Consider the following 72,089-nt stretch of genomic DNA (forward strand, 5'->3'; position numbering starts at 1 on the left):
CAAGCAATACTATCAGATTTGACTAAAGGAGCATTTGTGTGTATGTAGCAGCAGCAGCGCGGGGAGTGCAGCATTTACCTCAAATACTTCTGAATGAATGGAAATTTAGTAGAATTCACTTCTTCAAACTTCTTTGCGTTTTCAGTCAAACTTCAGCCTGTTTCCTCGCACAATGTTGGTGTTGCCTCAAACTATAAAACACAATTTCCTGTAGCATGGGAATGTCACTGGACGAAAACAAGGGCTAGTCACCACTACATTGACAAACACAACGTGTGGCGCTGAAAGGTTTAATTGGCATTATTATTATTATTATAGTACATTCTATTTGTACGGGCCTTTCTAACACTCCCTTTACACATTTAATGAGAAGATAAATCAAATACACAAAGTAAAGATAAAATAGAAACGACAAATGTTAAAGGTAAAAAGTTAAGATGAAATAAAACGGACAATATCGACACAGTAGATGGAGGTTCAAAATGAATACAAGAGTTTAAAATAGGGAACGCTGAACAAGATGGCTGAGGCGATAGTGGGGGGAAGGTCACATTTAACAATGGTTTGAATGTAGCAAATGTTTGCTTGTATTTTAAAGCTGCCATATGTAAGAATGTGGACAAAAATGGTTACTGCGTTCAAATTCAAAATACCGAGGTCTTTTAGGTTTTGTTTTCTGACGTAACTGGCAACCCGTGGTTGAGACTCTATTGACTGCAATGATTGGTAGACGGCGGTAGGTGGCGCCACATGCCAAAACATGATTTCAAAACGTAAACATGATTTGCAGTCTGCAAAAAAAAATTTTTAATGCAAATATTTTGGCTGCACTGTTGTTGTTGGTGAGTTCAGTTTGTTATATGAACATCATTCCTGAGTCTCTGTGACATATTAGGAGGATCTTATGGCCAGTTGCATTAGATTTATTACATAATGCACCTTTAATGTTACACAATTCCGTTTTAAGCTTAAAACTAAAATAAACGCTATCTTTGCTCCATCTTTCATCCATCATCATTGTGTTTCAGCATTCACACTTTTCTATCACCATGACAAATCTGCTCTTGGACTCTTATCAGATTTCACAGGATTATGACAAAAGAAGAAGACCAACTGGAAGGATTGGAGAGGATTGGCCAGCATGAGTTTTAAATCTGCACTTGCCTGGTACTGTGGCTGTGGCTGTGCGGAAAGGTAGAGACAATTTATATGAGTGTTAAGTCCAGTGTGCAACAATAACCTAGGCGTGGGTGAAACTCTGTATGGGGAATCAGCGAGAGTCAGTTGTTCCACTCCACCATACAAAGGCTAAATGGAGTCATGTCTCAACAAGAGCAACTGGAAAGGGAAATGATCCTCACAACATCAACACACAGAGAAGACGCCTCGATCACTGCATCCCATATGTCATGTTTCGCATTTTTATCTGTAAATATTTGAGTCAAAAACAAGGATGAAACAGGAAATGGTTGGTTATATATAATATATATAGACTATTCTTTTATTTTATTATAATTAACATGCTTATTCAACATTCATGTTAAAGTGACAAATCCCTGCTGTTGCTATTTATGGTACACACTGGAATTTTAAATGGTGAAGTTGAGGTTGGTTTAATTATCCTCCAAACGACCCCTCTCTTCCCTCCCTCCCTTGTTCTGCTGTTGACTGACTGCGCCGGTTACGTAACTCATGTCTTGTGTTGATGCCTTTTTGCGCACGTGGCCTCGATGGCACAGTATTTAGACGGATCCAACGTTACCAACGAGCCAGTGATCACAACCTTGCTGAACACGCAACGCACGTTTCGTCTCTATACGCACAATGAAAAACAAGGTCGCACGGAAACCTTTCCACCAGAATGGCGGGTTGTGCACATAGACGCATATTTCTGAGCAGAAAACTGATCCACAGTGACAGCAGGAAACTGTACAGTGAGTGTGTTTGCTCTCACACAATCACTGTTGTGCAACTGATTTTTTTTTTTTTTTAAAACTGCATAAGCCTCAATGCAGACAACCTTACATTTGAGCAATATGAATTTATTTAAATCATATTATTTTAGGAGGATATTATGTCAACAATGTGCTTACACTACAATATGAAAAAACAACAACATTAGCAGTACTAATAATATGTCTCCCACACACACACACACACAATAGACATGATATTAATAGCACATGCTAAATAACACCCACAATATTCAAGCATTACACAAAGCATGCTGGGAAATGTGCCCATAAACCACCAAACGTGCTACAATCAATGAGGATGGCTCACATTTTATTGTTTAATACTTATATCACAACCTTTTCAATACTAATATCAGTCATTTAAAAAAAAAAAACCAAAAGAAATAAATACAAATAAATATTCTGCATCCAGGAAGACAAAAAAAAAAAGAAAAAAACAACCCTAATGTTTACAGTATGTTACGTAATGTTCCCAGTTAAGCATGTATGTGAAATATACGGTTTTTTTTAACGGTTTGTTTTTCTTTTCCTTTATCTGATCCAGTGATTTTGGCCAGTATCAGATCAGATAAAAAAAAAATAATAATAAAAAAATAACATAAATCATACTAATAATAAATCTATGCAAGAACACAATGTACCTACATATTCCTGTTCATGTACAGTTCCCTCGGGACATATTAATCGTATGTTGTCACTCACAGGTTTTGACCAGCATACACACACGCGCGCGCACACACACACGCGCACTCTCCCCCCCTCCCCTCCCCTCCCTCCCCTCCTCATCTCAAAGCTGTCACAGAGAACATTAGCGTTGGTGGAGACGGCGGCTTCACTCTCCAAACGCCCGGATGAGAGCAGCAGGCGTCATTCAGCGCAACATGGTCGCATGAGGGACTTGTCGAGCCGACGGCGACGTATTTCCGCGGGGACGAGCGCAGACACAGACCCAGACACTGCTGGAATCTGTGTGACATTCTCGACGCAACCCACGGAGTGCGGTTTCTGGGAAAATACCCAGGCAGTGATACAGGCGTGGAGACGAGGAGGAACGGCGCATTTTCTCCCCCTCGTGGTGTCTAATTTCGTTGGTAAGTACATTTTGTCTGGCACAGTGTGGTGAGAAAAAAAAAAGCTACCCCCTGTCTTCAGTCTTTACGCGTGCACGCTTCCTAAATCTTGTTCGGCCACTTTGGTTGCGCATTTCTTTGTGGCGAGCGTCGTTTGCGGACTGTGTTTACAGAGGCACAGGCCTGGTAAGTGCGAACACGCAGTGTCAAGTCGAAATGCCTCCGTGTGTTAAGGGGTTAGCCCGTTTGCTGTGTGTTTTTTCCGACGGGAGTCACGGTAGTTGCTGCGTTTTCAGACACATTTTCTTTCCAGCGCGCTCACGTTGCTGTTGCCACTGCTCTCTCGCGACGAAACGAGTGAATGGAGCGGCTACACGTGTATGTGTGTGTGTGTGTGTGTGTGTGTGTGGGTCGGGGGGGATTCCACGTTCGATTCAGACCCAGGTTCATGTGGTGTCCAGTCGAACGCTGTGAACAGGAATGATTAAGGTCAAGGAGAACATGTAGTGCTGCTGCTTTCTGCCACTGACTCGGTTAAAAGACGGTTAATCACGTTCGTGCTGCTGAGGTTTCCGTGCGCAGAGCAGACACTACTGTTTGGCGACGAGGCGGCTGTGTGCGCATGCGCGGTGTGCTCCACTACCGCCCTGCAACAAGAAGTTAGGGCCAGCCCCTCCTAAACTTGTCAAGAGCCACCACATCAAATCCTGGTCCCAACACCAGCTTCTTATCTCATTTACCTGCCAGTGGTTGTAATAGTTTGTGTGGCATTAATAATAAAATCTGACCTCTACAGATACATGTGCAATAATGGAAAGCGTGGCAATTGTGTGTAAAGGCCACATTATACTTCTCCGACTGCGTGATGCGGTACCCCTCGAGCCTTCGTACTTCTCCGTCGTGGTGACGGATACGCACTGTAATTTCCCCACCCGATCAGTAGGGGTCGCTACGCAAGGTTGTTGTGCTTTTGGCTACAGTGAGCAATGGCGTCCGTGAGAGAGAAAGACTGTTGTTGTTGTTGCAGCGGGAATAACATAGAAACATTGTCCCTTTCTCACTTTTCTGTGTCACGGAACGCAGTTTTAAGATAATTTGAGGTGAGAAATTAGCCATTTAGAGTCTAAGGGCCAAGTCCAATTCCTATCTTAACCCTCAAGCTCAACCCTTAATCTTAACTGGCCCTCAAAACCAAGTGTTGAGGGTTATTTTGTCACTTAGAAATGGGACACCCCTTAAATGCAGATACGTCTTCAGACTGCGGGGGGCAGAATAACGCAAAAGCTGCGTCCAGTCTGTCAACTCCAAAAAAGAAGAAGAAGAACACATTTACGTCACGATTATTTATTACGATCCGTTTGTCAGTCAAGTTATTAGGTTGTCAGTTAGTTATAAGATGATACTCATACAAATACCACAACCACGGACATATTTAGCTGACAGTTACCACACACCACGGCTTATTGAAAAGTAAACGATAGAAAACGATCTATTGACAAAAGATCGTAAAATGTTACGCAACAATGACGTCAGTAATCCATAATATGGGCCTAAACTAAGATAACACAATGGTTTTTAATAATTTTTATATCTCTATTAACAAAGAAAATATTTAATTTGTAGCGTAATCGTTCCGCTGCTTTCGGCGCCATATTTGTTTTGTCAAAACACACAATGCATTCTGGGTAGCTCCCAAGGGTGGTCTGGGAAAATCTCAATATTGAGGGCAATACAGCCCTTAAACTTGCCCCTCAACTATATTTTTCTGAGAAACGGGACAGCACTTGCACTAGCGGGAGCGCATTTTTGAGATTGAGGGTTAAGCAAGGAATTGGAATTCACCATAAACATGTGCTGTGTATTAAGATATGACATATTATAGTTTGGCAGCGACATTGTCGGCGGTGATCAACTCCGCCTTTGTGGACGCTCGGTGCGCACTGTGGCCGGCACAGAGCAGCGTTAGCTCGGTCTGTCCTGAGGACCAATCGCAGCACTTGTGGTCTCCATTGTCCCTTGACGGAGTGACGGACACTTAAAAAATATTTTGTGCAGTCAGAGACGACGCAGAGGCTCTCCGACAGGCTCTCCGTCGACGCAGAGGGCTCTGTCTAACCTACGTAGAGCACTTTACGCAGGAGTATAAATTGAACTTAACAGTGGCGACCCTGTGGGCCCCTGGGCACAGGTGGGACTTCATCCTGATAGTTCAACGGGGCCCTGAAGCCAAATGACACTGTCATATATCTGATTAGTTGCCTTCAGTCATATATAGATTGGTCAACAGAGGGCGCTAGTTAAAAAAACTCTTGACAGGCAGACGCTGCAGTTCACTCACGATTAGTTCAATGCGAGATGGAGCGGCGGGTATGTGAAAGAGAAAGTGAAATTGAGAGAAGGTGATATTTATGCTCTTGGCTCAAACTTTGCATACTGCTGCTTATTTGTGTGTCCACTGTGGTCCTATTTATTTAGGGTGAACCTTTTCCTTTGTCACCAGATAAGTTTTTTTTTATCAGCTATAAAGAAAATCAAAAACAGGAACACGGTGAAAACAGCAACACCTTCCAAAATAACTCAACTCAATAACGCATTCGTGCAAGTTGAGGTTTTAAGACGTCAAATACAGCAGTAGGAAATGCCATGTTACACATCACTGTCCTGAAATGGGAATGTAACTCATGCCAAAGTAATGATGAGTGCGTGCACAATTAACAAAACTATCTGGAGGACACAAATCTGTCATAACTGAACTGCTTTATGTGTTGCCTTGTTGCTATGAGCAAGTGTTTTTTATTGAAAGGATAGATGGAGTGTGTTAAGAGAAGAAAGATACGTAGAAGCACAGCAGTAGGGGCTACAAGACTGAATTAAAGCTGCGTCACTGCAGCAGGGGCAGCCTCGGGGTGCTGATAGCTCATCATGTAGGACCGGAGTCTCTGAGGCTTCCCTTTCCGCAGCAGAAGAAGTGTTTACTATCCAACAATTAACTTGCAACTGTTTGCTGTAAAGGTCTGCGGATGTTAAAAGGGATTTTTATTTTCCGTGAAAATGTGTTGGAGTGGGAATATGAAGCCACCTTTAAAATGGAAATCATCATGTAAAGTAGCTCGGACTTCTACCGCACCCCTGACGAAAAGCTGAGGCAGTATGCAGGTTTTCCAAAATGAAGCCAATAATGAATAACCAGTGGGGGCGGAAACCCAGATTTTTTTGTAATAGGGATAGACCGATAATCTACCGGGCCATTTATCGGCGCTGATATTCAGCATTTTGACACAAATCGGCATCTGCTTTTTTTTTTTTTCAACGGCCGATAAGAGATTCATTTATTTATTAAACATTTTAGTTAAGTTTAGTACAGGAAGCCTTGAAGCTTCCTATACTTTACTATTTTTTTATTGTCTCAGCCACAAAAAACCCTTTAACATTAGGGCTGTAACTATACACAAACTCACGATTTGATTTGTATCACGATTTTTGACCCACGATTCGATACATTCCACAATTTTTTTTAGATTTAAAAAACATTTTATTTAAACAACATTTACTTGTCTAACAACTTAATGTAACATTTAATAAGAATATTTTTGAACACTGTGAACAGATTTGAACATAAATAAATAAATAACCAAAGATTTCTCTCTTTTCTGTAACAAAATAATACTGTTAAAAAATACAAAGTAAATGATCAATCAGACTGGGATTTGTCCCCAAAGCATGCTGGGAAGTGTAGTTCTTCATTAGAAGCAGTTTTGTTCCGGTGGAAATAACTTGTTTTGATAAACAGCAAATGTAAGACAACATTTCTGCTTGTATTGCTTGAAATTCAGTTGTTGTTTTGCTCTTATTTTGGAGCCAGATCCGTGAATCTTGTTCGTAGAGTGATAAAAATGGTACCGATAGAATCTGTGAATTCTCCACTGTTTACATAATCACGCTGACGCTCCGGTGCCGGTTTTCAATGTGTGCGCTGGAATGGGTTTTTTCCGCTCCTGCGGGTTTGATCCATCTGTGGTTTAGCTGTGTTTGGTGAACATAAGAATGGTTTATATGACCTTTTAGCTGAGTTTCTGACCTTTCTGTGGGTATGCAGCTTGTCTGTGTTTGTTAAAGTTAGACATGTTTTTATGACGCTTTTGTCGCTGCGTCTGACTCTGCCCCCGGCAGCGGGGACATCAGTAAAGAAGAGATTAACGAGATTAAAAAACACAACGCGTTAATGATGACTGTGATTAATTAATCACAATTAATGCGATGATTTGACACCCCTAATAAAAATAAGTGTGGTAGCACTAACAGCTCCTATCATGTGACTGACTAATAACTGGGAGTTAGAAAGGGCCTTTCGCGATTCTGTTTTCTCACGCCACATGATCGTATCGCGATATGATTTCGATACGCATATCGTTACAGCCCTATTTAACTTTTTGCAAATCTGAAAAGCTGTTTAATAAACATATGCTCAGAGGCTTTCAAAGAATATATTCACATACTGCAATTAATATTGGCTCCAAATATTGGGTATCAGCCTCTTTGACTACTTATAATTGGTATCGGCCCTGAAAAAACTAATCGGTCTATCTCTAGTTTGTAAGTCTGAGAGTATGGTTCTATGTTTTACTTGATTCTACATTTATTTTAGTCCCATTTGTTAGTCCCGTTTGCTGGCCATACTGCAAATCCCGAGGCTTTAAGTGGCAGTTCACAAACCATTTTGTTTTTTTGTGGATTAACACTACAAGTACCAAAGTAAATGTCTTGGTGACATTTCATTACCATAATTCAGTCTAGAGCTGCTTCCTATGTATAGTCATGTCTTCATTATTTATTTTTATATCGTCTTATTTTTCCACAACATGTCAATTTAGATTATATCACACCTGCCACACAATAAAGATATCTCAGTCTACTGCCTACAGAAGCAGTTAAAATGCACATCGTTCACGTATCTAACATGGAGGGGCTGTGTGAGTTAATGATTGATCTCCACATTGTGATAAGAGAGCGAGACCGAAGAAGAATGTCAGGGTTTGTCACTGTCTCATATTTCATTTTCTATCACAAAGGCCTTGTTTACAAAATGTGCTTTTACACAGCAGGGACTCACAAAGTGGTGCAGCCGAATGCTCTGATTGCCGTGTGTGGCCATAAATGCTATATGACTGATATGGGACCATATTGTGATAAGATAGGTAGATTAATGACTTCCCTCTTTTAACACACCTCCATGCACGAGTGGCACGCACACTGTCTCCATTCACCCCTCATTCCTTTTTTTTTGTACCTATTGTTAGACTTAATTTGTGACTACGTTTAGATGTAATAATTCTTGAAAAGTAGCCTCTGAGCGTACCTAACTTGTTTCATAAGAATTTACGAGGAAACCTAAAATAAATAAAGTTCTTGCATCCACATAGTTGAAGTATGACTTATATTTTGACTGTTTCAACCTGCTCTTTCCACTAATCCTTTGAGGAACAAAAGCAAACAAGCAAGGCAGAGTGATTCACAGTACGTCCCCAGTTCTGCGGCGACAGGGATTCAGCCGCCGTACAGACCGCACTGTTCATAGAGCCTCTCTTCACGCTAACCCTAATCCAAACACCTTACAACGCACTCATAGTGGTGCACGTTTAAACGGCAGTCACACCAGACGGCTTAAGATTGTGTTTAGGAAGAGCTGGCCGTCAGCGGAGGAGGGCAGATGATGATATCTTTGTATAGATGGAGGAAACACGTGCGCGTTGTGCAATGTTGTGATGTTAAACACGGTGCTGACGAAGCTGCGTCAGACCAGTTTTCAGAGGTGTGTGTGTGTGTGTGTGCTTCTCTGCTCCTCGCATTCCGGCAGTTTGTGGTTTCCAAGAAGTTCATGCTCTGACTCCACCTTTAGTTCCAGGTCGCTGTTGAATTCATGTGAGGCCTCAACAGCTATGTATACATGGACGCAGTTAATAGGAATACAAGCTTGATGGGAATAAAAATGTCACGTAAACACGCCAGTTCAATAACTGATCCGATACAGCCCATTCGGAAAGACGTTACATTCCGAACAAGAGGGCTGGTATATGTCGATCGTCATTCGTAAAAAGTCGATCTGGTTATGTGTCTGATCTATTTCGTTACTGCTGTATTTTCATTTGGTAAAATTAGACGGTTAACAGACGGTGAGGAGAGACCCGCACATCGCTTGTTTACTCCGACGCTTGATGCATGTGTGCACAGGCCACGATCGGATCATTTAATTTAGTGTCCATGTAAATGATGGAATCATAGATTCCGGTCAGATTGAAGACCTAGAAATGATGTCGATGATACCATATATCTCCACTATGTGATTTCATTGCAGGTTTTAGCTCCCATTTCCATTGATTTAAGCATTGTTTTTACTTGGGCAGAGCTGGTTTTGTTTGTAGAGATACTTCAACAAACATCTGTTTGTGCCGTTGGTTCAAAAGTAGAAAGTTGTTGCTGGGAAGGTGCTGGGTGTGAAAAGTAAGTTAGTGTTTTGTTGTTGCTGTTCATAAATGGTCACAAAACCAGTTATTACATGTGAATTCAGTGTTTCTCTGTGTCATAGTGTTACATCAAGATGGTTGGACACATAGCAACTTATAATATATGTTAAAATATGGACCGTTGGATGAGTTTGAGGAGCTGCACTGTACTTTTAATAGGGCTGAATGATTTCTGGGGAAATATGTAATTGCAGTTTTTCTGACAGATAATATGATTGCGATTTGATATTTAAAGAAAAACAAAATAAAAACTTAGGTCAACATGATGAATCATTCTATATTCTAACGCAAGGTGATGAATTAATGATATGAATTGTTTGACATGGTACTTTAAACCAGTGTTTTTCAACCTTTTTTGAGCTAAGGTACATTTTTTTTCACTGAAAAAATCACGAGGCACACCACCAAACTATTTTTTTTTTTGATGTAGCTCTGTAGCCTATATTAACAATTTAGTCATTCTTATCAAAGTGTCTTGAATATTTATATCCATATTATTTGCAGATAATTAATTATTTGTTTTCAAAAAATGTTTTTAGACCAATTAGGTGAAATTGGATAATTTCCAACGGCACACCTGACGATCTCTCACGGCACACAAGTGTGCCACGGCACACTGGTTGAAAAACACTGCTTTAAACAATAAATAATAGAATACATTAATCACAGCCTTTGCGGCTTGCTAATTGCATTGTTTCAAATTGGAATTTGAATGAGAAAATGAGTAATTGTTTGGCGCTAGCTTTAAGTACATTACAGATCATTTAAAAAAATGAAGTAATTTGAAGTCAGTCTCCTGTACTGCCATGAGAAAAAAGCAAGAAAATGCAATGTATGGACAAAAGCTGCTTGAGTCTGCTCTGGTTTCCGTGGTGGTAGGGCCCCCGTGCAGAGGCCCTTCTGCCAGTGGGTGCGTCCGTATCTCTGTGGGAGGAAAGGACTGTTGGCACCAGGGCTTGCAGTGTCACAGTCAGAGAACAGTCTGTCTCTCTCTGATCGGCCCACAATCGCAGAGCACAATCTCACTGTTATGTCTGAGCCCTCTGCCATGGCAACATCACATGATGACACTCGGAGAGGCCGTCTTCATGCTGCACGTGTTGTGTGTCTCCTTGTAACGTCGCGGCTTAATCCATCTTTTTTGCTGAAAAGCAAAAAATCTTTAAATTAACTAAGTCAAGGGTCAGAGTGCTGCACACACTTGGCACGCCACCTGTTGTCAAGAAGCTGAAAACAAATTGCGGAAGCTTCAGAATAGTCATGCGTTGATTTAAAAGTTGTGGCACCGTTATAGATCGGAGAGAACAATCCAAACAATTTTAGCTCCTAATTGGTCTACTTAACAACCACCGGTTCAGTTCGGTCCCAGCATTTAACCAGATCTAAATTGACTGGGGCACAAAACACCCAAGGCAGCATTTATGCACTTAAATATGTGGTTTGCACACATGTATATGTAAGCCGCTGGTTTCAAAGAATCCAGTCTGGTGGCAAGCTTCTTGCCCCCATAATGTCTGTCTTTTACCAATGTCACGTAAGCTTACATTCTTCTCGGACCAAAATACCTTGGTAGCTTGGATTGCTTGGATTTTATACAGACATGTTTTTGCAGAACAGTTGTGGTGTTTTTCTTGGCTTTTTGCATGACAGTTATCAGCATATACAGTGAGCACTTACTCAGTTATTCAATCACGCCGACAGCCTCTCACTGGATGTCCCCGCCTTTTATTGTTTTGAAGCCAGAGACCCTCGATTTATTTTCCCTCAACCTTCCATTCTTTTAATGGCACCATCCTTTTTTTTTTTTTTTTTGAAAAGGAAACCCCTACCTCCTTACACGTAAAGAATTAGTAATTCATTACCCTATTTAGGGTGTGACTGTGTGTGCTTGTCTCGCTGACCTGCTGTGTGATTTCGGCCTTGTTTGTGCTCTCCACTCGGCCCACGAGAGCTGCTGTGTGGAGTCTCTGGAGGCCTTCTGTGAGCCACAGGGTTCGTATCAAAGCGCTGTCACACAAAAAGTCCCTTGTTTGGGTGCTGGCTTGGTGTTAACTATGCTAATGACGGGCTTAGCAGTGAACTGTGAGGCATTGTGGTTTTATTTATGCAAGATAGAATGGACATTATTTTCCTCGTCCTCCACATTTATGTATATTTGTCCAGGAGCACACACGGCTTAAGTTTAATGAGTCATATTTTTTGCCACTAAGGCCAGCGCTCCGTTTGAGGTTTTGGAAAATGCTTAGTGGTTAATGTATGACAGGAAATGCTGAAAGAATCATGGGGAAAGGTTATTCTTGGCATTTTGGGGATAATGTCATGTCAATGACACAGTTTGTCTTCTTCTGACAAGTGGGAAAAAAATGTGTGTCCTGTGACTACACACATTATTCTGTGATTACTGCAGTATGGATTGCTCTTTATTAAGTAGTAGCAGAATGTTAAAGGTCCCATATTATGCAAAATCAACTTTTTAATCATTTAAATCCTTATGTTTGGGACTCTGAGGGCTCTACCAATCGCCAAAGTGTGAAAAAAGATGACTCACTTTCCTTAAGTACAGGAATGCGATGTTGACTTCTGCACTCCTAGGGACGACACAAGGTGCTAATCACCTTTGTCCGTAAAACACGTGAGAGTGCTGGCGAGGGCAACAACTTCCCAAAACCAGAAGTCTGTTAAAAGTTCTTTTCTTGGCTCCACAGTGCAGCACAGAGTTCTACACAAACTTCCAGCCTCAGAGGATTTATCTGTCCAGTGGATACATGTTATATATGATGGCAATGTGCCTGCTAGAGCCTGCAAATGATCACTTTTCCAAATGCTAACTGCTGTTAGCTCCCAGTAGCCTCTGTGGCTGATGTCATTGATGTCACTTGGCAGGGTGATTGAACTACTGTGGTGCTTCAACCTTATGGTATTTTGACCAAAGCATGTCACAGACATGTTCATTAGGACACCAGGGAACTAGTTTAACTTGTAGAAATAGCGTATAATATGTCCCCTTTAAGACTTGTAGACATTTATGTGAAGCCAGAGGCCATGTCCTGCTGGAATAATGCACACTTTCATGGAGAGTGATCTGCACAATTTTGTGATTTCAGTGTGAACATAAACTTTTTATGTGTATATGTTGTGCTTGGTTAATTGTGCAAGCAAACTTGTGAACAAAGCACACGTTTTTCATTTTCTGTCATGGGGAAATCCAGTGTCTTTCTTACACGTGGGAGTTCAGAGTTTGTCGAAAAGCCTGATGTTTGAACAGGTGTGAGCTCACGTCTGCGCTCTTCGTGTGCCAATAGTTGAACACTAGAGTGGAGTGAAGGGCGTGATCAGGCCTCAGATATAAATGATAGGCCTGTCCTCACTGGTCCATAGTGTTATGTTGATAACATAACCGCCTATTTGCATTTGATTGTACAAACGGGGCAGGGCTCCATGTAAGGATGAGCAGCTGGCTGACCAGTCACTGCACACACTCATGTGACACGGCTATTTCTAGCCAAATCATTCTGCCTTTCCTACTGCCTTTAGTAACAGGAGCGAGTGGTGGATATGTGACACCTCAGAAAAGCTGTGTTCCTGGAGGGTGGGGGCAGTTTTTCAGATGAAGTGTGGTGGTGTCTATTTAGAGGCCACCTTTTTGCAGGGTGGGGATAAACTTGGTAGAACAATGACATTTTGTGCAATTGAATTTGAACGACTCAGTTCAAGATGCGGGTGAAATGAAGGTATGTGCTTCTAATGATGTGTCTTTTTAGCTTGTCTTTTACAAATCTGTCACTTATTAGACCTGCTGATGAAGTGGCTGCATGCATAATTATCCCTTCAGAGGAAACACATCAGTTGTGTAGTGGTACAAATCCTCCCCGGGTCAGCAGTGGGGGCAAACAGATCTGTGTGTAAATGTGCTCATTATCCAGTGTTTAGAAATCTGTGCACACTGGTGCAGGGACAGATGTATGTCTGCAGTCAGATTTCAGTCCCATGCATTCAAATGACTTGGTTTGCGGGTGGAAAGCATAGGAAATGTCCCTGCTCTAAAATGACTGCATGGCTTTGTTGCAAATTTTCTTACCTGAAATGGACTTTTAAAGGTTTAATACAAACACTGACAACACTGATATTGTGGCCTTCTGAGGGAGAGGGGGCAACAGTTACCCGGACAGTGTTGTTGAGTTGTGATCCGTCATGGGACACAGAAGTTGTTGCTCAGTCAGCCAATCGCACCCTCGGCTCATCTATATGTCCACACTGTAAGTGGAGATCCTTGCTGACATGCGTGTAGTTTTTACCCCTGTTATTGATAACCCAGGGTGTGTTTTTTTTACATTGGTGGAGGTAACTTGGTCACTCATTCTCACCCTGTCATGAGGCAGGATTTTCTGGAATGGTCGGTCATCACTGTGTCCAAAATGTTTCAGTAATTAGAAAGAAAGAGCACATGACATGAGCTGTGAATAGTAAAGGTGCAAGATTTCCTTCATTTTAGTGTTGAATGGTGCTGCAGCAAGTAATATATTACTATTTATTGACAAGTAAATTAATTGTTAACTATTGTGAAGACCGATTTATGAGTTTTACCAGGATATGTCTGTTAAAGTTAATCCCTCCGTTTCTTAAATGTGTCCATTTTCTACTTTATTTGCTAATCTATGGCAGTAAACTGTCAAACTTTGGTTTGTGGACAAAGCATAGACCAGGGTTTTATACCATTTTCTGACATTTAATTAACTGAACAACCATTAAAATAATCATTAGTCACAACCCTAGTGTTAATGAAGGGTTGGGTGATATGTCAAAAGCTTTACTTTGAGTTTAGAAATTGCTTGGCAGACAATTTATTATGACAACTATTATTAATGTCATAAATAAAACACAATTTGCTCAAAAAACTATCTACAGATAGAGAAAGACACACAATCTGAGGTAAAATCTGTCTCGGCACTTTAAGGGCTTTGCATAACCAGAATTTATCCAACCTTTGTTTAGATAATATTGCAATGATTATTGGTATTTAATTTATTTTGCAGCCCCGGTGTTAGAAAATACTATTGTACTTCAGTGTGATGAATCATGAGTTCAGCTCCAACAAGCTGAGACGGCTCTAAAGGGAGGATTATCTTTCCTTCTTTCTCGCTTTCTTCTATAGATTTAATCAGGGTTTTCACTGTGAGTGGAGGATAATTTAATTGGAAAATGGTATAATTGGTCCTCTTTAGATCTGAGATTGTCCAAACATGAACATGAAACATGGAAAAAAAGCACCGTCACCGAACGATACTCCCACACGACAAAGTAACCCCGGAGGAAACGTGGAAAGTTGAGTGTGCAGAGTAAACTGTTGGTCCTCATGAACAAAGATGCCTTTCTGCGATAATGTCAGGCCAGTTAACTTTCAGAGATGTGGATTAAATGTCATTGAAAATCTCCAGGGTTCCCTGCACTGAACAGGTGATGACATCTTCATAGCGTCTCAAACATTCTGGCTTTGTTGTGGCTTGACGGTAAGTGACCCCGACCACCCAGTAATACTGAGAAGGCTTACACGGCTTCAGTCAGCATGCACGCCCATAAACACTTGCATAAATAGACATTACTTGGTACTTTACTGTTGAACATTTCAAAGCAAAAATAATTTTTTTTCAAATCATAGGCTATGGTTTTAATTGTAGTATATCGTCACTGAAGGCGTCTGAATAAGCTGGGCCCATATTTTGCTTTTCAGTTTTTTTTTTCTCCCCATCCTTTCATATTTTACAGAGGTTTGTTGTTATAAACGACAAAGAGTCAACCTATCCCACAGAGAGAAAAAAACACTGCTCCGAGGAAACCGAAATGCGTTGTTTGCATTCACGGCTTATTTTCCATTAAGCGTCTCTGTCACGAGTAACACGTGATGGCAGAACCGGCGCTGTTGTTTGTCGTAATGCAGTTTCGGCTCACGTCTCATTATGCTCTCGTGTGTGGCAGTGAAGCGGAAAATTGTAATAAAGGAGATGCATCTAGGTCGAGACCATAACATTTAATTCTGCTATGATAGCGTTATGTTTTATGCTGTGGCAACAACTGGGTTATTATGAAGTGATTTCATGGAGGAAATAAAATCTACAACTACATGTATAAGTGGCAGTTCATGGAGGACATGGTTTGTTAAAGGGGACATATTATGCAAAATCACATTTTTAATCATTTAAATCCCTACATTTGGGACTCTGGAGGCCCTACCAGTCGCCAAAGTGTGGAAAAAGATGACTCGCTTGTGTTTTTGTGGTCCTCCTCAGTTTAAGTACAGGAGATAAAACGTGATGTTGACTTCCGCACTCATTGGGACATCACAATGAGCTAAATTCCTGGAATTGTCTTGCGGAGCTCCGCTTTGTCCGTAAAACACACGAGAGTGCTGGCGAGGGCAACGGTATCGGAAAACCGGAAGTCCACGAAGTCTGCAAAAAGTTCTATTCTTGGCTCCACAGTGCAGCACAGAGTCCTACACAAATTTCCAGCCTCAGAGGATTTATCTGTCCGGTGGATACATGTTATTTATGACGGCAATGTGCCTGCTAGAGCCTCCAAATGATCACTTTTACAAACGTTAACTGCTGTTAGCTCCCAGTAGCTTCTGTGGCTGATGTCATTTCCCGTCCCTTAAGTTTCATTTTACTTTTTCTTAAGGTGAACCTGAAGAGATACTACTAAACTGTGCTTTCTGAACAGGGCTGTTTTGGCAGGGTGATTGAACTGCTGTGGTTCTTCATCCTTATGGTGTTTTGACCAAAGCATGTCACAGACATGTTCATTAGGACACCAGGGAACTAGGTTAACTTGAAGAAAGAGGGTATAATATCGGACCTTTAAGATTTACATTTTTAAGAATGGAAATGATGTACCTTGTTTCAAATTCTGTTATTATTATTATGTGGAACAGCAGAGTGGTTGAGCTTGTTTTTGCCTCTTCCTTGTGGTTTGAGGTGATCTGTGGAAAAAAAAAATAAAAGTCTGTAGGAAATTTATTTGTGAGGTGACCCGGGCAAACTAGCCACTCCTCCCCATCAGGACCTCATCACAAGAATACCAGCAGACCTCTTGTCACCTCATATTCGAACGTGCTGTGACGGCGCACTGATAATGTAGCACATGTCACACATGGCCTGCAACAATTCTCTCCCCATAGATATCTTTCTTGGGCCAGCATGGCAGCTGCGTCAAAATTGTCAAATAGAATCCGACATGGTGGTTCTGCAGGCAAGTAGGGCAAAATCTGAATAGTAAGAGATTTTGCCTATAAGGAGACTATTCCTGATTTTCTCTGCAGTACTGAATTTGTTGAGCATAGAAGGCGGAAAACAGGTGCAGCAGGTTGTATCATTAGATGTGTTCGGGCATTAACTCCCCCACAATTTTTCAAAGATCGGCACCATTACTGGAAGTTGTTGATTAGTGCAGACTGCCCTGAAAACATGAGACGGATGCAACGGTGTTATTTTTAATATAAAATCATTCAGGCTTCAGTCGGTGTAGTAAGAATTGTAACAGCACAGATAACAACTTGTGACTCCTTAAAAAGCTTTTGCTCAGTCCAGTATTCCAGATTGTGTTTTTTGGTATTGCAAACACAATAGTTTATCAGTAGTTGTTGTTATCGTCAGGTGGAGAACGTCTGCTTAGTGTTGAATGCCTGGACCGGGGGGCAGGTCATACTTTGTGGATGCGCATGTCTGCAGTGTTCTGATGTTTAGTGGATCGTACGCACCGACCGCACGTGCTCCCTGTAGCGCGACACGTTCGCCTTCAGTTGGTGGCACACTCTTGATTTTCCTCTGGCAAATTACTTTAATTGTCCATGGAGAACTTCAACCTGGAAGATTGTCACTGACTTTAGACTCTTGTCACTTGATCCTACTTGAGGATTCATTGTTGACGAGCTGTCCTTTGTGTGTGTGAATATATTAAGGAAACTAAATTAATAATCGGAGCATGATTCAAATTAATTGGTTAATTAAGTGTAATATTAATGAACTGAGAGTGAGACCGTTTAAATAAACTGAAGAATAACCTTTTTCCCCCCCATGAGACCTTGATGCGATTATGGCCTACTGCTGAAGTTGTCATGTGAAATTCCTCCTGGCATTCTTGTCACTCGCTCCACGACTAAAGCCTGCGGCACGTTTTCGAACATGACTTGAGGTTTCTACCTAGAATCACAGTGTGGGAGTAATCCGCTGACTCACTGACTCCCAGCCCTAATCCAGCCAGCCCTCGTGCCTTTTCTTCCGCTGCAGTTAGGCTATATGCGCAGAGGTTAAATGCTGGCTAATACTGTGTGTTTATGTGTGTATGTGCGTGTATATATGTGTCTGTTCACAGGCTCGGCATTCCTGCACAGGCTCCCCGTGTCTCCCCCCCACTGCCACAACGTTAAACACTGCATGCGCACAGCAGCAGGTCTAATCAAAGCACTTTATAATACTGTTAGCTGGGTCATGTGCTGGAAGCCAGGATTAAGAGCATAAGGGCATAGGCCACTAGATCCAGATTAGCAGGGAGATCTCGCTCTCCTTCCCTTTCTGTCTTTTTCTCCTTCTCCGTCTACACTTCTCTCTCTCTTCCCCCCCCTCGCTCTCCCTGTGCTCTCCTTTTAACCGTATATGTGAGGACACAACTATCCAAGGTCACAGATGTTCATTAGACTCCAGTGACACGTCGTCGTGGTCATTTACTATAAACAGCTCGATCAGTAAATTAACAAGAAACGCGTCGTGTCGTGACATCCGTCGTTATCTTGATAAGAAAATGTCAGGATTAATGAGCCCGTCTCCATGTCAGTGCGGATACTTTTAACTCTGTTTTGGTTTCTAATTGTGTCCTTAACCACATGCTGTTTCAAAGGCAGGAACATTGTCACTATGTAGAACTTAGTGGACGCGTTCAAACAGACCTGTCGTCGCAATGAAGTAACTCCAGAGCAACCTTTTCTTTTTGTATTTTATCGTTTGGTTGGGTTTTTGTTCTATTTTAACATCAGAGATTCTTTGTTTGTTAATGATCTAATACCTTTTAAAACTGAAGTCTCTCCAACAGTAGGTAGGTTTTTCAAGTGGCATTTAGATGCGAATGACAACAAAGTTTACTGTTAAGACAATGGATGAATTAACGAAGAATATGTATATGCTTTAGCTTGTTTCCAATAAAAGTGACTTGTAGTTTTTATTTGGGGCCCAAATTTTTAAAGATGACAAACCATAGTGACCATATTCACTATGAATTTATGTAAATTTGCTCAGAAGATTCCATTTTTGTGTTTAGTTGCCTCATAAATCTTAAGATAAGATAGTCCTTTATTCGTCCCGCAGTGGGGAAATTTAAAGGGACACTGTGTAGTATTTATGGGTTTATATGATCCAAAATCCACTTTTTTATACATATTATGTGCTCCTGCATTGTCTAGTCGCTGTATTATAGTTTTTGTTCAAAAAGGCATGTAAAATAACATGGTCGCGGGCCGCTGTTGCATTGCCACGACGCCATGTTTCTACCGGAGCCTGTAAGGACAAACGCGAGAGAACAAATCAAGCGTCGATTTACTTGTAGCGGAAGTCCCACCTCCACTCTCTCCGCTTCGTCTGCTACGGCCGCGGTAGCTCGCCCTCTCCCTCGCCTCACGAACCTCATCTGCTGACACGAAGAAAGACGACGAGGACGACATTTGACCGGCTGAGGACACCATAGCGCTCGGGGAAGAGAGGGGGTGAGCAGAGGAGCAGTTCGTTGTTGTAAATTTCAGCCTCTCCTCTAGATGTCACTATAAACTACTTACTTCACCTTTAAGTTAGAGGCTGGAAACTAGGGCTGGGCGATATGGCCTAAAAATAAAATCCGTAATTTATTTATAATTTTTTTTTACGATTTAAAACGTTTAAAATGTTTTTTTTTTTAACTAACAAAGACAAAATAATTATTCATATGATGCACTTTGTGTATGTGTGTGTATAACGTCATGCATTTACACAGTGTTTCAGTGTCAGGTAATTAAAATATTTTAAATACGTCCTCCATGACCGTAGCACAGACAGCATGATGCCAGTCTCGGACCAGACTGCTGTGTTAAATATTGAGATTTTAGACATCTCCCTGGTAATTGTCGGAGATTAACCCACATTTTTGGGACTGTTAAATATTGTTAAACGATCTACAGTTCGACACTGTTCGGCTTGATCCTCGTGTCGGAGGTCTCCGGAGCAAAGACTCAGTCTGAAATACAGTCGCATACAGCGGTAGCTCAGCAGTGCTGTCCCTACTTGTGCTACTGCCTTTTGTTGAAATGGGCTTTAAACAAACTTTGCACCGTGCAGTCACTTGTTCCACGTCTGTCGCCGCAAACCCAAACCACTTCCAAATCACTGAAGATACTAGTCCTTTCTTGGGAACACAATTCGCAATCGCACGCATTTGCAATAGCCATGTTGTCGCTGTGTGTGCATCCGTGCGTGTTCGGAGGGGAACCAAGTAGGTGGGGGGGTTCCACTCGGAAGCTCCCGAGGGGAAAAGGTACGCCGTAGTAAGAGGAGAAAATAATCAATGTTATTTTTTAAATCGTCTGGAACAAAAAACTTGGAATTAATCGATAAAATCGATATATCGCCCAGGCCTAGTGGAAACCCATAATAACTGCTAACAATATGTCCGCATTTGAGAGCAGAATTTTAAGAGTACATTAGGATTTCAGAGATTAATCTGCAGTTAAGTTTAACAAAGAGAATATCCCCATTGTACTTTACCTACAGTGTGCTGCTCAGTTTTTGTGCTGCTTTTTCAGCACTCACTAATCCTGACATCCACTTTGCCCCAGTAACACAATTGAATACCTCGAAGCATGCCAGTGGTAGATTACCAGACTCGGAGAAAAAGGTTGGTAAGTTTGCAGGTACTAGCAGTTGCAATGAGAGAAAGATAGTTTTGAAGGGGTTAGCCTGGGCAGCAAAGCAGAGGAAGGACAGGGGTGAAAGGGACTTGTTTAGGTCCCCACACTTATTTGTGGAAGAGAACTGGAACTGTCTGGCTGAAGCAGGGTGTGTGGGCGGGGGTGTGAGCGAGCGAGAGGAGAACAGAGAAGAGGGTCAAGGGTAAGATGACTCTCAGGAACATGGTCACACAGATGGCCCAAAGTAGAAGAAAGCAGGGCCGCAACCTTAAAAAGCCCTTCGAATTCTTGTGAGGGATCAAGCCTTATTGTGTCAGCAGCAGTCATATGATGTGAAGCTCAGCCAACAACACAACAACCCCCCCCCCCACTACCCCCACCACCTCCACCTCCAATCCACAGTTGGCTTTATATCCATCTTTGAGGCACAATTTGATTGGTCAATTAGGATCCTGCTGTGATCATGGTTTATTCTCAGTGGTGAGTAATAGTTTGTGACCTTCTAAAAGCAGTGTTTTCAGCACCGTATCCTTTGTGTTGCTGCTATTTTGGCCTTGTCGGCATTGTTTGCACTCAAATACATTAGCTTTCAAGGTATTAATCAAGAATAATCGATGATTGATGCGGGTGCTTGTTTTTTTTTTCTATCTATCTCATTGTATTATTGTCTTTTTTTGGAGCCATGAGAAGTCCACAGTGTGGGACCGTCTCATTTACTTAAAAACAGTTGCACACAAACACACACACACACACACACACACTGGGGTTGGGAGGGGTTGCTTCAGTCACTTTGCCAATTCAGGGTGAGAGAGTCAAACCCTTGCACAGTCTCCTCTGAAACCAGAGAGATCTGACCTTAAAAAAAGTATTTAAACATAAAGCTTACTCAAGACTGAAAGCCAGAGGGGGGTTCGATTGTTTGCTGTTGTAGCTTCGCCTGTCGTAGTGTTGTTAATGGCTTGGATACTCACTCTGATACTTGTTCACTCCGACTGACCCTCTTGATTTTTTTTATTTATTTTTATTATTTGGCCCTAGATTTAAGACAATAGCTGGCAGTGTAAATTCTGTAGAAGAGATGAAGAAAGAGTGGGAACGTCTTTCACTTCGTAGAATGAAATGAAAATGATGAGTGAACTGGTGAGTTGAACTTTCTGGTTTTATGCACAGGACTCTGCCGCACACTTGCTCGCGTTGTGGAAAAACGTAGTAGCCTTTTGTGACCTCGGAGGTACGTTGACTTACGTCTGATCCAATTTCTTCGACCAATGTCGTTCAAGGTAATATTGTTGGAGCTGAACCCGTCAGTATCGAGTTATAAATAAGTTATTTACGTGTTGCCACTAAATCATCCGTATGTTTCCCATGAATTTCAATTCACTATGTGAAAGACGGCGTTTCCCATTAATAACCTGGACTGCGACGGCCCACCAGTTTTGTCATGTTCCCGCCACAGTTTCATAATAAACCACATTTACACTTGCAATAAAAACACAAGCCAACTCTCTACTGTGTTTTCATCTTGCTTCCACTATCACACAGTTGTGCAACGCTGGCAAATCTATTTTAGCTGCACATAGGAAAAAAAACTCACTTGAGTTTTATGAATGAAGAAACCTGTTTTTCATCTAACTTTATAGAGACTGTAATAATAATGTAAAGAGACTTGTATTGATCAAAATATTCAGAAACAATCTGGACCACTAATACAGATAGGTGGTTGACCGATTGGAGCACCACACACAGAACTGTTGTTTTCCCATGCATTAATGCTGTGCATGCCCTGTGATAAGGACAATAATTCCAGAACAACGTATTGGAGCATTAATACTAAAAAACTAAGTTAATCGTCAACTGTTTTGATCATCGATTAATTGGTTTGAAGCTATTTTCATGCTTAAAACATGATTTCTGATTGTTTTAGCTTCTTAAATGTGAATATTTTCTGTTTTTTTTTGCTCCATATAACAATAAAATCATTAAAACTGAATCATCTTGGTTTGCGGACAAAACAAGATGTTTGAGAACATCATAATTTCCAGGTTTGGAAAATTTTATGGACCAATTGAGTAATCCAGAAAATAATCGACAGATTAATCGATTATGAAAATAATCGTTAGTTGCAGCTCTACAACGTATATATCATGATATATTTAAATTTTATTTCAATACAACAAAGGTTAAATAATGTTTATGCACTGATACATATGCTCTTTGAGATACAACACACTTTCTACCAAATGTTGGGCTTTAGTGTTTTTTTTCTTTCTATAAACAATATGTTAAATACGCAATTAACTGGTCGCTTTAACGATCTGACGCTAAAATGATCTACATTTCCCGATGCATTCCATTCGACTCATTCGATGAATCTCTGATCTGTGCCTCAGGATGTCGAGATGATTGCGGTGTGAGATGTTTCCCTGGCGATTCGGGAATGTGGCGATGGTGGAGGAGACGGCAGGAAGATGATCCGTGTCAGCAGGGTTAATCGGATGAGGTGTGCTGCTGCGACAGCTATTGATAATCTCCACGCTCGTATGAATTCTTGATAGATTGCCTTTGTTACCTCCCTGTAATGGCCTTCAGAAGCCACCCGAAGGATTAGTTAGGACTTACTCAAAACAATCTGACTTAGTACTGCAGTGCAGACCCACAGTGGTGGAGAGAAAATAGAATGAGTGAGAGGATTTATGGAAGTCCTCGCGTGCGTGTGTGTGTGTGTGTGTGAAGATGGCGTCGAGGGCAACGTGCGCTTTGCAGACATACATGTCGTCGCTGTAATTCTTGAGCAGCCCCCCCCGCCCCCTCCCACCTGTGGAGGCTGACTGATCTCAACACTGTACGTGTGTGCTTGGGTTCAGGAGACAGCGCCCCCCTGCTGCGAAGCACAGAGTCAGAGGCAGCAGGTGCAGCTGACACAGATGGGTCTTTTTAGAGAATGAGTGAGAGACACTGGAACTCGAAAAACACAAGAGCGGACCTCGGAACAGTCTCTTACTGGACCTATTCTCCTCCTTACACAGTGTGTGAGAAAGAAAGGATCTCAACTGTCCCAGATAATGACTCGACTTCGGTTGTGTGCGTGAGTAATGATGAGTGTTTTTAAGCATATGGTTAACTTGACAATGACTGTGTGGAATTTAAGCGAGAAATTGTGTTTGTGCAGTTTGTGGCTGAGCCAACTCTCGAGTAGAGTCTGAAAAACACGTACAAAACCATGTAAATGATGCCACAGTCGTTCAAAAACAGTTTTGCGGTGCAGTTCTAGCAAATTTGCATCTTCTCTCATTGTCTTGCAGACGAGGGAGATTTCTCCATGTCTGTGGTAATCTCCGTGTGCAATATTCCTTCTCATGCTTCTTGTAGCATTGATGATTAAATGTTAAAGGAACTGCAGAAGAGACGCGGGCTCCCGACTTCACTTTGCGTTTCGTCAGTGACGAGCCTACAGTGAATGTGCTCCGCACTTGTCACTGTGTTGTGTCGAGAGCCTCTGCCTTCTGGAGCCGAAAAGTCACACTGCACAATGCACGCTGCTCAACATGTGACGACGTTATGTTGACTCACTGTGACAATGGAGCAGACAAACAAGCTAAAGTGTCCCCCTGAGCAGACTATCATGACACCAAGGCATCTGAGAAGAAGCAGTGTGTGGAAGTATTTTTAGTTATACAACATAGATGGCAAAGTAACAAACTAATGTGCAGACTTTAACTGTTGGTGGAAACATCACACACAGGTGTTTGTTGTCTTGGGTGTGTGTGTGTGTGTGTGTGTGTGTGGGTGAGTGGATGAGGGGGGATTTATTCTATGCACATGTGGAACTCTCAGTAGAGATGGGTACAAAGTGAGATGACTCGCTCCGTAAAAGAGCTCAGTTGACAAATCATTGCATCCCTCGTGTCCCATAGATACTGTTGTTTGTTTAATGTCACGAGCAAAAATGTTCTCAAGACATTTTGCCCATCCTGATGATTCAGTAACACGGAGCTCATCCTCTCAGCCGAGTTACTCAGTGTCTTAAAACTGTTTGCAAAAATGAATAAAACAATTCTGGGGAAAAATGTGAATCACAGGCATACAAGTAAAGTGTCAAGTGTGATTTCTTTAGGCCCTGAAAATGGCCCTGCATAATGGACTTATTGTTATTATTGTAGTGGCTTAAAGGTATCATTTTAAACCCTATTTCTCCAAGTTAACCTAGTTCCCTGGTGTCCTAATGAACATGTCTGTGACATGCTTTGGTAAAAATACCATAAAGATGAAGCACCACAGCAGTTCAATCACCCTGCCAAAACAGCCCTGTTCAGTACGCTGGGTTTTGAGTGCCTGTCTCTTTGAATGCAAATGAGACACAGGAAACTACTTTGCGTCACTGAGGCTCCGGCAGCTAAAAGAAGTTAGCATTTGGAAAAGCCATCATGTGCAGAATCTAGCCGGCACATTGCCGTCATATATAAAATGTATCCACTGGACAAGTAAATCCTCTGAGCCTGGAAGTTTGTGTAGAACTCTGTGCTGCACTGTGGAGCCAAGAATAGAACACTTCGCGGATTTCTCCTCTTTCGGATAATATTGCCCTCGTCTGCACTCTCATGTTTTTAGGGACAAAGCGAGACAACAATTCCAGGAATTTATCAGTCCGATACCCTGCGGAAGTCAACATCGCGTGTTTTATCATCTTTTTTTCACACTTTGCCTACTCATAGGGCCTCCAGAGTCCCAAATATAAATATTAGATCAATTTTACATGATATGTCCCCTTTAAGTGACACATGGCGTGTTTCCACTAGCTCGACTGGTGACGTCATAACTAGGGAAAATGCGGAGTGTAGCCAGACACTGATTGGTCAGTGTCATCACAGGAAGCGGCACGAGTATCAAACTGAACAGTGCCGAAATATGACCACATTATATCGTGGAGGATTAGAACATGTTGATGATCTGCCAAAGCAGAGAGATCATACTATCATCAGTAGAGCTCCTGTAGCGGACGGCACACAACTAAGGTAACGCCCTCTGGCAGGATACTGCACTGTTCACCTCGACAGATGTAAATACTAGACAACACATAAATCATTCAGGTAATATGTTGCACAACTCGTCTTTTCGCCAGCTTTTGCCAAAACAGTCAGACAGGCTAACAGGAGAACCTTTTATGGGATCCCCACAGATCCAGACAGACGGCGTAGGTGAATCACTGCTATGAAACATGCTCAAAATGAGCAGAATAAGACAGAGCGATGGGAACCCCTTAAGCAATTGATTTTGTGGTTTACTCTCGGTAAATAATGGACTCAGTCTAACTGACATGCAGTCTTTAGCTGATAGACAGAGTTGAATGTTTATATCGTCCATTTGTTTCCCTCCAGTCTCTTATAAGCGTTCAGTGATTCTCTGAAGTGAGATGAATGGAACTTAATCAGGAAAGTGAAGATGTAGGGATACTTGCCGGTCTGGAATAATGTCCTCTCCACCTCCAAACTCATTATAAGGATCAGATATAGTCACTCTGTCAAGTTTCGCAACAAATCAGTCGATCTCCATGGATTTAAAGTGCACAGTGAACTCTGACAGGGACAGAATCATGTGACGTCCAGAGCTCTATAGGGCACATTCTGTCCAGAGCTCTTGTACGGAGCAGGATTTTTGATTGAAGCATCACAGTCTGAGACTGGAAGGAAATAGTTTGGTTGCACTATATAGTAACTTGCAAAAAACATTATATTTTTATTGCCCACCCTTATTTAAGAGTAACAGAGGGGAAGGCTGTTGTGATCCTAATGCCCTTGACCCACCTGCATGCTTTTCTCTAGCTGTAAAACCGTCCACACACAGGTATCGCTCATCTCTGACTTATCGCCTGCCTCCCCTCCATCCATCTGTCCTGTCTTCACACAGCCACCCAATCACAGACACTCTTCTGCCTCTCCGACATTCGTCATTGGCTGCTGGGAATGTGGATACTTTCCTTTTAAGAGGCAGTCTAGACTCGGCTCGCTTTGCTGCCTCCCTCTTGTGTAAGCTCGCTCACTCTCTCCCTGCAACACCACCACAACCTGCTGATTTCTCACCAAGCCTCTTCTGCCTTTCTCCTGTCATTAGCTGTTCTCTTCCACTCGATCATCCTGAATTTATTTGCCATCAGTCACATATTCATCCCCATTTTATTTTCAGCAATTTTAAAAATAACCCACCATCTCCCCCTCTCTCTGTGCGTCTCCCTCGTACAGTCATTTTGTCTTTGACATTCATTTATCTCCACTACTTTCCCTCCTTCTTCTGATATGAGGAGACATGTGAAGGTGAGTGGAGATGATTTTCAGGCTCTTCTTCTTTCCCATATGTGTCTTATGTTAGTCTTTTCACATCGCTCTCTTTTTTAACTCGGCTTAACCATTTGGTAGACGGGAGAATCATGTGTCCTTGGAGGCAAAGATTTGCTGTTGCGTATGCTTCAGGTGTAACAATGAGCCAGCAGCTCCAGCACTGGCCGGATGTTGCCGTGACTCATTATCTGATGCTACATATGTGTTCTAGTTGAGCAGGAACCCAGGGTTAGCCGATGAGAGGGAGGCTGAATCATCGCATGGACCTTACAGCTGCATGTCAGTGCAGACAGTAGCTCGTGACACAGTGTTTTGCATCAGTTCTGGCTGTGCTGCAGTGGCATCTCAGGCAAATTAATGAGCATTGTGCAACAACAACAGTAACAAAACAGTCAGAGAAAAGTGGTCGCACATTCACACAGTTTCCTCTGCCGTGGCACACGACTCAACCCAGTGTTATTAGATTATTTTATAGGATAAAGTACTCTGCTTAACTTGTGATATACAGTACTGTGTGGTGCTGCGCATTAGTGGAGGTGCAGCTCTTTCTTGCCTCACTTTTCCTTCTGCTCATTACTAGGGATGGGTATGAATATTCGATTATTCATCTGATTAGCAAATGTGACTATTAGTTGATACTGAATGAATGACCCGATTAATTGATTATTAATCGATTAGTAAATTGATTGATTGAAGCTTTTTTTCATGATTGAAGACAAGATTTCAGCTTCTTAGATGTAAGTATTTTCTTAATTTCTGTGCTCCATATAACAAATCATTAAAAGTGAACCATTTTGGTTTGTGGACAAAACAAGTGAACGTCATAATTTCCAGGTTTGACAAACACTGATCAACATCTTCTGCTATTTTATTGACAAACTGATTACTTGATTAATCGTTGTTTGAGGCTGATGATTCTACCCCTCTATCTCCTGGTTATGTGGTGTAGCTTTGCTACAGGATGTATGGACTCACTGTCACTTTACGTTTTTATTATCTTTTTAAATCTGTGTGGCCTTGTGTTGTGTACTGACCGCTCAGACGGGTCGACGCAAATGACTGGCAATGTGTTTACAGATGCTGATAATTTACCCTGTATCACATGTTCATGTTGGGTATCTTTTGCCACCTGGCGCCTACTGGAAGAGAATGTGTCTGCCAGTAATGTCACCTCACAGACTATCACCTCCACTTGGTTTACTGTTCTGTGTAGAACTATTTTGAGCATCACTTTTACAATACACTGAATATGAGAAGCAAAATGTTTGGTATTTACACTTTGTTTTTTTGCTTTTACCATACTTGAGGAGTCAGTGTCTTTATCCACAGATTGAATGGCCAACAATCTGTGGACCTGTGCCACAGCTGTACCAGAGACTGAAGTCCGTGTGAAATTTGGCTTTCTTTCAGACAGTAAAAGTGCAGCCACGTTACTTCTGCTTGTGGTATACATTTTGAATTTCACAAACGGATGACGTATATATGAATATGAATGGAAACTGCGAACTGTCCAGGGTGAACACCGTCTATTGCTCTACGTCAGCTGAGATAGGCACAGCACCCCCGCAACCCTCCGGTGGAGGATAAAGTGGTAGATAGTGGGTGGATGAATGAATGGATGAATGGAAACTGTTCTTATAGTCCAAACAGCACATATGCATCATAGCGAATGTACTGCTAGATACCTTTGTGGACTTAATGTATTAAGTATGTACAGTTACATCGAAGCTCCTCTATACCTTGTGGTCTCACCTTCAGCACCTTGGACAGTGGTCACTACAGAATGTCAGAAATGATCCACCTGAGCTGAAAAGTGAACCAGGAAGTCCACTTCACTGATACGTGTTGACCGTCCAGCCTGTGAAACGCATATTTCTCATGACCATGGCCACTGTTATTAGCTTCTTGATTCACCACACTGTATTGTTAACCACTGACTGTCAGAGTCAAATGAGCAGCTTCAAGTGAACTAATTGAATTTTTTTTTTTGAGTTCCTCTTTTGTACCAACTCCATTTTATTCTCTAGCGAAAATTATAATTAAGTGTGAAATGACTTCCGTAGGTTTGTTCTGGAGGCAGCTGGGCTAAATAATCACTCTTACTCCGCTCTGCTCCCTGTTAGTTTTGGCACTGCTTGCACCTAATCTCACCATCTTTCCTTAATTGTTTGATTAAGCAATCGCAACACAAGGTTTCTCCAATGTTTAAAGAACCAACACTTCCCGTTTTTATACTCAATTCTTTGTGTTACTCTTTAATCCACTATTTTCTTTCTTCATTTTTTCTACTACTATGCAGCGTTTGTTTTTACTTGGGTTGGGTAGCACAGAGCAGTTATGATCACCGTTGGTACATCTGCATTATGGCACTGCTTCCTCTGGTCGTTTTCTAGATCAGTTTTATTCCTTTATACTAAAAATATGTAAAAGTATAACATTCAGGTGCATTTTTGTGCAGCATTGCTGCAGCGCATAGTCAAACTGACTCATGAAAAGGAAGGGAATCTTTGTCAGTTTCAAGGTCCCAATGAATCTTTCATTGTTAACAGCCACAAGTCAAATAACTTTGAAGCCAACATTCCTCTAATGTCCTGAATGTCATATTCAAGTCTTATCAGCTCAACATATAGCTTGCATCACACACCTGTGATCTGAACCCATTATGTAAGTAATGTATTAGGAATGTAAAAATCGATGCCTAGACAGAGCATGTCAGGGCTGTTAACTAACCAGTGGATGACATCAGGCCTGCTTGTGTTTATTTTTGGCCGTCTGGTTAATGTCCACAGGTCTGTGATCTGTACATGACTGGGGAAAAAAAAGCTCTGGCTCTGCCGTCACCACATTTGGAAGGACATATAACTGTGTGTCAAGAAAGTCCTTAGGTTTGCATTGGATTCATGACAGTACCATGCTTTTCTTTTATGCTAAAAATGTAGTTCATTCATGTAAAAATATTCCTGCTGTCTCAATAGAGTGATGGTCAACAGAGAAGGTGGCTCAAGTGTTGTGAGACACACCAGCGGTACTTTGCATTAGAACACGATCATCTCCAGATTAGATGGATTTTAATTATCATGTCTTTCATTTGGTTCGGTGGATTATTCTTAATACAATAATGAGCTTTGGTGTCAAAGTTATTGTTAGCTTTCATAGTCCATTAGCAGAGAGCACTAAAGCCTTTATGTACTCACATTTTCGAGTGCAGTTTTTCTGGAGTACCTAACTGGGAGAGATGAATGAGTTTTGTATTTCCAGAAGCAGGAGTGCTTGAAATAGCTCCTGCCACTTTAAAACACCAATAAAGCCCAAACTTCCACTGAGAATTGGGAAAGTGTTTGGTTTACATGTTGCATGTGTCTGTCTCTGACTGATCATCTGTCACTTTTGATTTTGGATTCAACTCTGGAGCAGTAACAGTCAATACGAGGAGTATCCAGTTTACGCCACTAGGCTCTAATGTACATGTTTTAGCACCGGAGGAAATAGCTTTTATGTGCACGACTAGGAGTGGCAGTGCGTGAACCAGCATTTGTGTTACTGTCGATCTTCAAAGTACACGCGTCAGCTTGCAGCTGTCATATCGAGTTTCCCCGTTTGGAAAAAAATGTGGACCTTTATTTAAAAAAAAAAAAAAAAAAGGCCTGCACACTCGCACTTAAGTCACCCATGTTCGCCTTTCTATCCCTTCCTTCCCACGCCTAGATATCTATGTGAAGGAACGACTGGTGTCCACTGTCTCTGGTGACCTGTTTGATCATTTTCTGGTGGTGTTTTTTTTTTCCCGATGAGACATTTACAAGTTGTATCTTGTTTGTCCTCTCACTCCCCATGACTGTTGTAAAGCAGCAGAAAAACAATGGCAACAGGCAGAACCACCTTGTTTGAGAGCTCCATTTAGAGGGTGCAGTGAGTTTGAGCTTAAACATGTTAACTTGATTTGACTTTATTTGATTAGTCGTGACTTGCGCTGCCACTTGGAAAGTTCTTCACATCTGTGCATAGGGAAATGTAATACCAGTATAAAAACTGATGTATGTTATGACATTATCACTATAACATTTTACAATATTGGCTTATGTAGATGTCACAATAGCATGTCAGTGAAAGACGGAAGGAATCCGTTTATTGTGGTTTTAAACTTTATGAGCGGAAATCATGTTAAACGGAACAATGTCACAAATCTGATGTAAATCAAACGAAGTTGTTATATGTGTTGTGTCTCAAATACAATACATAAACTATACATTCTGTCAATTTACCGTGACTTGTTTGACTGAGAAGCTTCTGCCATTTTATTGTAATATACATATAACATTTGTTATATTACTTTTGAGGAACATTATATCCTCACATAAATGTCCGAATAATTTAGAGCTGAAACAATTAATCGATGAATTGATTATTAACAAGTAATTGTTTAATTGTGAATATAATCAACAGATTATTCGATTATGAAAATAATTGTTAGTTGCTGCTCTAGAATAATTTCCCAGCTCTAGTTCCATGTGTAATCATGAGTTATAAACATGGTTAAACTTATTAACACAAGATAATGGCTGATATTTCCTGACTTTTCAGCCAAAGAGTCTCAAAGTTGAGTATCTGAGGCTCTGAATCTTGATGATGGGGGGGGGGGCATCAATCTTTCACTCTGAACCTTTACTCTGATCTGCCTCTGGAGGAAATTGGTGGAAAGAGAATTTCCCCCTCAGGGATCTGTGTCAAGGTTGCTGCTTCGTCTTTTTGAGCATTGGCAACAACTGAATCCTGAGCTCAGTTTCCCTCTGTATCAAAAAAGAAACCTGACCGATGATTTTTTAAGATGCTTTAATTGGGGAAATAGACACGTGGAATTTTGTGATAATATCCATCATCTATTGAGGTCACATGTCCAAATCCCGGGAGGTAATTTCAGGGCCTGAACAGGACAGGAGACAAATTATCCTATAGTTATGAGTGTGTCTGTTGTGGTTTAACAGAGGATAAAGGGATGGCAGTTTGTGACCTCAGCTGTTCCAGATGGAGCTCTTGGTTGGGAGGAGGGAGCCATAACTTGGCCACAGGCTGTTCAGAGAGGAGGCGCCTGCCCCCACACGACGAGGAGCACAGAGTTGGTTCATGCAGAGAGAATGTACTAGTCTAGTCTGGCCTTGAAGCTGTTGACATTCAATGTTCCCCATTAAAAACTGGTGTAACCATAGATGGAAATGTGCTCCCATTAACTCGTATGAAATGACTTTGATTATGTGGCATAGACAAAAGGACAAATAACCCAGATCAAGTCATTTGTGGTGCAGAGGTTTTCTCGAGGACCACCAGAGATTTCAGTGTTGGTGGCCTTGCCATCTCTTGCTAAAAAGTGTTGTTATGGCTGCGATGTAAATAAAGCTTTGTGGAGCTTTACATCGAGCAGGGGAGATGTTCGCCTGTTTACCTGTTGGATGTGATGGGATCAACTCTCCTGCAGATGGATTCAACAAGTGCATCACTAGAGACTCACGCTATTATGACAACAATTGCTGGATCAACAAATAACTGCATGCTCAATTGTGGGTGCAGCCATTATTGACATGGTTAGGACATGGTTCGTTCCTCTGTGTTTGCGTTTCCTGGTTTTTTATTGCTTGGTAATATTCATAAAGATCCAGCAATAGTAAGGCACCTGTATAAGGAAGGATATTGTACTTTTCCTGAGAGCAGGTGTGTAATATTATGCACCCAGGCATAATAAACATCATGGATAGTGGGTCAATACTTTCAAGTTCATTGTTATGGATTAAGAAAGGGTCTATTTCCACTTTAAATGCCTGCCATAACCCCCGATGGCCTTTAAAGGCTGAAATAAGGAGATGTTTCTTGTAGGGTGGATGTAAGATTATTCAGAGAAGTTGCATTTTCTCTACACAACATTAGTACTCTTACTCTACCCTCGGAAGTGCAGTTTGGTGAAGTGCTCGAGCAGCAGTTACTGCCGTTGTTCTTACTGCATTGCAGTCTGGACTGAAATCCATGTGCTGACCTTCTTTGTTACATTGCGCTGCAGCAAAGCCTCTTGATGTAGTTCGAACTTGTTCTCCAATGCTTGTTGCAAAACTCGTGTGAACTTTTGACCGTCACCTGGTGAGCAGCACGACATCACGCTGCGGTTTGAAAGAGCAAAGCTGAGAAGGGTAACTGCAATGTAATCTGACGTGTGAACACTTTCGCCAGCATGTCATCACTTGGTCAACACTTTCATTTCGGAATTATAGATTGTAGATTATTTTTAATTCATTTAAGGAAGCGTTTCAATGGTGTGAATTATAATAATTACCTTTAGTAAGAGTTAGACTGTAATGCTGTAGTCTAATATTGAACATTTAACTTCCTGGATGTGTGGCAAAGGTTAAACCTCTGATATAAATACAGGTTTGTCAGAGAAGTTGGCGTCGAAGTGTTAACAGTCACCTCTAACGCTCATATCTCACTCTACACAGTGTAGTCTTTTTTTAGTCTCACTGCTGACAGCAAGCTCTCCGCACAGTCTGATTTGATTTCTTTGAAGTGCAAACTGTGATTCTCATGAAATGTCCCTCAGCTTTCCTCCCTGCAGCGCTCTGCCCGTTTCCTCGAAGCCACCGTTGCAATTCCATCCTTCATCCTGAGTGCTTTACACTTTTTTTTTTTTTTTCTTGCCTTAGTGCCTCTCTCTTAGTCCCTCCTCCTCCCTGTTTTTGGTTTTTGGAGGAAGGAACAGGGAGGTGTTGTCAGATGGCACAAAAAGAGTAATCGTGGCTCATGACACTAATCTCATTCTTTGTCTCTTCTCTCTGGTTTGTCTTGCAGGTGAAGGAAACGTGCAGACAGCCTGTCTCACATTAAGCTATGGAATGCTTCCTGCTCCCACCATCACTAGTCTCCAATCTTTGGACTGAGCTCCAAACACTTAGTTAGCAGCTGTGCTTCTCCCCTCGAACTCTTTACAACCAGGGGACGAAGAAAAGGAGTGGACTTATTAAGTCCTCCAATAAAACGCACAGAGCACTTCATATTTTTTCTTAAGAATTATTTAAACTTTTTTTTCTCTACTTGGATTTTTTGTGGCAAAATAATATCAAGATGGAAATGGAATCATATCTGTGGATGGTCATCCTTGGCTTCATCATTGCCTTCATCCTGGCCTTTTCCGTGGGCGCCAACGACGTGGCCAACTCATTCGGCACAGCAGTGGGGTCCGGCGTGGTCACACTGAGGCAGGCCTGCATCCTGGCGTCCATCTTTGAGACGTTAGGCTCAATGCTGCTCGGAGCCAAAGTGGGTGAGACGATTCGGAAGGGCATCATAGACGTCAGCCTGTACAACGAAACGGTGCCCACACTCATGGCGGGGGAGGTCAGCGCCATGGTTGGTAAGTTGACAAAATGTATATTCAATGAGGTATAATTATGTATGATGTCTTAAAACCTATTGACCTGACAGCAGATTAGTATGTCCAGCATGTCTCAATAAGTAATTTTTCCATAAAAGTCAAACCCGGTCATGTTTAATTTCTGTGTAAATTAAAGTGTTTCTATCTGAATGATCTTACAGGGAACAAATGAAGACACCACTTCACATTTCATCTCAGAAAAGACTAGAGTGAATTGGACATCAGTTATTTTTTCCCAGAAAAACAGTTAAACATGTGCCGTTTACAGGTTTTTGATGGGATTTTCTGTATTTCTGTTTTGTCAACTGAATGTGTGTGTGTACCTAACAAGTTGTCTGTAAAGTGTATTTCAGTGTATTATTACTATTCACTCTGATATCAAGTACACACATTGAAATGTTGAGTGTTCATTTTGGTGCAACGGTTCAGAGATGATATGTGCAGATCTGTGATCAGAGTCCATGCTGCTGTCTCTCTGTGGCGGCGTTATGTCTATAGAGAAGACGGGTCACTGAGGTCATGATGTCACCCTACATGTCCCTTTCATAATCTCTAGCTCTTCATCTAACCCGTATACGAGTCCAGTCCACCTGTATTTACTTATTGCTCAGTGACCGCAATTGAAACGCACCGATTCTTACTCGGCTTCATGTGAGAAAAAACTTTAGAAAACATCTTCATTTACAGATATTAGTGCAGTGCCATGTAGGAAGTATGTATTCCTAAGTTATGGTAATGCATAATAAGGAATGTAAAGGCTAACATAATGCAATGCTAGCCTTCAGTGGCTGACGGTCACAACTGCTAGCTAGCTTATTTACAGATATTTTTCAACAGCTAAAGTTTCTTCCATGAAAACACCTTGACATTAACTCATTGGCTGCCAGCCATTTTCCATCACTGCCAAGTGTTTTACAGCATTTTGACTGATTTTCCAAAATCCACAAAACATTGTGTTCTACGATTACGTAAACACCGAAACGAAAAAAGAAAACAGAGACTCTCTTTCATCAGACGTCATTGGCAGTGAAAGGTTGTATTTGAATTGACGTCTATAGACGTTATTGGCAGCCAATAAGTTAAAAAAGCATTTGCAGTGAAGCACAAGCTGTGACTGTTGCCTGTCATTAGTAGCTTTACACATTAGCTTTAGATTACCTCAGTAAGCGAACAGTACAGAACTAAATACAACGGTGGTCGTGTTGAGGCAATGACATTTTAATGGCAGTAAGTGCTGGGAAATGGCGATAAATAACAGGGTTATTATGCACAGGGGAATCCCCTGTGTTGCTGAAAACTCGCGTGTGGCCGAACCGACAAAAGTAAATGAGCAGGACGTTTACTGCCATGTTGTTTATACAGAAGTCGATTAATTTCTCTCTTTCAATATGATAAGAGCAGGGAAATGCTTATTATTTTGTCCAAATGTTGCACAACCAACACTGTGCAACCCCATCATGCACTAATCAGAGTCTAATTCAGGGCTTTGACAATGAGACACTGAGGACTTACTCAAATAACAGGCTCAAAGAGTGAATTCACTGGTGGGAAAAAAAGATTATTTTGTTTTGACATTGTTGGTACCTGTCCTCGGCTCTCTTTTTGTTTACACCAGACATCGCAAAGTGGAGTTGTAGAATCCCTCATCCCTCAAAACATAATTACCATATCACAATAATTACGTTTAAAACCCACAGCTCCAGTGAGAGCTAGTCTGTGGTGATCGATGACGATGGTGTGTGCTCTCGGATTACTCTAGAAGGGGGCTGCAACTAACAGGGATTGTAATAATCGGTAATCCTAGCGCACAGTGACAGTGTCCTGAGATGTCTACAGATATGCAAATCGTTGTCATAGAGGGGAAAATAAACCACACCATAATATCCATATTTGAGAAGCTGGAATCACAGAGCCTGTTTTATTATTGCAGCCCAACTCTAGACATAAAATACAGGTTAATTAGTGCCAGTGTCTTATGAGGGTGTAAAGTGGAAGTACACTTGCTTGTGAAGAAAAGCACAAACGGTAACATCTCAGCCATAATTGAGAAAAAAAAACATAATGATGTTAATGATGCATGTGGTATTTTTATTCCAGAGCTGCTCTTCTCATGGGAAACGGTGTCCAATTAAATAAGAGACATGTCTGAGAGTGTTTTTAATGTCTGTCTTTTGATCACAGGGTCAGCTGTCTGGCAGCTAATAGCCTCCTTCCTCAAACTGCCGATCTCTGGCACTCACTGCATTGTTGGCGCGACCATCGGTTTCTCCATGGTGGCCATCGGCACCAAGGGTGTACAGTGGATGCAGCTTGTAAAGATTGGTAATCTAATCCTACCAGTTTGTGTGTATTTGTGTTGAGTGTTGATACCCCCATTTCTGCAAATGTGCATACACGTGCAGGATTAGCCATAAGATTACATGTTACATGTATTCTTATGAATAATATTACACACGAAAACAAACTAAATAAAAGCACAATGAGATGCCAATGTCGACTTAGATTCAAGATTAAGTGATTGGGATTTTTCTGTCAGATATTGTGCTTTGATTTGCAACATAATCTCTTTAAGTTGAGCTTTAGTTCAATGTTCTATAACCCATTTTAAAGCATCAACACGTGTGATCAATTGCCATTAATTACTAATGCAAAGGATTGACACCTTTTCAAAAATATAGATCACTATTAAACAGTAACAGTAACGGCATAAAACCTGGGTTTTCACGCTCAAGGAGAGTGTGTTGGTAAGTGATGCTTATTGTTGATTTTCTGATTTTCTGCTCTCCTCCCTCTTCAGTGGCTTCATGGTTCATCTCCCCTCTGCTTTCTGGACTCATGTCTGGACTCCTCTTCCTGCTCATCAGACACTTCATCCTCAACAAGGTGAAACTCACTGACACGACCTTTGTGCTCAAAATCAGAATCAATATGTCAGAGTGTCGCAAGTATAAACAATATAATGAACACATATGTGTACTTGTGTACACACTAAAGATCTTCGGCACAGATAAGATCCTCTCAAAGTGGCAATAACTTGCAGATCTGTTGCTGCATAACAGGAAACTGTGAGAGACTTGAAAGAGAAAAGTGTTCTGGATCGTCCTCTGGTCACAAGTGCGGCTTTATGTTTTAATGACTTTGTAGTCTCTTTATAGAGAGGTCAAATCTTTCTCTGCAAGTGAGAAGACTTGATCATTTTATTACACTGTATCTGCACTGTGGTGACATTTGCTGCGTAAGGAAAGTCAGTTTACCGGTTTGGTTTGGTTTCTACATCAGACCCCCTGTAAACCAACTATTGTCTAATTATTAATTTTTTGTACTATTTATTTAGGGACCAGGCATATTACTAGACATTTCCATGTAAATATACAAGATTATAGCCAGTGGCTAATGTTCATCTTGTAAAATGTAAAATAACAAATCCAATCCATCTTTATTTGTTAAGAACTTTAAAACAAACCACAGTACAAACCAAAGTGATGTGCAGATTAGAATGAATAAAAGACATAAGAAGTAAAAGGTTTGAAATGAAATAAAATAAAAATAGATTAAAATAAATTAAAGTAGGGAGACAAGACATATGAACATTGACAGTTCATATGCCAATCAATTATTCCTCAGCTTAACTTCTAAATCTAAATTGTATTGAGTAGGAAAGACTTGATACCTTTTGGAGTATTACGTTTTAAGTAACTAAGCTGTTAATAACGCAGTGATTGTGTGATTTTCTCCTCAGGATGACTCTGTCCCTAATGGCCTGCGAGCTCTGCCTCTCTTCTATGCCACCACCATTGGGATCAACACATTTTCCATCATGTATACTGGAGCCCCATGTAAGTGCTGAGCTGCAGTTCTTCCTGACAGATGTCGCCTCCGCTTTATTTTGTCTGACACCGACGTACGATCAAATTATCATCTCGGTCTCAGCGATGGCGCTAATGACATTTGCTCGCGCAAAATTCCGCCTGAAGGTGCGACAAGAGCATAATGTGTCTCTTTAAAGCATCACTGTGTGACTTTTGCTCAAGAGACGCTCTGTTCAGATTAAACAGAATTATAATCTGATCATTTTTTAAGAGTCTTATGAGCTCTGACACCATGGGGGGAGATTGAAAATCTGAGGGCATCTGCACATGAGCAGAAACGAGAAAATCCCAGATGGTGATGTTGGTTAGAGTCCTGGTGAGACTGATGGTGGATCAGAGGAGACTTGGAGGAGTCTGTGTTAGGGAGGTGAAGGGTGAGCAGGACAGCTGTGCAGACGGCATGTTTTAAAAACATGGCAACGAGATCCAATGGGCTGAACCATTTGGATAAAATAGCTTTTATTTCGTGCTGTGCAATAGGTTAACACGCGTTAACGCATGACACGTTTCCATGACGACTGACCGGAAAAAGACGCGCATAATTATGTCATGTTTACGTGCCGCGACAACGGAGTCCAGGCACTGTTTACCAGTTAGCTCCTTTAGCTGCATTAGCTCCTTTTAGCGCCATCAGCGCGCCTACAGTCGAACTGGAGCGGTCTGTTTATTAAACGAAAAGAGCAGCGCTACAAATAACCAGCGTACCTGTGTACTGCGTATGTGCATCTGTTTTTAAAGTTTAGCGTTACTTTACAAACTCATTTTAACAATCCGGAGTCACGTAACCATGACGTCACACGTCTCTTTTTCCGGTCAGTCGGCATGGTAACGCATGTTAACGTTGACACGTTAACATTCAACAGCACTAATTTTATTGTGATCCCAATTTGATCTGTGATACAAAATTTTAAATCATGCTTAGGTTTAGGACTCCAGCTAAAGATTATTTATTGGGCTGAACAATTAATCGAAATTTTATCGAAATCGCAATACGGCCTGGTGCAATATTTTTTTTAAACCATAATGTGTGTGATAATATCATTTTAGATCTATGCACATCTTATTCTACAGACTGAAGAAATCATTTTAAATGTTTTTCAAATGAAAATCAGAATAATGATGTTCCTCTAAAATCGCAATTCCTGTCAAAATAATCGCAATTCTATATTTATTCAAAATCATTCAGCCCTAATTATTTCTCATTATCAATTCATCTCTCAATACTGCTTGGTGCAACATGTCATTGTTTTTCAAACCCTAAAATGACCACACGCCCCTAACTAGAAACCAGAATGCAGTTGTTTTTAAGGAGCTGAAATTACAGAAACTCTCAAATTGTTTCATCTTTTGGTGAAATTGTTGGTGATTTGATTTAAATAACTGATAAATAATCAGTTGATGTATTTCTGAAGTCCTACTGCAGCTTAATCATCACCGTGTGCTGCCTTAAAAATGACAAAACTGTCAAAATGTCAACCACTCTATCCATTTTATTATAACCATTGTTGCATAATGTATATTATAAACTGCAGCATTTGCAATTTGCATTGTTGATCATTTATTTTCATCGGGAAAAGAATTGTCAGGACACGCTCCTTCACTGTCCACTTTTAAACGCATCTTAAAACCCTTTTTTTTTTTACTTTTCTTTGGCTTTTGACCCAGTATGAGGTTTTTTTTAATATATATGTTTATAGTGTTACTGTATGATTTGTTTGTTTGTGTTGTTTTTCTACTTTCAACAGTATTTTATTGTTTTCTTGTTTGTTCTTAGGTCAATTAGGTTACATGTGTTTTTTAAGTACCTTATAAATAAAGTTGGATACCTGCTCACCAAAGTTACTACATTGCAGAGTGAGAATGTAAGAATCTCCCTATTTTAAGTCTGTAAAAGAGGTTCAAAAGGATTTTAAGATGTAAAAAGTTTTGTAGTGTTTCTTTTAAAATATCAGTGTCTTAAACCCCAGTGTCATTTCATTCATTGCAGTGCTCGGGATAGAGATGCTACCAGTGTGGGCCATCTTTCTCATAACTTTAGCCGGGTCGCTGGTCTGTGCTGCTGTGGTCTGGTTAATCGTGTGTCCTTGGATGAGGAGGAAAATAGCAAGTACGTATCTCTCCCTCTCCCTGTGTGTGTGTGTGTGTGTGTGTGTGTGTCTTTGTCTCTGAGTGTTTGTGTGTTAAGTCTTTCTCACGCAGTCTCAAAGCCCAGCTTTCTGGCCCACAACAACAGAGCTTCAGCCTCTGCTTGCACACTCTGTGCTCTGACACCAAACATTGGATGCCAACGGATGTGTTTTCGTACTGGCCTCTGCCAGAGCCACTAAAACCCTAACAAAACAAAAAAATACAGAGACCAAAAAAAAAAAAAAAAAACTGCAAAGGAACTGGAACACAATACAGAGTTCACAGCGACACTTGGAATTTTAGTCGTATAGCTGCTTGACCAGATGTAAGGGGTTAGGATGATCGCCTGCAGTGTGGAAAGCTCTCAGATCAAGGTTAGGAATTGTTTCTGTAATGGAAAAATGAGCCAGAAGCAACGCAGACAACACTATAAAGCACATAAATAAATGCACTGTGGATTGGACAATGGACATGAGCAAAGCTGTTAGTCTGTCATGCAGGATAAACAAGAACCTGTCATTACTGCGACGACCCGAAGACAAAGTTAGAACATTCACTCTTGCATACTTGAGATGCTTTGCACCAATATGAAAAGAAAATAAATGGTGTTATATGTGCAGGATTATCCAACTCTGAGGCCTAAAACAGCTTTTCTCCAACAACCAACTGTCATTTAAACTAGACCCTGATTGTTTTATTACTTTCCACAGACTAAAATATTGATATAATAGTATGAGAATCGATCCTAGAACATAAATATCTTGGGTCTGAAGCGTCAATATTTCAGTATTGTTCCGTACACCACGATGATGTACCATCAAAATAATCATTATTTAAAGGGTCAAATCCTACATTGTGTTGCATTCCTGCTGGAAAATGTCTTGCATTACTGTTTTAATTTTTCTTTATGCTACTTTATCATACAATCAATTACAGTGTACATAATATGTACTGTATATGTGCAATATTGACTATTTCCCGCAAAATGGTAACATAATATCTCACATTTACAAGAAATTTAGACCATTGACTCCCCTGGAAACACAGATTCAATCCCTCGTTTCCCTTCAGGTCGTCTACAGAAGGAGCAGGCTTTGTCTAGGATCTCTGACGAGAGCCTGGACAAGATACCTGAAGAGGAGGAGGAAAGTCCCGTCTTTAAGGAGCTTCCAGGAGCCAAGGGAACAGACGAGGCCGTGTTGCCGCTCACCGGGGGAAGCGGAACCCGCCAGTCCAGCGGAGAGCTCAACAACCTGGCTAATGGAAGCACCATCCTGCCAAACGGCAGGGTTTACGGTAAAATGAAGAAGCATTTTATTTCCCGTAGCTTATTATTTATGGGGAGCTTTGACCACATTTACTACATTGAGATAAATTCATCTCTCCATTTGTTATTTTAAAATAAATGTGTCCTCCTTTAGAGAGAAATGTACCTGGACTTAGCGGAAATCTCCCCAGAAAAAATGTAATTCACATCTGCTTTTCCGTTCCCCAGGTCGGACTCACTCAATGACCAACGGTTGCCTCAAGTCGCCCATCTCAAACGGCAGCTTTAGCTTCGATGGCCCCATGCGCAGCGACGGCCAGGTGTACCACACAGTACATAAGGACTCGGGTCTCTATAAAGACCTGCTTCACAAAATACACCTGGGCCGCATGGATGAGAGCGACCGCTCGGGTTCCAGCTCTGGCCCCGTTGACAACAATTACCGCTTGCTGCGCCGCAACAACAGCTACACCTGCTACACGGCAGCGATATGCGGCATGCCGGTGCAGCCGCTCCTGCGCACGGAGTCGCGCGACGACAGCGAAAAGCTGGTCGGCGAGGGAGGGGGCAGGAGCAACAGCGTGTCTTACTCCAAGAAGAGAATACGCTACGATAGCTACTCGTCGTACTGCAACGCTGTAGCCGAGGCGGAAATCGAGGCAGAGGAGGGAGGCGTGGAGATGAAGCTGGCCACAGAGCTGGAGGGGGTGGAAGAAGAAGGGGCTCCGGCTCCGGAGCCCATGGACGACCTCGGAGAGGAGGAGCAGGAGGAGAAAGACAAGCCCGAGGTGTTCCAGCTGTTCCACTTCCTGCAGATCCTCACTGCCTGCTTTGGGTCCTTTGCTCATGGAGGCAATGATGTCAGGTGCTGCCTCCTGCTGCTTACATCACAGATAACACCATTATTGAACAGTGGTCTGTTTAAAATGCTGTGTGTTTCAATACGAATTGCTTGTTTCCCTTTCCCATTTAAAATACAATGCAATTATTTTGTCAGTAGCACAGATTGGATATAAAAATGGACATAGTTTTTCCGGTCGCAAAACAAACAAAATTCAAAATTTGTCCTCCACAGTTTCAGTTCACCTATTGGATGATACAAGCTGTCAATCACACTGGGGAGATCATTTATAAAATTGACATCATATGCTATTGAAGAATAACTGAAACTAGCAATTTAGACCACCAACTACTTGGGAATTGGGTTTTTTTTAAACTAAAACTAACTGCTACATAGGCTTTACCTCCTTTTAGCTTCTTAAATGTGAATATTTTCTTCGTTTCTTTGCTCCATATAACAAAGAAATCATTAAAACTGAATAATTTAGGTTTTTGGACAAAGCAAGACATTCGACAAGATCATCATTTCCTGGTTTGACAAACACTGATCAACGTTTTTTGAACATTTTCTGACATTTTATGGTTGTTGTTGGTTACAGTTCTGCTTAATAACGAGAAGATTATGTGCATTTTTGTATTTTATCTGTAGTCAGTTGCAACATATACGACTCCAACATTCTCTTTAATATAATTTCCTATCGTATAGATGCTCGAGTAGAGCTGAGATCTGTTCTCTCACCCTTGCAGTAACGCCATCGGCCCTCTGGTGGCGCTGTGGATGATCTACGAACAGGGCGGCGTGATGCAGGACGCTACCACTCCCATCTGGCTGCTGCTTTACGGCGGCGTCGGCATCTGCATGGGCCTGTGGGTGTGGGGTCGCCGCGTCATTCAGACCATGGGGAAGGACCTGACTCCCATCACTCCTTCTAGGTGAGAAAGTCTCCGTGGGGGGGGAGAGTGGGGAGGACGGGGGAGGGGGCGTTGTGGTTGTGTGTGTGTTTGGAACAGAGGGGTACTGTACTGTGTCAAAGGTGAACTCTTCCAAGATGTTCAGTTTCACTTGTTCCAAAAAGAGCCACAGCTTGCTGACACACACAAGTCCGTCCGCTGCTCCAGCTTCCTTCGGGTAAGTGCTTGCGCGCACCCCCCAGCTGCTCTAGAGCGCACCCACACTGTTCATTTAATATTGCCGTTAAACATTATTGAACAAGTAATTGCCGTTCAATTTGCACTCAGACATTTCCCACTGTGCTGACAGGGGAGCGCGTCTATCTGTGGCAACACGGGTCGGTTTTTAGCGCGTCGGCTCTGTTGCCTCGAGAGCTTTGTCACAGGTACATTATTAATGCTTTCTGACCAGTCGAGGACATCGATCTGGAGCTTTCTCTGGCAAACTGCTCCCTGAGCTGCAACACAAATAACCTCAATGATACACTATTGTATCTGTAGATGATTACATTTAACATACTTGAATAAGATGCCATTTTTAACACACTTCCATCATATTACCAAGTCATATCAGGCTCTCTGCGTGGTGAATGTACAGTTAAGGAGTTGGCACGCATGAGAAAGTCTTAAGTTCCAGCTATTTTGTGTATGTGTATGTGTGTGTGTCTGTGTGCGTGTGTTGCCTGGCAGGAACATCACACAGGGTTACACAAAGTAGTTTGGGGTTCTGGTTGGGGAGGTCAAGAGCAGGAGGGGTGAGGGAAGACGGAGGGAGGGAGGGACAAAGCCACAGTGGGATTCCTGGCCTCTCCTCTCCAACCACAAAGACTAACACCAGTCTGCACTTTTTTTTTTTTTAACCCCCCATCCATCTTTCTCCTCCTTTTTTATATTCCTTCCTGCTCTCTTCTGTAAATCTCTATGTTTTTGTGCTTAACCCTCTTCATTCCTCACCCCTTTTTTTCTTCAGTCTTTCCGGTTTTTTTTTCTCTCCTCACTGCGTCTTTATTTTTTTTTTGTAGTTGTGTCTCACCTCTAAATCTTTCCCCTCACAGTGGTTGTCAGACTCACCCCTAATTACTTTCTCCTCTTTTTGTGCCCTTTCACTCTCTGTGCACCTTCTTTCTTTTCTTAGTTTCTCTCCCCCTGACACCAGCTTAGTTTTTTTTCCTTAAAGACAAATTAGCTCTGCTTCACTCTGGCTTTGCTTTTCTCCAGCGTCTGTTTCCATGAATCAAAGTACAGGAAGAATAGGAACGCTTGTGTTTTTTTCTCGCAGTGCAGTAAAAACATATAATATAGAGCTTCATCATTTAGAGCAGCTCTCCTGTTCAGCTACATTAGGTATTTATGCTGTGAATCCATTTGTCTTAGCTGATGGGATTGTAAGTGGATTTACGACTGCATGTGTACAGTCAGTCGGACCAGAGTTGGACTTCTTGGCACAGAAACTGGTGCACGGAAGTATAAGACAGCAGCTTAACATGTAAATCTACCCAAACTCAAAGACACCATTTATCATTTGAAAGAATCTGCATCCATGAAGAGTCTAGAAAATGCTGGACCCAAACCCTGTGGGCAGATCCAGACCCAGTTGGCGCCAGTTAAACATTCACAAGGTGTCACAACCAAAGTGTTTGTCTTAACTAATGTGACATTAGCAGCCTTCTCTCAGTTCCTGGCAGTGATTTATGCAACCCATTCACACAGAAAGTTCATAAAATACACACAGGATTTGTGTTGTTCCTTCCTGGCTGATTGAACTACCAGCTTGGTTATTTTTAATCCACTCCCAATTTCACATTAAACATAATATTAAACAGATCCCAAACTTGTTGTCTATGTCTTTTCAACTGAATTAGGACCAGTTTGCACCGCTGAATCAAAAAATTCGATCTTCTGACTAAATTGATTACATTTTTGTGACATTATACCACATTTAATACCAAAACAAGCATGGTAAGCACTTTTTAAGAAATTTGTGACTAGATTCCTGTTAGGAACAATGGTGTATTCACTGCAGATGTAGCTGAATAGGTCAGGCTTATGTCAGGCTTCTAGTCAAAGCCATTTCATTCACTTGTTTTACTGTATATAAAAAAAACAATTAGTCATAAGTTGGCCCATTTGTTTATTGCAAGAAATATAAAATAATGTTTGCATCATATGACGTGAAAATACCCGTACAAACAAATATGTAGCTTTGTTCAGAAAGTTGACCTGAGCAAAACCCATGTGGTTTCTAGATTCAGCACATGAAAAATGTACCTAAATCAGCTAAAAAAAAGATTTGGTGTTGACCAGTGTTATGCATATATATATTGTATTATTTTTATTTCCCAAACAAAATTGCTAATTGAAATCTAAAGTTTTTACCTCCTCGACCTGCCTTTTGGCCTTTTCTGTGCACAGAGCGGTGTCTGTTCCCAAGATCCAACCTGACACACACATTTATTTATCATTCTGTCTGTAATGTCAGCGGAAGCTAATGATTTAGTCTCACGTTTCTCTCTCATTCACCCACTTTCTCTCCATTTATCCGTCTGCCGGTGACTCTTTCCCATGTGGGAATGATTTTCCCCCTCCACCGTTTCCCACTGGTCCGTGTCTAAGTGTGAATAATGTTCTAGAATTGGGACACGGCCTTAGACAAAGTGTCTCCGAGTCGGCTCAAGGCAGCGCAGAAACACACTTACATAACCCAGCTATGCTCTTTACGCTGTGTGTGTGCGCGAATGTGTGTGCGTGTATGTGTGTTTAGCATATTATGGTGAAGACCGTGCCATCAGCTGCACGTCCCAGACATAACAATGAAGGGTGTTTCTTTGCCCCCACTCCCCCTCTCCCTCCCTCCTCCACAGTGGATTCACTATTGAACTGGCTTCTGCACTCACAGTCGTGTTGGCTTCCAATATCGGAATCCCTGTCAGTACCACACACTGCAAGGTATGGCTGAGTGGACGTCCAGCTGGTTTCTCACTTCCTCCCCCCCACCCCCAGGCATCTCCAGGGGACAGGGAGCTCACACTGCCTCCGAGGGGGTGCTCTCTGGGCTGCATTCACACATACTTCAGTACAAATATTTGTGTTTCCTCATTCAGATTATGTCTGTGGATTTGTCCGTTAATCCACACGTTTATAATCACCTCTGAATCTGGCTCTTTTTGGAATAATTTGGTCTCTCTTTGCACCCCCTCACTTATGGTCATGTAATTGCTGGGATCTAAAAAAAAATAAAAATACGGAACATGAAATAATTGGCCTGTTTCTTGGAAGTGGAGTTGAATAATAGGAGGAGAGGAGCAGGACGTTAAATATAAACATGCAGAGATGGTAGTGGTTTATAATGTTCCTTGAACACAAAAAACACAGTTTGATCTTCCAGATCTAAAAGCTCGAGAATGTGACCTGAGATCATCGACTGATGTGATGAGACCACAGAATTTAGACGGATTCGTGCAAACCACCAAAGCAACTCTTAACGGTCGCTCGATAAATGAAAACGGGCGAATGCATACACGGATCAAAGTAGCAAGCTATGACCTGCTGTGTGTGCAGGATTATGCTTATTGTGTTGCTAGGCAACGTGTTAGTGAAGTCAGTCCAGTTGCTTCAGTTTTTGTAAGTGGAACCAAATATCCAATGATCCAATAAAAAACTAAATATTATAATTTGTAACTTCTTACTGTCAGCTTTAAAAAAAAAAAAAAAAAAGTTAATTAAACTGATAGATAAATGTTTATTTATCAGGGACAATGCAGTGAGACATAGTTGACAAAAGGTATGTAGCTAGTTTGAAACTCCTGTGTCTGGCTGTGCTTTTCAGCGAAATGCATGTACAGTAAAAACAACAACAATATCATACAATAATAACTCACACACTCCAAAACAATCCAACCTTTTAGATGTATTTTTAAAGTTGGTGCAGCTGTTTTCAGCCAGTTCTTGATCTTTTAAAGTGAAATATTTTATCAGTTTTATCTAATTCGGCGTTATATTCCTTATATGACTTCCTTTCGATGAAGAAAGCTGACTGATTTGTCCCGGATAATGGAATATTCTCCAGTTGTTATTGTATTTGGATGAAACCGTATAGTGGACGTATTTAAAAAGAAAAAAGAAGCAAAATCACACTCAGGGTCGTGCTGTTGTACTGAATATCAGCATGGCTGCGATATCTTCTCTGCACTGCTGTTCAGTACAGAGCTGCGCGGCCTTGACTGTGTTATTGCGTCAGTAATGCAGAGAAGCATCTCGGTGAGCAATGCCACTCCCCCCCCCCCTCCCAGATCCTAGAAATAACTTAAGTATATGAAACGTCTAAAGTGTGAGAGCAAAACAAAACAGAATCTGACCATGTGACGATCGCTGTAAGTCACAATTCCCGCCCAGCCCACGACTGACCCTCCGCAGCAGTGTGCAGCGTCCCTCTCCCCTGTTCTTTACAGGAACGGCGGAATCCAGGCGGGAAGACGCAGCGGAAAACCTGTGGCTCCAACGTGTTCCCTCATTTCACCAACTCTTTCCCATATTTTGTTTTTGCCCTGTCACTACTGGCATGGTTTGGTATGTGGGTCCTCCACCCTCCTGCGCTTGGCTGCAAGCAGACTCCACCCCTCCCAACCCCCTACCAAAAACACAGCCTTTTCCCCCTGACCCAACCTTCTCACCTGTTTTCTACTGTTTTGTTTTCACCCCCCCCCTTCCCTCCCCTCCCCTCTATCTTTCTCTGTCTCTCTCCACTCATCTATCTTCACAGCGGATTTTGCATTGAAGTAATGAGTGCGCTAACGGTGCTTGTTGCATCAAATGTGGGCATCCCAGTAAGCTCCACCCACTGCAAGGTATTGGAGTCATTGGTCGTGAAGCTGTTCTAGAGGGAGCGCACCACGAGCTGCGCTCCATCGCTTCACCTGTAGCTGAACAATCGCTGACAATCGCCAATCCCAACTCCCGAAGTTTTTGCCTCTTGTGCAGTTTTTCCTGCGGGCAGGGAAATCGGCCAAAAAGCATATTGATTTTTAAAAATAAGGAAATAAATGCTGGCTATTTAGCGATACACCAAGTATGTAAATGTTGTGCTAAGTGGGATAATGGAAATGCTAAATCTGAATTTGTGTAAAACCAGAAAAATACTCAACTCTTGGGTGGTGGGGTAAACGTCGAGGTCACATAACATTAGATTTTTAAGTTTGTTTTACTCGTAGGCGAATGGTGTCCAAAGAGAGGCTGCACAAGACTCAAAACTGGTGTTTTAATTGCTGATGATCAATTATCTAAACTTCAACATTGCCATCCATACATTATTTTCTTTCTCACCTTCCGAAAAACCCTTTCTCTTTTCCCCCCCTAAAACCTTGGATAATCACCCGCTTTGCCCAAATGCTAAACGTACTGATGTTAAAGATCTAATGTCGTGGTAATTCGATTGATTTAGTTGTTTTCTGAGGAGGCGGCAGATGTTGTTCGACCAAAAGTCATCGGGATTTTTTCACGATGATTTGCGATCGGGCGTGGGACGATGCGAAAAGTTCACGTCAAGTTGTAATGTTGTTGTAAAAATGGGGTAAAATGTGTCTAAAACACAGTAAATGTTACCTTTTGTGATTAATGCAGAGTTGCTGCATCTCCTGTTATCCCGTTCCTACTTGCAAAGGAGTTAAAGGAATTTCTAAAAGTGTGTCCAACAACATCTGTCAACTCCGTTGTGGCTGAGTGTGTGCGTGTGTGAAGAGTGAGAAGTAATGGGCATCCATTTTGGTTTAGCCTCTGTGACCATTTAAACAGTTTCTCTTTTTCTCCCCCCTCTAACTTGTTTGGAGGTTAAACCAAATTGATGCCCAGCCCTGCCATGTGGAGCGCTATGGTCTGATTATGTACAGTGACTCATTGTTTCAAAAGCTCTGCAGGCGGCGAGCAGCATAAACACTGAGGTCACGCTGCAGTTTGCAGCTTTGTTGCTGCGCTGCATACCAAAGTTCCTTCAAATGCTTGTAAACAAAAAAAAAAGTATTTGATATTTCTTAGCTGTGGCTCTGCTACAGTGATAGTCATTTTCAGATGACTTGATAAGCTTTAATAGTTATTGACCGTTCAGCTGCATCACCCTGACCTTTCACACGCACTTGTGAGTGTGTGAGAGAAGGTGTTTTTTGCGAACAGTTTTTTTTAAATTCCCACCCACCTGCGGTGTCGTCAGAGCTGAAACGAGTCCCTGCACATTCCACTCCGGCACGTCTGAAAATGTATGAATGACAAAAATGTGTCCTTCAGGAATAATCGTCACTCTGATTTTTCTTTTCTTTTTTATAAAGGTGAGTGAAGAATGTCTTTGTGGAAGTCTGACGTTTGCAGATTAATAATGAAAATAAAATAAAGAAATTGAATTTGTTCCAGAAAGTATTTGACTTTTGGCTGCAGTTGACCTGCCAGTGTCAGACTTCCACACCCTCGGATTGAATAAGGCAGTGGTATCTACTCTAACCTGCTTGCTCAACACTAACAGTCATTTTTTTTGACCGAGCTGGTTTTGAAGAGCTGAAGGCTGCGTGCAGGCTTTTCTGTTCAGATGAAAACAGAACGCCCTCAAAAGTACCTGAAACATTTGATGACTGCTGCTGCTCGCTCATCTGGTTTGCAGCAAAAATAGCACGTTAGATGAGCTTGTGAAAACATTTCAACAAAGCGCCTCTGTCCAATGTATTGTTTACCCACAAAACACACGGGTAATACCATCCGGTAACATGGGAGCATGGGCCTCTCCTGTGGGAAGCACAGAGTCAATAAAGGCGGTCAAATTACTTTGTTTTCAATTGGGAAATTCATAACAAAAAAGATCCTTTTAAAGGGCGATTTTGGCAAATTCTGTGCCTGAACACACCTGCAGCTCTTCACTGTCGGTTTACCACGTTCAACATTTCCACTGCTGATTGTTTCTTCTTCCTTGTGCCGCGGCGTCCAGGTGGGCTCGGTCGTGGCCGTGGGCTGGATCCGCTCCAAGAAAGCGGTGGACTGGCGCCTCTTCCGGAACATCTTCCTGGCGTGGTTCGTCACGGTGCCTGTGGCCGGCCTGTTCAGCGCTGCCGTCATGGCCCTGTTCGTGTACGGAATCCTGCCCTTCGTCTGAGGACACGTGGCTGGGTTAGGGAGAGCACGGGAGGAAAGGAAGTGAGTCAGTCAGTCAGGTGGCGAGAGAGAGAGAGAGGGGGAGTCAAAGCTCGTAGCTGGTGCAGATGAGAAGGAAATGAGGGAACTGAAAAAGTGAGAGTGATGGTGAAGAGAGGCAGGAGAGTTTGCAGGTGGACTTGGTTGTACTGTGGATGTGAGGAGGGTTGGTTAACACGCTTCCTGGCTCTGTAGAGTCCAGAGATCTTTTTTATTCTCCTTCTTGGGTGTGCAAACCATCCTGTTGACTGGACCATTTAACCTGCTGTACAAAAGGCAAAAAGGCCGTTTCTTCTTCTTTTAATCGATAAATCGCGAGAAATCCAGATTGCGCACGACTTCAAAACCAAGTGACAAACATGCCTGCAGCTGCAGTGACACTGCATCCTTTTCCTTTTTTGCCTGTCCCAGGTTGGCATAGTTGGTCCAGTGCTTATAATTATTCCAAAATGCCATTTTAAAAAAAACGAAAAAAAACTGTACATATCGTCGTATTGGACTGTGTGTGATTTGTTGTATTGCAGCTTGCTTTAAAAAAAACACAACAAAAAAAACAAAAAGGAAAAAAAAAGATGAGTGTGGTCAACCAACCCATCCAACATCTCACTTTTAAAATGCTCACCAGGTACAACTGGGGCCAAATAGACATAATGCCTCAGAGAAAAGGGGGGGGGGGGACTGTCGGTCCACTTAGTTCTTCTCCGACGTTACCGTAGAAACCTGATTTGCTCGAGATTTCTTCTTCTTCTTTTTTTTCTTCTTTGTCAGAAGCTCCCTTATGTTTTTAGAGATGGATCTCATATTTTTAATGATGTATTATACTGTAATTTGTACTGTAAATACTGTCCTGAAGAGTTTTGGGGAGTGGAATTAGGGGATCATGGATTGTATTTAATGTTGTGTTTTTGGAGGGCGGGGGGGGCGTTAACTTTTCATGATGTCATATTAATACGGTTTATCCCTCACACACACACGCACACACTTGACGGGCTGTTTAATCAGCAGTTGGCAGATGTATAGTGAATGGAAACGTATTTAAAACTATAACTGGAGAAAATCATTATTGTTTTTTTTTTTTTTTTTTTATCATAAATTGAAACAGTGTTGACGGGAAGTTTTCCCCCGCACCTCGAAGTCGCTCTTTTGAGAGCCGCTCCATGCCAAAGTAAGCCGTGCCAATTTAAACCATAAATATCGAGGTGCAGCAGAAGCCAAAACGTCAAGAAAAACTGATGAGAGACAAACATTAATAAATGCTCAAATGTTCACATATCTGCGTCTGTATAAGAGTAATTTCCTCATACTGAGGGCCAATCGCACCTACACACCCCCCCCCCCAGACGAATTACATCCCTGAAACCTCACGTCTCGTGCGACTTATCTGTCACGACGCCTCTAAACGTGTCATATCGAAACACTACGAAACTACGTTTGTATTTCAAAACTCAGCCAGTTCTGCCGGAGTGATGGTCGAACCAGGGGATTCGACCCCAGCCACACACATATTGTAGCTCCTCAGAAAAGCATTTAGTTCATCGACCGCTGATGTGTTCGATCGAAGTGCTAAAGGTCGGGGTCTCTGTTTTCAGGCTGCTCGCGTCATAAAAATATCACACAACTTCTGAGTTAGGATCATTATGTTTGAATAAGTTGATATTTCAGTGGGGACGGGGGGGCGGGATTGAACTGATCATCACCAGCTTTTTAACAGGGTCACCTGACCTGTAAATGAACAAAATGAAGCTTTTTTTTAATTGTTATTTGAACTCAAATGTTTTTTTTTTTTTGTTCTTGTGGTGTGTTTCCTAATTTTCTTTTCTTTTTTTTGTGTGTCTCATGAACAAATCTATGCTTAAGTAACCACTTGCCTTGTAACATTGTGTTCTATTTCTGTGCAGTTACGGTAAATAATAATTGAATACTGTGGTGTTTACATCGTAACCATATTGTAGTGTCTGAAGAAAAAACAAAACGACTGTTGCCTAATGATGCCAATGAAAGACAAAAACGATTAATTTTTAAGTGCAAAGAAAAAAAGAGAGAAAGAGCAAGTGTGCACACAGTGACCTGTTTTATTTTTTTGTTTTGTTTTTGTAGTAGTACTAATCATGATCCCCGTCACTTTACACTGCTACTATGTGTTAACACTACATGTATGTGGGTGCAATTCAGCAATGAATAAGAGAATAACTACAGAAAATTCATCAAGACTATATATATTTTTCTACCATATCTGAGTTTTAACCTGGATGAGCTTCCAGACACTTTGGAGGACACACTGCGCTGTGATGGGGGGTGAACTGGTAACACACTTCCCCCCCTTTTAAAAAAAAAAAGCCCAGCGTGTTCTCGTAACATGTAGGTTCAAGTGTCGGGCGGGCGAGTAGATCAGATTTTTGAAAATCTTACCATTTTTATTTTTCGAAATTTTTCGATGAAAAAAAACACTTTGTAATTTTGTTTCCCTACACCGCTTTGATCATGAGCCGCGAGAGCAGGATTCGCTAAAACCAGGACGACGCGCTGCTCGCCGGAGGGAGGCGACATTTATAGAAGCGAAATCTTTGTAGTGGACAAAGTCGATATTAAACTGTGTGTGGACTGTGTGGACATTTGTGTCCTTGTTTTGGCAGACTTTGATGACTCTTGACGCTCGTATCCTTTTTTAATTCTGTTGGCCGTGCGTTACACGACGGGCGACACAGAGCAGGCGCGTTCAAATTCGTACAGAAAGACGTTTTAAGACGTAGTTAAACATAGCTGTAGCAATAAGGGCTGGGTATCAAACTTAAGTACTTCTGTTGTTAGGTTTCAGTTGACTCACTTAAAGCTCACATAGAATGGTCCTGTTGCACATATGTGCGAGTTATGGTGGTCTACTTACATACATTAACTTGTTTTTATGGTCAAAAACCTCCTAGTTGCTGTAAATGAGCCGATAGAAATCTCTCCTTACTGACGCTCTCCTCAGCCACTCTGTTTCAGACTTAAATCTCACACCCAGAAGACAGACTGTGTTGTGATTGGCCAGCCAGCGTAGAGCCTTCCCAACTGTCTTGTGATTGGCCAGTACCCGGAAGTGACATAATTAGCACACCAGCTCTCAGAAGCATAGCTCCCCCCTCTGGAACGATGGATGCACTGCTACTCATTATAAAAACAGATGTTCTTCTTCGTCTGCGGTTTAATATACGCAACCGGATGTGCCCAGACTAGTGCCCGGAGCAGGAGGATCTGCTGTTCAGGAGAACCGATGTTTACGTAACCGGACCGGTTTTTCAGAGTTCGAGCTGAGCCTGAGATTACAATACATCAAAGTGTTCTCAGCAGTGGCTGAACTGTTTGTTTTGAACCTTCAGGGCTTCATAAACGAGGTAATGTCGCAGATATACACCAAAACAACAGCGTTAATTGGAATAATTCCGGTCTAGGTCCGCTTTAAAGGAATACTTCACCGATTAGCGTTTAGCTTTGTGTTACTAGAATAGGGGTAGAACTAAAATTGTGCTTCCCAACCTTAGTTTCCCCTGAGTCGAAAAATATCTTAATTTTTTTTTTGTCATGTGCCCACCAGTGACACTTGAAAACTTGAAACTGCAATGCTAATTCCGCACTTCCCAGAATGTAAACAGTGTCCGCCATTTTGCTAACAGTTAAGCTAAAGTGTCACTCACTGGTGGGCACGTGACGTAACAAGAAAAGAATGAAGATATTTCTCGACTCAGGGGAAACTGAGGTTCTTAAACACAATTTTTCTGCTAAAAATTAAGCTAAACAGAAATCGATGAAGTGTTACTTTAATATTGTAAATGTGTGGTCATTTGCTAACAGTATTTCAGTCACCGAAAGGCCAGTAAACATGCAGCATGCTGTCTTTTAGAGAAAAAGAACCATCCTCACTTATGGACAATTTAGAACGTCCAATTGACCTAATCCCCAAATCTGCACGTTTTTGGACCATGGGAGGAAATCGGAGAACTCGGAGAAAACCCCATGCACACATGGGGAGAACATGCAAACTCGGTTTTACCATATTGTGTAATGTAATTATATCTAATTGGTATCTGGAAAAAAAAAGACTTTCATAGCCATTCAGGAATCAGTATCAGAGTCCAGATGCCTTTAATTGAGACCCAGCCCCAGCTTTGCATGAGTTGCAAAGTCATATTTAAACACAGAAACCGCGATCCAAACAAATCTAAACCTCGACGGATGCATCTCTGTGTTTGTGCATCATCATCGCCTTGTTCTGTGAGCCCTTTTTGTAACTCTTGTCATATTTTTTTATTTTTTTTTGTTAGTTCTGCCATGTTTTCTTAGTCCTGAGAGGCCAAAGGGGGGATGCACTGCTCAAGATGGGGAAGGGAAAGTGAACATCGCCCTCTAGCGGCCGCGGCAGCAGGTCTTTGACGTTGTCATTTAAATTCTATTTACGGATCTCTTTGCTCCATATGGGAGAAAGAAGTGTGAAGAGCAGTGTCAAAAAAAAACCCAAATATGAAAAACGTGCAATTATATGAAATTGAATTACAATATGTTAAACTTTATCTAAAAAGAAAAAGAAAGAAAGGTGTTTATTTGCAAAGATGGTGTTTAAGGTCGATGGAGTCGACTCTTATTATCTATAATAGATAACGGAACAAAAGTACATTTCCTCTATGCATTTTAATTCATGTTGTATCGAAAGAGAGAGAGAGAAAAAAAAAGGCCTGAAATTGCAATGACTTGTATGACATTTAAGTATGAACGCAGCCACTAGATGGCGCAGTCTGCCACTTTCCCTCCCTGTAGAGAGGGATTGCATTTTTTTTTTTAGACCAGTCAGCTTCAACTAATCTGTTTAAATCAATGGGTGGTGTGGTGTTATTGCCATTGAGGGAGTTTCTACACTTCTTCTTTTTCTTCTTCTACGTCGTCATCAAACTTCTGCGTAACCGTTTGGTCACGAAAATCCAGACAAAGACAAACGAGCAATACAAGCTGGGTTTTTCCCCTGAAGGTGCAACTACATTGCTCTTTATTCTGTGGTCATGTAGCTCCACCTGCCCCCCCCCCCTGTGTAATAGCGCCCTCTCCTGTCACCTGGCAGAGGTGCAGAGGGAGGGGGGGCATCAGTTCACACCTTCATCTGGATGTGTGGCGTGCTGTTTTCTGGTCTGTTTTCTAATAGAATGTGCTCCTTGGCTGGCCCTGCAGGTTTTACAGCTCTGTGTTGTCTTTTTAACTGTTTACTGCTGTCCAGTGCTTCAAAAAGAAGACGGAGGATAAAAAAAAACAAAAAAAAAACAATGATAGATGAATTTAAAAGTAATAAATGAATAAAAAAATCATTAGGAACTGTAGCCTGCTTCTACAAAAAAAAAGAAAAATCTTTAACGCTCTTCTGATTTGCATATATCGTACTGTAATGTTTTATTTAAGATTTTAGTGAGAAAAAAATGTCTGCATTTAAACTAAATTATGGGAATTAAAATTACAAAGACTCCATACGTTCACCTGTGATGTGTCTTGTGTTTGTTGTGGCTCTTTCTTTACACTTTATTTAGGTTTTTTAATTTTATTCATTGAGTGTCTAATCTGGTCTGGTTAAAAAATGTAATAATTTATCCAAATATAGATATTTATATATAGAATAAAAATAAAAATATTGTGATATGGAATGACCAAGAGGAAGGGGAACTTGGCTTTGTAACCGGAGGGTTGCCGGTTTGAGTTCCTAGTAGAGGATGGAATAAATGCAGAGAAATAATTTCCGTAAGGGATTAATAAAGTCATGCAAAATGAATCTGTGAATAAAAAAATAGACAGAAATAACTTTATGAAGTGAAAGGATCGCATTAAAATGGATCGAGGGGACAAGTTTGAGACCTGTGTGATAGAGTTTTCATTATGGCAGATGTCACTGGCATTTACTGGGGTCAAAACATCCGAGACCACTTTCCCATTCGTTTATTGATAAAATGATTTCCTGATTGTTTGTATTAGTCCCTAGTTTATCCATTTTTCACGTATTTGGAATCAAATGCCAGCGACTGGGATGCAATTCTGCTGCAAGACATGTTTGAGGTCTTTTTTTTTTAAGGCAGCCTTCATCTGAATCTGAGACGCGTGACCTTTACCCTCTCTGTGATCAGTTTGGTTCAAATGATCTCAATGATGGTAGATCTCTGATTTTGCTTTCAGCTAAATCTGAAGCTTAAACTGATTATAACAGCCTGGACAATATTGTCAGGGTGTTTTTCCCCCAGTATAAACATTCAGTGTTGCTTCCTTGTAACATCAGATACTGTGGTTGTGTCTCGTTTTCTCCCACTTTGCATGCATTTGGTTTCCTATGGCAACCGACTCCTTTAAAGCCCTAAAGAATCTGTCAGATCTTTTCAGGCTGCTGTTATTTATAGAGATTTTTTTTTTTTTTTAGCACAGATAATAATTCAATGACTTGGCACAGATAACACGTAACATTGCCAGCGCTGTGGGCCGCCAGCTCGTGGGATAAATGACTTCCTTTTCACGTTAGATAAATCAATGGGCTTGTTTTTATTTGTGCTTTTTTTTTAAATTCATCATCACAGAGAACATTCCAGCTCCTGTATGCTGAGAAAAGTTTCATCGTTCAACACTGTAACATTGGTTACAACAGGGTGTGTTTTGTAGGCACTGAGCTGCCTTGGCGGAGGTCTGCGCTCTTCGAGTGCTTTTCTAGTTTTAACCATACAATTGCCATAACATTTCCTGTGAGTAAGTGAGTTTTGACAATTTTTCCCAGAATAACCTTCAATATCTGACGGTTATTGTCAATTTACTTTATGCTAAAAAAGTTAACAATTTATATGAATTTTTAATTTAAAGGCCTGAAAATTGCAATGACTTGTATGAAATTTAAGTATGAACGTAGCCAGTAGATGGCGCAGTCTGTAAGAAAAATAAAAATAAAAACTGTCGTACATGAACACCAGAATTTGAAATTTGAACAATATAAAACATGTATAAAATGCCATTCTCAATGTCTAAAAACAGGCCAAATAATGGAAATTATGAACAGGCCTTTTTTCCCGCTGGCGACAAATATGCTGATTCGCTGGCTTTCTCCAACAGCGCGAGTGAAATTACCGTAATAACCACATGATGGCTTTGACGTGCAACTTCTCAGCTGGAATTTTTTCCGATAGCACAAACCGTCGCGTAATTGCAGTAATGCAAATCACGGCCATATCATATGTGATGCGCTTGGTGTTAAATGGTTTTTAAAAGGCCATTTTCTTCATACCTTCTCTGTTACGCTCAATTTCTTACCAGCTTTTTGAAAAATAATTCTGCAGAAGTGCGATGAATCAGCTCAAGTGACCGTGTTGTAAGTTGCTCGGTCATCCTTTACTTCCGTCTGCTCCGATCACGTACGTTAAACAATGCGATCATGCGTCGGGACAAACACAAACCAGAGAGCAGGGTTGGGTTAGTTGATTTCCATCCAAAACATTTTTTATTGTCCTCCAAACTGAAAGGTTTACCCTGTCATTTGGCGCCAAAAACATACATAGCATTTCTTCAGGTAGCAGTGGAGGCATACAAAGATCTTTTTTTCGACTGAGAAATCAATGAAAAGAGAAATACAGGTTTCTCTCCTTCAAGTCACATGAGTATTCTTTGCATTCAAGAGTAATGGAGAGATTAATTTCAGAACACGGGAAGCTTGAGAAAGTAGCATCTGGTCTTCCTTAAAAGAGAGAACGAGGAAAAAAAAAACAAAGAGACAACCGTGTCAGGACTGAAGACCAGGGTTTGTGTTTCTTCACGGTTTAGAAAGAACCTGAAGAAGAAATCTCTTTTCTTCTTCTTTTTTTTTTTGTCTGTCTCGGAGTTGTGTTTTCGCCTTAATGTAGAGCAACTGTAGTGTACACAAAAGGACACCGGATATGCAATTCAAAGCCAAAAGTGTCCACAGTCGATATAAAGCAAGGTCACGTGACCCAAAACATGTGATGTCACGTAAAGTGGGGAGGGAGGGAGGGGTGGGTGAGACTTGACATGAATGAAACCAAACAGGCGGTCCTCAGTGTGTGTATGTGTGTGTGTGGCACTCGGCACCGATCATTTACAGTTTCTCGGGGCGTCTGAAGAAAAGTGTGGCCTCCCCCCTTCTGGTGACTGTGCAGTTAAAAATGGGCACATGGTGATTTAAGCTCATGCTTCAGTTGTGGTAAACCATCCAAGCACTTCTTTAATGAATAACTATAAATACACAGCAGCGTTTTTTTTTTCTTTCTTTCTTTTACTGGAGAGGTTTCCGTCCACCTCCACCTCCTCCTCCTCCTCCTCCTCCTCCTCTTCCTCTCCCCGGGTGAGTGTTGTGACGCGTTTCGTCTCCTACGACAGCTAACTACGATTTTTTGCTCATCTGCGACGAGAGGAAACGCGGTTTAATAAGTGGACTTGATTATCAACGTTCATATAGATTTTGCTATAATATATTTATATAGTTATTTTTAATTGTTTTTTTTGTTTTTTTACTTTCTCTCGCACTCGCTCGCGTTCACATTCTCTCGTCTCACTAATTTTATCCAATGTACACAACTTAACAGACATATGGGGGGGGGGGCAACAGAGCTGAAATGACAATCACTGAGAAAAAATAAAAATAAAACAAAGCCAAAAAAAAAGAAGAAAAAACTGCAGTCTTTTTTTTGTCATCCATTGGCAGTTGGACTGACTCAGCAGTCAGCCAGTAACAATGGTGCTTTAAGGAGAGGAGGTGGCCCATGTCATCAAAGAGGCGGCGCCGGAGGCTCTTTCTTCGCCGGTGGCGCCTTCGCCGTCGTTTTTGTCGTCTTGCGAGCCGGGGTCGTCTCCTTGAGGTTTAGGTTCTCCAGCGCCACGTCCAAGGTCATGACCTCGACGCAGCCCATGGCCTCGAAGTCGGCGAAACTCCGCAACGAGCCGTGACAGTCGTCCTCGTCCTCGGAGGAGGAGGAGGCGGCGTCCTGGTCGGGCAGCAGCGTGGACAGCAGCAGTTCCGTCACAAACAAGCTCCTGTCGGCCCACTGCGCCTCGCACAGCTGCCGCTCGGCCTCGGACAGTCGCGGTTCGCTCAGCCTGCGGGGGAGAGAGATTGAGAGGGTGAAGAACACGGCGCTAAGCCACTATCTGCTAGAGCGATTATTTTCTCGATTAATCGTTTCAGGGTTTGTCAAACCGTTTTAATGATTTCTTTGTTCTGTGGAGCAAAGAAACTAAGAAAATATTCACATTTAAGAAGCTAAAACAGAAGCTACATTATCAAAAACTGTTGTTTGGGATTATTTTTGGGATTATTTATTAAAAAAAAAAAAAAAAAAAAAAAGTAGAAGTGACTGCCTCACCTGCTGAGTAGAAACTGGGAACTATGTGCAGTGTGCTGTGTGTTAGACTCAGGTGGACCCAGGTTGGGAGTAGCGTTGCTATTGTGGTTGCCGCTCGGGTTGGGGTTGGCGGTGGCGGCCGAATTCGTGTTCAGGATCGCGTTGGCGCGGCCGCCGCCTCGGCTGGCGTTCCGGGCCGTCTCCAGCTGCTGACGCGCGGCCTGGGCCTGCTGCCGCTCCAACTGGAGCTGCATCTGAAGCTGCTGGAGCTGAGAGGCCGAGGGGCCCGAGCTGAGCTGGCCGCCCGCCGAGCGACGCACCCCCGACAACTGGGAAAGGAGCTCTGCGAACAACGAAATGGAGAAGATCAAGATCAAAAAGCCATTTTTTTCGTACAGCTGCACAGCTTGTGATCTACAAAGAAACTGTGGCACGGGAAGATGTGCGTAGTGTCACCAGACCCTGAGGGTTTTTTTTCGGCTAAATCTCAACCAGCAGAATTGGCAGCCTGAGCCAGAGTCATTCAGGTCCTTCAAGAGGAAGGCTTGTGGCCTGTTTGTGAGGAACACTGACTGAACACAAACCCTCATTAAAGCACAGCTGGAGCGGACATGGCCGATGCCAAGCACTGCATCAGATTAAAATTGGGAACAGTACGAGCGGAGAGAATACCTTGGTAACAACTCTGCCCACACACCGCTGCTTCAGTCAGAGGAGGGATTAAAGTGCACGCTGAAAAAAGTATGCTCTGAATGTGGCCTTCATTTTCACCTTAACTGCACAACTTTAGCTCTGCAATTACATGTCGCACAGTTGTGATAATGATGTTATCATGGAGGCTGTGCTTCATAATGAGATGTTGCACTTTTCCCCTCCCCCTGTATCGTCCACATTCTCCTGCCTCTGTGCTGTGTGACTGACCTGCTATAGGATCCATGGCCTCTCTGCTGAAGTTGGAGCTCTGCGAGGAGCTCTGACTGGTGGAGAGCCCCCCCGTGGTGCTACTGGTGAAGTGCATGTTCGACCTGCGGGCTCGCGGACCACCCAGCCCGCGCCCTGGGTGAAACATCCTCCTCACGTGCCGTACCCCGCTGGACTCGTCGTGAAAGCGGATCATTAAGGAACACAACACTGTCAAGGTACTTTGACTGACAATTGATCTTCTTCGATTACACTTTAAATCAATACAACGTCAAAGTGTTGATCGACTAACGGTTAAAACCTAAAAATATGCAGCATTGTTGATATTTGCTTGTATCTATTGCGAATCTATTTTTGTCAATCGACTCATTTATTACATTGTTCAGGTCTCACAGGGCACTGGTTACTAAGGAACTATGTTACTGTTTTATGAAGCTTAGGTTCGCCTCGGTGTCTCGTTTTCATTTACTTACAATTTTGCATGTTATTTTCTTTCCCCTCCACCACCTGTATTCAAATATACAATGTATAATAAGCCATCAGTCCTCCAAAGAGTCTATTTGCATTACTATAATGCCATTTCAACCCCTCGAGCTGCCTTCTCTCTTTTACACTACCGTTCAAAAGTGAATATAACATTAAATGAATCAGAAATGCACTCTATACATTGTTAATGTGGTAAACGACTATTCTAGATGCAAATGTCTGGTTTTTAATGGAATATGTACATAGGTGTATAGAGGCTAATTTCCAATGTTCTAATGGTACGTTGTGTTTGCTAATCACGTTAGAAGGGTATTGGATGATTGTGGAATGATGTTAGCACAGCTGAAAGCAGTTTTGCTGGTTCTTTGACAAAAGCGAACTTAATATTTTTGAATAAAAATTATTATTTCTAATCTTGTCAATGTCTTGACTATATTTTCTACTCATTTTGCAACTCTTTTGATGAATAAAAGACTTTTAATGGAAAACACAAAAAAATTGTATAGGTGACCCCAAACTTTTGAACGGTAGTGTATACATGTAGAACAGATCACTCAAGGACATCAATTTCAGGTGGAAATTCATCCAACTGATGAATAACATAAATACATGTTCAAATTGACTAAACTTTTTTGTTTTAACCAGCGCTGTTCACACAGTTTGCAGCCTTTACGCTCTGTTCCTGCCTTCTGTATTTGGAAGAAATATGCGTCACGTCACTGCAGTTTCAGTCAGCAAGAGATATATGCACCAATTCAATTTACTCCACTTGCAGGATCCGTCAGCACCATGTATCGATCCAATACCGCCCTAAGGCCGGGGATTTCTTTGGCTCTAAAACCATAGTTGGTGACGTTTAAAGAAAAACTGTAGTAACAGAACAGTGTGTAAGCAGCTGATCAGTCAGAATGAAGCCTACTTATTTATAACGTGTCAATACTGCCGTTTTAAGACAGAAACCTTGAAATATATGTATATGTAATATTCTTTTTAAGTCTGTTTATAGTCGTATCCGAGGCCAAGGGGAATACTACTTGAAAAGGATATCAAGTCTCTGGGCGCTCTGTGTTCAAGTGTGAGATGAGCAGCGAAGTCATCCGTCACATGATTTGGGTCACCACCTGGCAGCGCTGCACATATGGGGCAGATCTAGAGAAGAGGAAGAGAAAGCGGACAGGTCGTTTTACAACACGCTTCACTGCACACTGAACGTTTGTTCAGGAGGACTCGGCTCCAACTGGCCAACACCCACATTGGTAAATATCTGCTCTACAAACGCTGTGTGCACTGCAATTTCAGAAGCATTCCAGCTCTGCAGCTCGTAGGACAGTGTCTGAGCTCCGGCAGATGCGAGGAACCGCTAAAGGCATAGATTGATTTTACATGTTAAAGAAGTAGGCTGCGAGCTGCCAAGCGGAATGCCAAGATACGTACCGCTGTTGGCTTAATCAAAATAGGATCATATTTGCCGTCTGCTGCAGAAGACAAGTTGTTATTATGTCAATGATAAATGTTGGTAAAATGACCAGTCTTTTGCTCAGGAAATGTCAAACATAACTCACGTTAATGATGCACCTGAAGTTACGCAGGAAGTGTGTGTTTCAGTCTAACAAGGAGCCACGGGGGCAAACATTAAATCATTTCACCTATAGTATATATAGCAGGGGTCTAAAACTGGCGGGCCCCCAATCGATTACATGCCGCCCCCCACTTAATATCATGCTATAATGAAAACATGATGCAATATTGTGAACAGTTTTTTTTCTCACTTTTTGTTCTCCAGGCTGACCCCCGCTTGACCACGATAGATGCGCATTGGCCCCCAGGTCATTTGAGTTTGAGACCCCTGATATATAGTATATGGTAATAGTAAATTAATAAATGGCAATAAATTAAATACTAATCAGAGTGGGGACATTTAAATGTGCCTCTCTATCATAACTATAACTTCATGTGTATGATTTTGGAAAAAAACTTACACGAATGGAAAATAAATGCAAATTATTGGGAAAAGCTGTGGAAGCGTGGAAGTGTGTCTTCTCTAAAGCCTCTTTCACACTAAAATGAATGAGTGGTTATAAAGCCTTTAAACAGGTGATTAACATCATTCCATTGCCAGTGGTTTGTCTGCCCTGTGGTGTCTTTTTCACCCCTTGCACCAGCAATAAAAAGAGGGAAAAAAACAACATCGTTACAGCCATTACTATTTTCTTTCTCATCTTTTACTTTGGATGCACATTTAAGTCCAAATCTTACCGATGGGAATGGGACATACAGTGTTCGTCTCACTCGTCGATATAGAGCTACCCAAAATAGAAGCCAATCGCGCAGAAATGCGTCGCAATTGTTTCAAAAATGACTTGGAAACGCCAAGTAGAAAACAACTCATTGTCTGCCCACAGAGCCGGGCTGCATAAAAGAGCAATCAAATCAAAACAAAAGAGGAAAAAAAAAACATGATTTGAGTTGATGAGCTCTTGCCTTTTCTTCATTTTTTTGATGAGGGATGAGGAGGGGGGTGTGGCATACAAATCAAAGACTGGGTTGGCAATTTTGTTTCTTGCATGATTTGACTGGCAGCCTGTGAGTGTGATGAACACTGCGGCTCCGAGCAGGGGGCACATAAAGACTGTACGACATAGAGAAAAATGGTTTTGCCCGTGATTCATTTGTGTATGAACATCCTCTGTGTCAGTGAGAAGATGACATCAGAACTTAAGCTTTGACTGTATCATTCTGACGCTGCAAAATACCATTTACGCAAACAAATGAATGAATGTGAATCATCACAAAAATGAATGCTTCCAGGTGCGAATTACTGTGCAAACATACTGTATGTTCCAAACCTTCGTAAGCGTCTGTGTGTGAGGCTTCAGCATCCACCTACCACTTCTGTAGAGGTCTCTGTGTGCTCTGCAGCCACATGCTCCTGCAGAGAGAGCTCTGTGTAGCCCATCCTGCCACAGTAGGGACATGTAAAGGCCTGGGGCTGCTCCACTGAGAACGCTTCACCGCCGTAGTACAGGTCTGGAGGAGAACAGATGGACATTCAGTTCCAATACAATAGAGTTCTTTTTTACCTGGAAATAGAACGCCATACATAGGATGCTTATCAAACTAGCACAAAACCATACCCGTTATCTATTATGCAACCAATGTAAAGTTGACGTTTACTGTATGTAAACAAATGTGGTAAGCAGATAGTGGAAAAAGCAAACTTGGGAAACAGCCCACACTAAATTTAACAATTTTCCTGCGAGCTCGCACCTTCTGTTGCGATTTCCCAACAAACTGTACAACAGTATGTCCTCGGTGTGAAAGCCTTGGAGAGCATAAAAATAAACACAATGCACGCGCCATAACTATTATTTGACATAATACATCATTCTGTCAAGCAGATCCAATGTGAACAGAACCACATTTACAGTGAGTGCGGTCTGACTGGGAGTGCCATATTTTAATCATCGTCACTGCCGCTATACTCATAAACCAAAGCCACAAAGACAACAACGCACGAGCAAAATCTCCTCAGATTAAAGTCGAATCACTGCTCAGACAGTTGGGAGCAGCCCTTCTGTCAGCGAGCAGAGGATTGACTGTAGCTGTTTTACTTGTTCACACTTATTAAGACACTGAGGGTAGGCTTCCATAGACCGCAAGTGTTTGCGGTTTCCTTATGAAATGACAAGAATTACTGTGATTTGCATGTGTTAATGTGTAAACTCAGTGTTCTGTGCTTATTACATCGGAGGGCATGCTTAGGTGTCACACCACTGCGAGAACAGATTTAAAATACTGTCTATTTGGGTTGTGTTTTCCATACTGCAAAGACTGTTTTTACTAGGTTATCGGTTGGATATAAACATCTGTTTTCTCAGCGACAACAAACATTGAACGACAAAACTGTTAAATGCACAACCTGAATCGGCACCGTACTTACCGAAGTCGACTCGTGTTAATATACACTGCATGGGATGCTCTGTGGTGTGTCTCGTCGTCGTCGCGCCGCTCTCGTAACAAGATGCGCACAGGTCATAGTCGTAGCAGATTAAACATTTGTACCGTCGCCCTCTGAAGTTGCCTTTTAAACACGCATCGCAGCTCACACCTGAAGTGAAGACACGAGAAAGAGGGGGAAACGTTAGATGTTTAATATTCATGTGAACTGATTACGGTTTGCTTGACTGAGCTGATTTGACGGGTTATACACAATTCAGTGTTTCAAAGATGTCACATGTTGTAGAAAAGGGCTGGGAATCGCAGGGTACTTCGTGATGCAATCAGCACACAATAAATGTTCCATGATACCAATAGTGAACGTGGCTGGGGCATCACATCACACAGCTTTTGCCGCCATTAAACTCCCTCTTCTTCGGCCAGGTAACTTTTCACCCAAGTTTCCTTCATTCATTTGACATGATAAAGCAACGCCCAGCGAGACTGTTTACTTTACAGCATCTTAATTTGTTAATTAAAATGTCAATATTTGCCCTGGTGTCTTGATGATCGTATTGCACGAGCAAGGATGAGACAACACTACACCGCTATTGTGGGATATTTTATGAATAAACATACAGATCCCTTGACCTAGTAGTTTTTCATCAATGCCCTCTGTAAGCATTACATCACAAGTTAACAATGAGGGTTTACATCATTTAATCAGACCAACAGTGTTCATGCATATTAGTGTGTAAATCTCCTGTAGCTGTAACATAATAAGGATTGGCTCTCAGACTTATATAAGCAGATTTCTGCCAACTTTATATTCATAACATCATGACTGAGGACATGCTCCTCACTAAAGTCCCCCCCACAACTATGAATGACAGCCTTCACCTCAAGTGTCCCACACAGAGTTACCTTGTCCCTCTGTTTTCAAGCCCCATGCTTTTCTTGATTGACGAGGACAGTCGTGCCGCCTCGGTGTATTGCATGACACCAGGCTGCTTTAACTCCCTCGTATATCCATTCATAGCTACGAGCAGTGAAGTCTCAGAGCCAATCAGACCGTGCTGTGCAGCGGGTAAAGACTGGGCTGCAGTAATGTTAACGACAGCAACAACAGGAACAACCCCAAAGCGATAACCAGCTCGATCACTTCTCACAGCAAAGTTGTCAACAACACAAGCATGAGCAATAAAGGCCGTCCGGGCCTGACTAACCTTCGCTGTTAGCACAAACCAATAAGTAAACCAGCTACTATGAGATTAACTACGAGCTGACGAATTAGTCAGCAGCAGAGGACGAACTCACCAAACAGTCCACGGGACAATGAGCTCAGTCTTAACTGTGTCCCACTCGACACGAGCAGCTAACTTCAAGTCCAACAAGGTTGGCCACAAGGACGAGGTGAATGTTGGGTTTGTCAGTTGTTAGCTTAAGAAACTCGCATGCAAGGGCCAACTTCTATCAGAAAAACAAGCTAAAACTGGCTGACATTAGTGTTGGCGACATGACAGCTCCATCCGGACTCCGCTCCACTCTTGTGTCCGCCCGTTCCCGGCACTCCCCCCTCTACCTTGCTCGCTCGCGTTCACCTATGAAACCTATCTTATCACGTTAGCTTGCAGGCTAGTTAGCGGTGTTAGCCAACGTCAGGTAGCTCTGGTAAATTTCTGGATCACGCACGTCCACTGCGTGCGTCGCACACACATATCGCAACAGCTATAACTTAGCTATAACCGCGCACACACACGCGGAATTAACGCAGACAACAGCCTCGGCGCCAACGCTACCTAGCAGCAGCTGCAAAACAAGAAATTCTCGGCTAGCTTAATGTTAGCCGGCGGTGCTCTACTAACGTTTTCATCCCTAATCTCGAGCTGCTCACGTCTGCTGCGATCCGCTGTATTCTTACCTTCATGTCGGGACATCCTACGAACACTGACGCAACACCCTGCTCGGGCTCCGGGGCTTGGAATAAGGGATAATCTGAGTGAAGAGAAGAGAAGCCGGGGCTGGCTGTCTGTCCCTGGCCTCTTCCCTCATGAAGTATCCGGTCTGGCTCTCTGCCCCCCTCCGCCTCCTGCTGTGTCACTGTACGGTGCGATGCTCCACCTCGTCCACGCGGTGGCGCTGCCGTGTAATTGTAGAGTTGGATGTTGGCTCCTCTTTTCAGTTTTACGGCAGGTAAGAGTTTGCGTTAAGGTGCATTACCGCCATTCCTGTCGAGAGAGAGTGAGGACAAGAGTTGTGGTTTCACCTGTAGGGGCCTCCTGACTGTAAATATATACACACAGCTCGAACTCGTGTAGTTTAATACAACATTCATGTTGTGAGTGACAACATGTCTGGCACATGCGGTTGTTCATTGTTGAAACGGTGACTATTGACCTTAATGTGAATAAGAAATTACTGAGTTTAAGGTGTTAGCATACATATGCTATGTATGCTATGCTAATAACAAATGTATTAGACCACCACCCAAAGCAAGAGCTGCCCTAAATTAACAGCACTGGTAATTAGCAAAATAATTTTTTATGTATCTGTAATAGTTAATACACCACTATGTAGAAGCCCTTATAGATATACGATATATATAATGCTAAAATGTAATTATTATTGTTATCCATTCATTTTCAAATGTAATGTTGTACAAACCTTTCAGAGAAGCCCACTATGCCACCTCAAGTTATTTGCCAAATAAATAACAATAACATTTTTAGTTTTAAAGGTGCATTATGTAATAAATCTAAAGCAACTGGCCATAAAATCCTCCTAATATGTCACAGAGACTCAGGAATAATATTCATATAATATACTGAACTCACCACCAACAACAACAGTACAGCCAAAATATTTGCATTGTATTTAACTCTTTTGCAGACCGCAAACCATATTTATGTTTTGAAATCATGTTTTGGCATGTGGCGCCACCTACCGCCGTCTGCCAATCATTGCAGTCAGTAGAGTCTCAGCTGCCGAGCAACCACAGGTTGCCAGTTACGTCTGAGCTACAATGGCGGAGAAAACGAAACCTAAAAGGCCTCAGTATTTTGAATTTGAGTGTAGTAACAGTTTTTGGCCACATTCTTACATATGGCGCCTTTAAATAGGTTTTTTTTAAATATTTTCAAAATATAAATAAGAATTGTTTTTATGACAGGTGGTCTACTAACTATGTTAAGCACTGTAGTCTATAGCATACAAACAACTCCACATATCTTACTGTCGCAGATTGTCGCTTATTCAGAGTAAAATCTTTTACGATAAATGACATTGTGCTGTTTACGTGACAGTGTTTTACTCAAGACAATCATCTTAAGCTGGTTAAATTATACATATATTGTTGTCCATGTAAACATAGTGTCACCGTAGAGGAGTAAATATTTTTTTTAATACGCTCTTTTGCTCGCACGGGTCAACTTGGTTGTGATAGTATTTCACTGTACCTCTCTGTTGGGTCTTGACAGGCAGATCTTATAGTGCAAAGTCAGGACATCTCAGCACAGTGCAGAATCAAACTGGCCCACACACTGGGCACCTGGCTGAGGACTGTGGATGGAAAGAATAACTATTCCCCCTGCATAAGAAGGGACATTGAATTAAATATAACTGGGTTCAGGTCAGTTCTTGAGCACTTGAGCTTCAAACAGCCAGCGAGAAATCTAAAAAAGAAAGAGCTAAAAATATATTTGTCTCAAAACATAATCTAGGTCTATTTAAAGCATTTGACTTTACAAAGTGAATGTTATTTATTAGTGATGTTTCATGTCTGTCTGACTCTAGAAGATTGGAATAGCCAGAATGTGTCCATTTTCCCAGACAATGCAGTTGGGAATGCTGAGTACTCTCATTGTCTGTGTGTGTGTGTATTTCTTCTACTTCATCCTGCAGTAAGTTCACATTGAGTTCTTATGCCTGTGCCTTAGATCTGTGAATGATCAACCTTTGCATCCCTTTGATCTTCCCTTAAATTAATACCCTTTGGTAGAAACATGTTTCAAAAAGCATAAAAACCTGGAATGCAGAAAATGACACTTCTTTTAAAAATAAGTATTAGAAACACTGCATTCATGGCGGTTACTATCAAGCAATTGTGCCGTTTGGAGGGTATTTTGTCTCATGCTAACTTTTAATCTTTGGTCTGGAACAGATGTTTCAAACATCTGGTTATAACACACCCTGACATGCAACTATGGCATCGCCGATGTCCATGAACAAATCATTATCATCTCGTCAAATGAACTCCAGTGCCCTCAAGAGATGCAGCGTTTGTGCATGTGTGTTCTCATAAGAGGACGGTTATTTGAAGTCATTCCGCTTTTAAATAGTATGCAGGGTTTTTTTTTAGAAAATATCCTGTTAAAGGTCCAGTGTGTGAGAATTATAGGTGAAATCATTGGTCATTTGGCAGAAATTGAATATTAAACATTATTTATATGGAGTGTGCATCACCTGGGCATATGAATTGTTGTTTTTATTACCACAAAATTAGTTTTAATGATGCTTTGAAGTGAAGAGTGAGTTGAGAGATTTCCACCTGCAGTCTTCAACTTCACCAACAGATGTCGCTAGATCCCACACACTGTGTACCTTTAAAGTTCTAGTTTTGTCAGTTGAAGTCACTCACGGATCAGACAGTGGAGACTGCATTTTGACCGGGCACAGTGTCACATTGTGTCACGTATTTAACAGTAAATAGATCAAATACTTATATGTATGTATGTATAGATAGATAGATAGATAGATAGATAGATAGATAGATAGATAGATAGATAGATAGATAGATAGATAGATAGATAGATAGATAGATAGATAGATTATTTATTCATTTTGATTTTTTATTGATTTAAAAAAATATATCATGAGGGTTAGGGATGGGGGGTGTTCTATATGTTGAGCAATAGAGTCCCTGCCCACCCACTGATAGATGGATCGTCTGAATAGTCAGTTGGTTATTGTGGCAGTGACCTGGTATATAACTCACTGACCCACAGCACAGACTTTTTGTTTCCACAAAGATGCGTGACTGCACCGTGTCTCCAGGAACCTGCTACACCTTCCCACTGTATTACAGGGCTTATCGTGCTTGATGCTTTTTCCACAACATAGTGGTGCTATTGTAGCAGGGAGGGAGCCCTGTGTGGGTGCGCCTATTCTTCTGCCTCTTTATCAATTGAAAACTGGTTGGTGAGCTAACGGATGGTTTGGCAGCGCGCCAGGCGGAGGGGAGGATGTTTTGGTGGGGGAGGGAGCCTCGGTGTTCCTCCCCCAACAAGCACTGCTGCTCCCGGCCATTTAAATGTTCACATAGACGAGCTTAGAGGCGTTTCCCACTCACTGTCATAAGCAGAGGGAGTTCATAATAATAATAATAATAACAATAACATTATTTTTTAATATTATGTATTATTATTATTATTAGGATACATAACCATGCCGCAGGTGTAGGGACACAGATCCCCATCGCCTCTCATTGGCTCATTGACTCTTTGATGATCAATTTCCTCCACATTGTTTGACTCTATTCGGGCATCAAAGGTGAATGACCTGCAGTAAGACACACTGGATACACTATAGGTCTGCTTGCGTCACCCCACACAGAAACCACGCGCAACACAAGACGCCTACTACGACTCCATTCAGCTCGCCACGCCTTCAGTGTATACAAAACGGGGGGCTTGACCAATAAGATTCGCGAGAGATCAGCCGATGATCAGATGACTGAAAACGGGTACTATTTAAAACTCTAATGACACTCCAGTGCGAGTTTATACATCGTCCTGAGCGGCGTAACCACTGCGCGCACCAGAACGCACCGCGACAGCTCGCTTGCTCTTTGTCACCACTGGATCTGAACTCATTCACCCTTTCGCCACCACGCCACCACCACCACTATCAGCAGCAGCACGCAGCAGCAGTCGATTACACAAAGACACTTCAAGTATCAAGGAGCCTTTCGTTTCCCCTCACACACGTCTGGGAGTGAGAAATGAATCATAAAACCCTTTTATTGTGGATTTTCCTTCAGTGTGCTGCTGCGCTCCTCTCCACTGCTCTCGGAGAAAACGCTGTTTTAAAAGGTAAGAAAGGAAACCCGCCTTGTGCCTTTGCTGTCCATTCATCAATGTTTGAATCGTTTCGTATTCACGTCGCGATTTAAAGAGTCGCAATGCAAGGACAAAGTGGGTCAAACCGTGCGCGCGTAATGGGGAAAAAAAAAACGTTATAAGTAACGTGAAACGCAAATCGCTCGCTGCTTTAATCGCCTCCTGTGCAGTGATATGAAGGCTGACTTTCAAACAAGAGCAAGTGTGGCGGGCAGATAGTGAGGGAGTGAGGAGCTGGGGACGGGTTTGAAAGACAAGACTGCGACGTGTCCTTTTTTGGGAGAGCGACAGGAGCAGCTTGGTGTTCATGTGCTGGACGCACAACGCCACGTCTGTGTCTGTGCGTGTGTGAACTGTTTGCAATGATTCACTGCCGGATCTGCGCTTTAATTACCACGCAGGCTCACCCGCTGCTGCTGTCACTGTCAACTCATTTTATTTGTCTGTGCGACTCATTCATTACCAAAGAGAGAGAGAGAGCTGAGTTCCTTTTAATCCAGACCTACGCGGTGCAGTTCAATTAGGCCAAACCCAAGTCAGCCATTCATTTCCCGCAAGTGTCACACCAAATGTTTTACAGCTTGTAAAATGAACACAGTCTGCAGCTCTACTGCCTTTTTTTTATTTGTCTGCAAACTAATACCAGCTTCAGCCAAGAGCTTAATTTGTACAGTAGAGTAAAGAAAAGCACAATGTGTTTTAAATCAGACAGTCAGAGTTTGAAGTCAAAGTAAAGCAGGATGCCAGTGGCATTTCGGTTCTGTGTCTTGCGGTATTATTGCAGTGCATGTTGATTGTAGTGGTTTCTGCCATACTGAATCATTCGGATGCATCAGAGCTTGT

General features: G+C 41.9%; 3 protein-coding genes across 5 annotated transcripts in view; 2 read left to right on the forward strand and 1 right to left on the reverse strand.

Moving 5' to 3' along the window:
* Window positions 1–2,987: 2,987 nt before the first annotated feature.
* slc20a2 (solute carrier family 20 member 2) lies at window positions 2,988–52,047 on the forward strand. 3 transcript variants are annotated; one of them, XM_083905479.1, is made up of 11 exons: window positions 23,471–23,573; window positions 33,649–34,210; window positions 36,413–36,553; window positions 37,029–37,114; window positions 37,971–38,067; window positions 40,088–40,207; window positions 41,299–41,523; window positions 41,723–42,359; window positions 43,082–43,267; window positions 46,147–46,231; window positions 50,247–52,047. In XM_083905479.1, exons 2-11 carry the CDS (start codon window positions 33,922–33,924, stop codon window positions 50,409–50,411), a joined length of 2,031 nt encoding a protein of 676 aa, XP_083761605.1. In that variant the 5' UTR covers window positions 23,471–23,573; window positions 33,649–33,921; the 3' UTR covers window positions 50,412–52,047. The 3 variants fall into 3 exon arrangements, with proteins under 3 accessions (XP_083761604.1, XP_083761605.1, XP_083761603.1); XM_083905478.1 differs by lacking the exons at window positions 23,471–23,573; window positions 50,247–52,047 and adding an exon at window positions 2,988–3,067 and having other exon boundaries at window positions 46,147–46,601; XM_083905477.1 differs by lacking the exon at window positions 50,247–52,047 and having other exon boundaries at window positions 46,147–46,601.
* A 7,003-nt stretch (window positions 52,048–59,050) lies between these two features.
* On the reverse strand, window positions 59,051–67,171 carry LOC310939694 (E3 ubiquitin-protein ligase KCMF1-like). Its single transcript, XM_083904507.1, has 7 exons — window positions 67,052–67,171; window positions 65,135–65,302; window positions 64,082–64,221; window positions 62,242–62,343; window positions 60,709–60,889; window positions 59,809–60,130; window positions 59,051–59,542 (listed from the first exon to the last, which is right to left on the reverse strand). Exons 1-7 carry the CDS (start codon window positions 67,065–67,067, stop codon window positions 59,215–59,217), a joined length of 1,257 nt encoding a protein of 418 aa, XP_083760633.1. The 5' UTR covers window positions 67,068–67,171; the 3' UTR covers window positions 59,051–59,214.
* Window positions 67,172–71,070: 3,899 nt separating this feature from the next.
* Window positions 71,071–72,089, forward strand: part of lipg (lipase, endothelial) — a gene marked incomplete at its 3' end in the record, with an annotated part of 4,357 nt that continues 3,338 nt past the window's right edge. Inside the window, exon 1 of the mRNA XM_083905050.1 lies at window positions 71,071–71,219. Coding sequence (XP_083761176.1) covers window positions 71,129–71,219 — 91 coding nt within the window. The 5' untranslated portion in view covers window positions 71,071–71,128. The remainder of the gene's footprint in view (window positions 71,220–72,089) is intronic.

The sequence above is a fragment of the Microchirus variegatus genome (assembly GCF_963457635.1).
Source record: "Microchirus variegatus genome assembly, chromosome: 18".
Classification (NCBI taxonomy): Eukaryota; Metazoa; Chordata; class Actinopteri; order Pleuronectiformes; family Soleidae; genus Microchirus; species Microchirus variegatus.

Bases quoted from the DNA above. Each gene is read 5' to 3' on its own strand.
- LOC310939694 (XM_083904507.1), bottom strand. The intron at 64,222-65,134 runs GTAAGTACGGTG...GTTCTCCTCCAG, and splicing joins ATTAACACGAGTCGACTTCG to ACCTGTACTACGGCGGTGAA. The intron at 60,131-60,708 runs GTCAGTCACACA...CGTTGTTCGCAG, and splicing joins GGCCATGGATCCTATAGCAG to AGCTCCTTTCCCAGTTGTCG.
- slc20a2 (XM_083905478.1), top strand. From the start codon at position 33,922: ATGGAAATGGAATCATATCTGTGGATGGTCATCCTTGGCTTCATCATT. The intron at 36,554-37,028 runs GTAATCTAATCC...CTCCCTCTTCAG, and splicing joins GATGCAGCTTGTAAAGATTG to TGGCTTCATGGTTCATCTCC. The intron at 41,524-41,722 runs GTAAAATGAAGA...TCCGTTCCCCAG, and splicing joins GCCAAACGGCAGGGTTTACG to GTCGGACTCACTCAATGACC.